Source organism: Mytilus trossulus, chromosome 13 (genome assembly GCF_036588685.1).
Source record: "Mytilus trossulus isolate FHL-02 chromosome 13, PNRI_Mtr1.1.1.hap1, whole genome shotgun sequence".
In the NCBI taxonomy this organism is placed as follows: domain Eukaryota; kingdom Metazoa; phylum Mollusca; class Bivalvia; order Mytilida; family Mytilidae; genus Mytilus; species Mytilus trossulus.
This window is the reverse complement of record NC_086385.1, coordinates 5,459,617-5,531,705: the sequence shown is the minus strand read 5'-3', so window position 1 is coordinate 5,531,705 and position 72,089 is coordinate 5,459,617. Positions and strand designations below refer to the sequence as shown.

General features: G+C 31.9%; 1 protein-coding gene across 1 annotated transcript; it reads right to left on the bottom strand.

The window, feature by feature from the left end:
- Window positions 1–16,853: 16,853 nt before the first annotated feature.
- Window positions 16,854–55,752, bottom strand: LOC134695349 (uncharacterized). The gene is made up of 15 exons (XM_063556573.1): window positions 55,615–55,752; window positions 49,308–49,406; window positions 48,434–48,538; window positions 38,792–38,887; window positions 36,436–36,511; window positions 34,705–34,953; window positions 32,170–32,460; window positions 30,482–30,844; window positions 29,712–29,821; window positions 27,757–28,965; window positions 26,505–26,544; window positions 22,668–22,948; window positions 21,739–21,766; window positions 18,184–18,606; window positions 16,854–17,170 (listed from the first exon to the last, which is right to left on the bottom strand). The coding sequence occupies exons 1-15, from the start codon at window positions 55,750–55,752 to the stop codon at window positions 16,854–16,856; spliced, it is 3,825 nt and encodes a 1,274-aa protein (XP_063412643.1).
- Between the last annotated feature and the right edge of the window lie 16,337 nt (window positions 55,753–72,089).

The window sequence follows — 72,089 nt, the reverse complement described above, 5'->3', positions numbered from 1 at the left end:
ACAAACAATATTAAAATTTCACATGGGCCATTTTAACATACCGGGTTAAAAAATCAAAAGTATGCAAGAATTATTTTCAGAAATAGACCGATATTTAAAACAGTCCTTTAAAAAAAATCTTTCGAGAATTACCTCATCTGTAGGATTTAGAGACACATTTTTTATGTATTTTGTTTAAAAAACTGCGGACTTTAACTTTATATTCAACATTTGTTTTTTTCTAAAGAATGTAGAAAGATGAAATTATATATGCTATGGAATTTCATATCAATTTATCAAGGCAGTATTAGTAAAGGTAAAACAATAAGGTGAAAATGTTTATAGAATTTTAGGTATTTTGTGTTTTTAAAAAAATGCGGTCTTTAACCTTATTTTTAAGATTGGCATTATTTGAGTCGAAAATCGTAAGAAAATAATCTGGAGTCTATAGAAAAAAACAAAGGACATTTGAAAAACGATCCATGACTATATCTTAAAATGAAGTAATTATTTAAACCTTACATTAATTCGTTTTTCATATACCGATTTTTTTTAAACTATTGAAGTGCAACAATGACCCCTATATAAAGTGTTAAGTGCATTTTTAGTAGTCATTTTAAACTTATCTGTAGACAAATGTTTATGAAAAACAAAAAGGAGAAATTTTTTTTAAAGGAAAATAAGGTCAGTTTTAAGTACAAAATACAAATTGTTTTGTTAATTTTCAGCTTGAATATCTTTTCATTAACATATATTTAAACTTTTTCAAGAAGCACTGTGTTTTATGGAGTGATATATTTTTTGTAAAAATCCAACCAATATAACACTATTCAAACATTTCGCTTGACTATGTTTTTTGTTAGTTTATCATATATTTATAGAAAATAATGGTATAATTGTACCCCATGATCAAACTTATTTGTACAAAAAATTATTAGGAATCAGGAAAATATATTATAATATTTCCCACAGAAAGTAACCAATGAAAGGCGTTGATTTTTCATATATTACGAAAAGTGTACGGAGTTTTTTTAAAAATGTTTTTTTAAAATAATTTTACTTTTATTATCAAATGCTGATGGAATGAAGCAGCCAAAACAGTATTGTGTGTATAGGCCGTGCGCTCTTAACAAAATAATCGATTTTGTTATATTATAATCAAAATAATTAAATGCAGCCAGAGATTTGTTTTCATATAACAATGGTTTGGACATTTATACTCGTATTTTCTCCCTTGATATCTCGCTCGGGATAAAATAATTGAATATGATTAGCAAACACATTATTTGTAAACAAATCTTCGGCTACGATGAACAATTTTTTAATGAAGGCAAAATATTCGAAATCACTTAGATGGTCTTGACACTGAAGTTTCAAATTTAGGTTTATATTCGCTTTAAATTCGGATGATATATCAATAACAAGGTGTTTTAAATATTAAATAACTTCTGGAAAATATGTTTCTTTATATTATTCTTCTGCCACAAAACTCAGCCACAAAACCAGGTTCGACCCACCATTTTTTCCCCTTAAACTGTCCTGTACCAAGTCAGGAAAATTGCAATTGTTATATTATAGATCGTTTCTGTGTGTAACCATTTAATGTTGTGTTTCTGTTTTGTCGTTGTTCTCTTCTTATATTTGATGTGTTTCCATCAGCTTTAGTTTGTTACCCGGATTTGTCTCTTTTCTCTCAATCGGTATATAACTGTTGCCTTTATTATCAAAGTAAGAGGTTGTTTCATTTCAATTAGTTATAGTAATGGACATTTATCGATTTAAGAATGTCAGATTTGACGACAGTTGAATTGGCAGAAAATGTTAATGAAAAATTGCAAATTTGTATGTAAAGAATTATATAAAGAAGCATATTTTCCAGAGGTTATTGGTGTGTTAGTTATACTGCTGACACACATACAGAACAAATAAATCATGTGGTCTTTTATTTATTGTGTTTGATAATAGCCTAAGTTAACACACCAATAGCTTTTTCAAAAAGTATTTAATCTGATAATGTATTACAATGAATAGCAACAAGATTTTTTAATAATGTCCCTGTAATTCACAATGGCTAGCTATAAACGGAACAAATATGACAAGAATAAAATCGAATGAATTTCTTCCTTGTGATTGTAAACAGTGATTGTTTTTCAATAAGTGACACTTATCTCTTCAAGATAAGTATGTTGTTGTTCCTGCAGAAAAAGCATCAAATAATATTGTCTTTGTATGTAAATCATATTACTACGAGTGTCTTATAAAATAATTAGGAATAAATGAACACTCAGGTAATCCCACATACAAAAACATATCATTTGACAAGGATGAGATTTTGGCGAATCATAAGTCCTGCATGGCTTCTATGAACATTGCATTGAACAACAAATCGGAGGACTTACCTTACTTGGATACCTAAACTTCACAAAATTCCGTACAAACAACGGTACATTGCCGGCTTATCTGCTTGTTCTACTAAAGAATTGTCCATTAGATTGACTAAAATTCTGTCCGCAGTTAAAGAGGGTCTTCAGATATACTGTGAAACTGTTTACTCACGTAGTGGTATTAACCATATGTGGATTCTGAAAAACTCTTAAGAACTTCTGGATAATTTCAAATCTTGGTCTTTTTCTGAAATTAGTTCTATTAAAACTTTTGATTTTTCTACCTTGTATACAACCATTCCCTATGTGAAATTGAAAAACCGTCTAAAAGAAATAATCCACAATGCTTTTCATCATAAAAATGGTAGCATACGCTATAAATTTATCACTTTGGGATACCATAAGGCATATTTTGTTAATAAGGAACAAAAGGGTAAAACCTACTACACAGAGGAACAAGTGATCAGTATGCTGGAGTTTCTTATTGACAACATATTTGTTGAATTTGGAGGTAGACTTTTTCAACAAATTGTCGGCATTCCTCTGGGAACGAACTGTGCGCCTCTCCTTGCCGACCTCTTCTTATTTTCATATGAATCGGAGTTCCTTCAAACACTTGTCAAAAACAAGAAGATCAAAGAAGCCAGGTTATTTAATTTCACTTTCAGATATATTGATGATGTTCTTTCCATTAACAATCCGAACTTTTCTGATTGGATTCCATTAATATGCCCACCAGAACTAGAAATTAAAGAGACCACAGACAAACGTGACGATTTTAATTTTGAAATTATCAATTTCCCTCACCTTAGTAGAAATATACCAACTTCACCTGCATATGGAATATACATTTCCCAACCTATTAGGTATTCAAGAGCTTGCAGCTCCTATTCAGACTTCGTAAAACGTCACCAGTGTCTGAGCAGAAAGTTGATGAACCAGGGGTGTGTTAAAGAAAGTCTCGTCCTTTTTCTAAAAAAGTTCATCGGAAGATACCCAGAACTTGCTGATAAATATTCCGTATCAACTTCACAAATAATACAAGATGGTCTTGAAGTATAGATTTTGCGTACTGACGTTTGTTATTATCTTAATTACGTATTATAGTATTCTTTTATATGTCTTTTTTAGATATTCATTTGAAGTGACTCTGTGGTGATGTAAAACCACATACTTTGACCGGCAAAATTATTTCAATTATTGATATTACTTTTACTTAAGGATCTTGACATACTATGAATGACAAAAACATTGTATTCTAAAATACTACTTTTTCTGTTTAGTCTGTTTTTATGATATACATTTGACGTGAAACTGTACTTATGTATCCCTTCATACTTTGAACCACACCATTATTTTATTTATTATTATTACTTTTACTGTTAAGTCTGGTTTTTGTTATATCTACTTTACGTGAGTCTGCATTTATGTATGCCATCATACGACAAAATTACTTTTATGTCTACCTGTACGAATTTCAAACGCGCAATTTTACACCAGTAATGAAAACCTTCTATCATTTATGGGTAGACTTTACATAGATAAATTCAGCCGTATTTGACGTGAAACTGTACTTATGTATCCCGTCATACTTTGAACCACACCATTATTTTATTTATTATTTTTACTGTTAAGTCTGTTTTTTGTTATATCTACTTTACGTAAGTCTGCATTTATGTATGCCATCATACGACAAAATTATTTTTATGTCTACCTGTACGAATTTCAATCGCGCAATTTTACACCAGTAATCAAAACCTTCTATCATTTATGGGTAGACTTTACATAGATAAATTCAGCCGTATAAGAAAGGCATCATGAGAATGTTAAATTTGATGTATGCTTTTTTGTGCTTCTTTGTTACATTTGTTGTTTATGTAGTGATATTAAGATGATAACACAATATTGACTGTTGTACCCCTATTTTTGACATTTTTACTCTTTGAGTATGTTTGTTTTGTTCATGCATCGTTGACAATGTAATGGAATTTGATGCGACTGTCATACAAGTGAGAGGTTTAGCTAGATATACAACCAGGTTCAATCCACCATTTTCTACATTAGAAAATGCCTGTACCAAGTCAGGAATATGGCAGTAGTTATCCATTCGTTTGATGTGTTTGGACTTTTGATTTTGCCTTTTGATTTTTGATTTTCCTTTTTGAATTTTCCTCGGAGTTCAGTATTTTTGTGTTTTTACTTTTTTCTATTTTACCGATTCGTTTTTCTATAATATTTCTTCCGTATCATTCATATTATAAAGTAACTTTCATTGAAGCTGTTTCGCATTCCTATTTGCAAACTTTTTATTCAAATTGTCTCAAATATCTCCCCTAGATATTTTGTTCCACTAATGTAAATCCTACTTGAACTGGCTATATAATGAGTTGATTATATTCGTAAAGGTGCCTTATATATTTAATGCAGGATATGTTTGCCCATCTGACATCTCCCTTTTTTTAACTTAAAATAATTTGTCATTTTCATTTGACATGTTTGTCTTTCAGATTGACTTTTAACGATAGTGTCGGTTTTTCAAAAGAATTTTTTTAAGGTTTTAATGCGGCTACCCAGTTCCTGTTGTCTGTAAACTTGTTGAAAATTTCAAAAGAATTAAAAAAATGGTTGTAATTGATTTGCTTAAAATTAGTTCATGTATGTTAATATCAGGAGTAAAAAAAGGAATAACAAGCAAGAGTGTCACGTATCTTCACTGTGTTATACCGTTAAGTATTATCAATAACAATATATGAACTAAAATTAATAATAAAAATTATGAGTGTGTGTAAAAAAACAGAGACAATAGATACCAGATGGACATTCCAACTCATAGATGAAAAAAGACTGACAACGACATGGTTACAAATGAAAAAAGACAAACAGAAAAATAATATGTACACAAGACACAACATAGAAAACTAAAGAATAAACAACAAGAGACAACAACCCGACAACAGAACAGAAACGTCTGATACTAAATTGCAATTAGCGTCTATACAAAATCAATTAACCCTATCGATAAATTTTATTTACAAATAGTGCATAGTTATCGTCAAGACAAAAATGAGTAGTTTAAGTTCATCACAATTGTATACAATGTATCTGGGATATGCTTTTTGTGGGGTATATAAACAGAATGTATATGAGTTGCTTAATAATTTGCAATTTTTTTCAAAGGATCGTTAAATTTTGCTTGCTATACTATTATGTGTGGATGTGTAGAGTACAGAGTCGAAGAATCAAAACTGAACGGATAATAATTAACTACACACGTTCAGAGAGTGTTTTTGATACTCAAATGCATTTATGTCCGTATTATTTTTGTACTACAATGAAAATTAATTCCATTAACCAATTAACCCCATAAAAAACTCGACGCAAATTGAATTATCTCTGATCTATTTTTTTCAGGCGCTTGTGTTATTTTAATGGATTTGCAACCATCACTTTTAAAATCATAATGAGATTAAATCAGACTTGGCTATACTTACAAGTATCAGTTGTCGCAGTTTGTTGTGTTTATAGTAGGTGTAATATATATATAAAAGATATTTAATAATTGATGTTTGCAAAAGGTAGTGTCAACTTATTCCTTCATTCCCATTTGAACCTTAAAAGTTGACCACATTTTACGTAAACTTTGTTTTATGGACCATAGTTGTTCTTATTAAACTTCCGATATTGTATGTGTTTGAATAATACCGTGCTATTGCAAGAATGTTGGTGAATATTGTCCCGAGCATAAGTTGAACAGTTATTTCACTAAAAAATATGCCACTGACGACGTCTACAATTACATCTTCGTATTTCACGTGTCCTCCAAACTAATATGATTGAAGCGCCACTGAATTGCCTTATATGGACATACGGCACGTAAAAAATGACACGTCTGGAACATAATTAGTTCCAACAGTCACTGTGTTGATGTGTTGACACTTTTTGCAGTGTCATAAATACAAGTTGCAATTTACTATTAAATTGATATTCTTTGATATTTTGTAACTGCAGGCAAACAAGAAAAATTGTTGTTCACCACCTCGAATAATATTCAAGAGATAGATTTGGATACGTTAGTTGTGAATGAACTAGCTTATCAAAGCACAGAATCCCATTCCCTAGCTTATGATGAGAAAGAGAGATAATGTATATAGTTCAAGATTGACTGAAAACACCATAGTCAGGTATCATAAATTAACAATAAGTTGTAGTATTCGTTGGTATTAAGCCAGACCCTGCCGGAAGTGCACGATCCCATGATGCCTCTCTCTCTCTCTTTCCGGAAACATAATCAAAAAGACTAACAGAAAATCCAAAGAGACAATCTGCCTTGCAGAGACACAGACAGACACATTCAAGCTTCTTGGGTAAGTTTCATATTTACTCGGGATCACAATAAGTAATGAATATATTTATTTGTTAAGACCCTCATTATATAGTACTTAGAATTCAGTATGTTTCGTTGGAAACCAATTTTCGTGGATTTCGTGTGTACAGGTACATCTCGAAATTAAATGTTCAGCAAATGACAAATTGTCTGTCAACTTGTAGGCCGACTTCGGCAAAACCACAAAATAACTATCCACGAACATACAAGTATTCCTTAACTAACGAAAACTAGTTCCCACGTAAATAAATGAAAGTATTTTCTTCAGACTTATATTAGTAATATAAAGAAAAATACATGTTGCCAACATAAAATCTATGTTACATGCTTCAAAAAACAAAATAAAGTTTCATAGAGAAAATTAAATTTAAACAAAAACCTGTGTTTCATAACTAGAAAAATAGATACAAATATAGAAAATGATTATTGTAAAAGAATAAAGATCTCCTTTATATCAAAGCATAATTCTGCTATACCAAGAGATGTTTTAGCATACAGAAAAAAACAGTCTGTAGATAGTTTTAACCAATCAAACAGATGACAAATACATAAACATGATAAAGTTGCATGTATAAAAGAGCAAAACAACAACAACAGTTACGGTAGCACGATGAAGGGTTGATACTAATTTTAATATTTTCGTCTTAAATAATCCATTTTACAGATTCCCTTATCCAAATGATCAAACAGTAATCTTTGAAACTGTTGTCTCTACGAACAGACCATATTACGTGGCATTTGATTCAGGTAACAGTCTTGACAACCACTGAATTGCAGGCTCCTGATTTAGGACAGGCACATACATAAATAATGTGGCGGGGTTAAACATGTTCGCGGGATTCCAACCCTCCCCTTACCTGGGACAGTGGTATAACAGTAAAACCCGTGATCCATTCAAAATTGTAAGCACACTTTTTATTATTGTACAAAAAATAAGCAATAAATACATGTTTTGACCATTGCTCAAATTTAGTGTTGACTAATCATACTTTTTTTTTCGTTTTACTGCATGTACATGATGTATTGAAAGCAAAAAAGGAGAACAACGCATTTAAATAAGCATTGTTGGGAATTTGTTGTGTCATGTGTACTATTGTTTTTCTGTTTGTCTTTTTCATTTTTAGCCATGGCGTTGTCAGTTTGTTTGAGATTTACGAGTTTGACTGTCCCTTTGGTATCTTCCGTCCCTCTTTTATCAAATTATATAACATTTATCTCGATGTCGACCGAGGTTGCCTAAATGGTTCCGTTTTTAGAGATCTTCAGTGTGCTTGTCAGGCTATATTAGAACAGAACATGTTTGATTTTAGCCAGGTTTATATAATTGCTATTGTTCCATGGTTGTGTTCTCCAAATCACAGATGAGGCGTGATCGTCAGATTGCGAAGAATTCCGCTCAAACCGGTGCTAGAGGCCATCTTAAAACTTGCAGTGAGGTCAGGATTTTCTTAGTTTCGTTTCAAAGCCCACACTGTGTTTTTGTTTTGCTTTGTAAATATTGATTTTGTGTCATAGATGGATAACCCATATCCTTTCTTTTCTATTATATATGTCGTGTACATTTTATCATTTTGTACAGGTTATTACTTGTACAAATATTCTATGGAAGTAATTACTTGTATGAAGCCACCATACAGGTTATTACTTGTACAAATATAATTGTACAGGTAATACCTGTACAATTTTTGTGGAGAAAAAGATAATAACTTGTACAACTCACTACCTTTTAGTTATATTTGTTTCTTCTTATTTAAAACTCTTATCTTTGAGTTTGCTAGTCTGGATTTTTGTTCTCAATTGTTTGTTAGTACATGTATTGATTTTGAAATGTTTCAGGTTTACAGACGAACGACGGACGCAAAGAAATAACATAAGCTAACATGACACCTTAATTTAGCTAAAAAGCTTGATGCAACCTAAATACGGACTTCTGGGGAAAGTGACAACGCCGTTAAAGCAAAAATAAGTTGTAACCCTTCTACAAATTATTTTCAAACATAAATCATTACAACCATGTTGTCTGTTCTATGGTCCGATTGTTGTCTCTTTGACACATTTCCCATTTCCATTCTCAATTTTATACATGGTCAGAATAATGTATGTGACCAACATAAGGCTTTTTTTTCAGAAGAAAATTAATGACAACACTGGAGTAACATCCCATGGTCTAAACCTTTCCATTTTTTGAATTCTCAAAAAAACACACTGTTCGCACATCTGAATGAAAGTCTGATAATTTCTCTGCTGATATTGGATTTTTTTAACACTGTATATGTTTTGTGGATGCCTCGCTCCATGCTCAACTCCAGAATGTGCAGGTCTAATCAAAGGGTAAAAATCATCTACTGTACAATGATGAACTATTTCGTCTCCTTTGTGAGTCATTTGGCCAAGAAGTATCTTAGAAGTGCAGTCTTTTTGGAAATTAATTTTCTTCTTTTACATTACTAAAAGTTTCTCTGTATGTTTCACGTGTAAATATAGAATTATTACAAGATTTATTATCATCACACAATTTAGGTACTTCATCATGAAATTTCTTTTTTTATATACTGTTTTCCATCTTTACACTTTAGTTTTGATTACTAAACTGAACAGTTTTGCTCATATAAAAAATAAAAATCACAAAAATACTGAACTCAGAGGAAAATCAATTTGGAAAGTCCATAATCACATGGCAAAATCAAAAAACAAAACGCATCAAAAACGAATGGACAAGAAAGTGTACTCACACATTGAATGTTTGTACCTTTTGGCTAAGTAATTAATTATTTGTTAAAAGAGAAACGATTTATTGTGAACTTCAAATAGACCGAGGTAAAATATTGATTTGTACAAGTTATTATCTTTTTCTCAGTAAAAATTGTACCAGTAATTACTTGTTCAATTGTATTTGTACAAGTAATAACCTGCATGATGGCTTCATACAAGTAATTACTTGTTTAAAATATTTGAACAGGTAATAACCTGTACAAAATAATAACATGTACACGACATATACACTAACCAAAAAGATATTGAATAGTAAAAAACTTAAAATTTACCAAAATGTTTGCTTTGAATATATTGTTTTTTATTGGAAAAGGAATAGTCCAAGTTTTGTAAATCTCCATGCTAAATTCAAAAAGTTATTGATGTCCGAACAACTCTAGTCGTATACTGCATTTAACATGTTTAATAATATTAACTGAAATAAGTACAGAAATCAGTTTAACATGTAAAATACGGAAAAGAGAGAAAAAAAAACAAATACCATCAAATTGTTCATGTTATATTGTCTTCATGAGATTAATGTGTTAAACAAATACACAACAGAATGAACCTTAATATTTACATACAGAATTCATTATTACACAACTGGCAGGAACACTTGTTATCCATAGATGATAAAAAAAATAATAATACATAGATTATATATATACAAAATTCATTATAACACAAACGGTAGGAACACTTGTAATTCATATACGATAACAAGAATACTTTAGGCTATATATATATACACACAAAATTCATTATAACACAAATGTTAGAAAAAAAAAATGATCAAAATAATTTCTATCTTATAAAAACAAAAGCATAATGTAGAATAAATATTTACAAAAAGTCACTATAACGCAACTTGTAGAAAATACTTCTTTACAATGGTAGCTATCTATAATTCCTACGAAAAGCATGTGTACTTGTATCACAATTAGAAAAGGACACCAAAATGAGTCTGCATAGTTTATATATGGTATATAAATATAATATAAATCAATGTTCCGGTAAAATTAAAAGAATAAAATAGCAGAACATGACTTCCGCTTTATCAAGCTTTGATAACCCTATATACAAAGGATCTTTTTCGAGGAGGGGGGCACTAATATCAAATATTGTTACTGGTAGCCGAATTCCCAAAATTCCCCAAAACTTAGAATAAAAGATTGCCTCTCGTAGTCATCATCTAATCGAATTAAAAATTGTCTTTTGTAGTCGGGTTCTTCATCAAGAAGTATTAAAACTGTCTCATCTATTATAATAACTGAATGCATCTGATGGTCACAATCCTCATCTTTATCTATTATAATTTTGAATTTATCAATTAGAACTTAAATATGCCTCTGGTGGTTGCGTTCTTCATCTGTGATTTGACAATCGCATCAAGAGAACAGGTCAATAACAACATTTCTGCCAAATTTTGTTGAAGTTGGCAAAGACGTTTTATGATATAATGTGAAATGCTTGCCCACAATGTTGCCATGCTTTAAATCCAACATGTTTAAATCATGATCATTCACAGAGGGTGTTTAAATGATCAATCTCCAGATCCTTTTGAAAGGTGATGACTAAAGTAAATAAACAGTTTTATAACAGAAGGAAAACAGGAACTATATGAAAACATTACTTGTTATTTTTGTGTGAGAAATATGAGATGCAGTCAAATTAAATTAACAGCTATTGTATGAAAATTAAATTCCTTCTTTCATTGAATTTCGCCTCCTTTTTGTACTACCTTCCGCCACACTATATGAACTATATTTCTTATGTTCACAGTTACATGCATTATACACTTTTGTTTCTTTTATTAATTTTATTGAATTTTAATATAAAAGTAAGAAAATATGGTAAGAATATCAATAAGACAGCTCTGCAACACAAACCAAATGACGTAAAAACTACAATGTATATGACAACTTACATCCTTCAACAATAAGTAACATAAACAAGTCTTCCATCATAAATCTAAATAATTCTTACTTAACTACAAAACCACCGGAAAGATGTATGTTCAAAATGGAAAAAAAAATGTTATACAGCAAAATTGACAACCAATGTCTTCTGACTTGCTACAGACATAATTATACAGAATGTGACAGTATTAAACATGTTAACGGTAAAATAATAAATAATAGACATTTCTACCACATCAAGAACATCTATCACTGTCATATACAAAGGCATACAACGTATGAACTGATATTGCATCCACACAGTATACAGACAACACACCCTGACTGGAATCAAATGATTTGTTGTTTCTTTAGGTATCATACATATGCAACATACAAACGTAGACGAAACACCCTGTTTTTAAGTATAAGTCAAATGAATTTGATATTTCTTTAAGTATTATAATTAAACATCCACAAAGGACAGGCAACAGGTCCTGCAATAAATATAAAATTTAAGTCAAACGAATTTGTTGTTCATTTAGGTATCATACATGTGCACGACACAGCGCAGATTACAAACCCTGAAATCAAGAAGGAATTAAGTCAATTGGATTTGTTGCTTTTTTAGGTATCTTACATATGCATTCACACAGCGCAGGTAACACACCCTGTAATTGATATACACATTAAGTCAAATGATTTGTTAGTTTCTTTAGGTACCTGACATATACATCCACACAGCGCAGGCAACAGACCCTGTAATGGATATACAAATTAAGTCAAATGATTTGTTTGTTTCCTTAGATATCGTACAAATACATCCACACATCGCACGCAACAAACACTGTAATCAATATAATAATTAAGTCAAATGAATTTGTTGTTTCTTTAGGTATCATAAATAAACAGCCACACAGGACAGGCATTAAGGTGGTACATAACACTACAGGGAGATAACTCTGTAAAATCAGCTGAACGTTTTAATTACGTTGTGTTGGTTAGGGAATATTAAGCTTCTCAATGATCAAAATTAGTGTTAGTCAAACTGCTATGTAACCAGTGTAATTTTTCTGATAAATTGGTGGGTTAAAATTTTTTGAATTTTTTATATTTCTGTCAAAGGGTCAAAGTAAATACTTTGTCAACATTTTTTGAAACTTAAACGAGCCAAATTATTTTAGTGAAGGTGTTGGGTACCACCTTAAGTCTTGCAATAAATATAAAATTAAAATCAAACGAATGTGTGGTTCATTTATGTATCATACATGTGCATATCATAGCGCAGGTAACAAACCCTGAAATGAAGATAAAAATTAAGTTAAATGAATGTGTTGTTTCTTTAGGTATCTTACATATACATCCACACATGTACAGCGCAGGTAACAAACCCTGAAATCATGATAAAAATTCAAGTTAAATAAACATCCACACAGGACAGGCATTAAGGTGGTACTTAACACTACAGGGAGATAACTCTGTAAAATCAGCTGAACGTTTTAATTACGTTGTGTTGGTTAGGAAATATTAAGCCTCTCAATGATCAAAATTAGTGTTAGTCAAACTGCTATGTAACCAGTGTAATTTTTCTGATAAATTGGTGGGTTCAAATTTTTTGAATTTTTTATATTTCTGTCAAAGGGTCAAAGTAAATACTTTGTCAACATTTTTTGAAACTTAAACGAGCCAAATTATTTTAGTGAAGGTGTTGGGTACCACCTTAAGTCTTGCAATAAATATAAAATTAAAATCAAACGAATGTGTGGTTCATTTATGTATCATACATGTGCATATCATAGCGCAGGTAACAAACCCTGAAATGAAGATAAAAATTAAGTTAAATGAATGTGTTGTTTCTTTAGGTATCTTACATATACATCCACACATGTACAGCGCAGGTAACAAACCCTGAAATCATGATAAAAATTCAAGTTAAATGAATGTATTGTTTCTTTAGGTATCTGACATATACATCAACACAGCGCAGGTAACATTTTATCTTACCTCCTATACATTTCTAGGAATGTTATTGGTTAAAAGCGTCCGCGTGAAGACCGTGTATATTTAATATTAGGTTAGTAGGGAGGCGGGCTTATTTCATACACGGTTGGTAGTGGAGTTACGTCCCTATATATTCCATATTAGGTAGTAGGGAGGCGGGGCTTATTTCATACACGGTTAGTAGTGGTGGTACGTCCCTTTATAAAAACAAAACGGAACTGAGAAAAATCTTAAAGGTTTCAACAGACGAAGAAATTGATGATTAAGATTGAAATAAATTCATTAAACACATTTAAACCTAACAAGTTGTTATCGTTGGTTTTTCTTGTAGGATCAACGGAAGTAGTTTCTTAATGCTAACAGTATTGAACTTGCTTGCTCATTTTTTGATAGATCAGAAGTCTAAATTTTACACGTTAAGATAGTCGGTAAGATAAATTCTTTACATAGTGTGCTTCGCTCTCACCCCATATGGAATTTACTGACCCCATATATACCGTATTAGGTCACTAGTACACTATGTAACTAATAAAACCCTGACACAATACAAAACATTGTCCATCTGTTTTCTTTAAGACATGAAGCATATGCATCCACACAACGCAAGTAACACACCCTAACATCAATATAGAGTTTTCAGTCCAGTGCATGTGTTATCTTTTAAATCTATCATACATACTGCTAATGTTTTCATTCAAATCAACAGAATACTACTTCATTATATATCATCATAGTTTTATACATCAATACTCTTAGATAATCTACAATATTTCACAAAATGTTAAAACTAATATTGAATAGGTTAGAAACTTAGATAAATATCAAGTTATCTATGAAAACAATAAATAATAACATATAAAAAAATTAAGATGAATACAATTCAAATCAGTCAGTAATAATTTGTTACTATAATAACTGTACAAAACAAATCGATTAACATTAAATATAGATAAATATTTATATATCAGTTACAATGCAAAAAGCACATTATTCAAGAAAAAATAAGATAGTGAGTTGTTAATATATAGATAAACATTAACCAATTATTGATTTGGTTATTTCTTTTAATCTTCTGCAAATTATTTTCTTCTCTGGAATGTTGTTTCATAGCATCATATGTTGATATTGAAAACGGGATCACACGTTTGATATTAGCGAGATTAATGGAATTCCAACTCAGGTATTATTCGTTGTCTCTGAAATAATTAGACATTATCTTATCACCGAAATTAAGAAAATATATTGAAACCCCATATTAAACAATTGTATGCTTCATAACTTAATTTTTTTCATAAAACTAAGGATTTTCTTATCCCAGGAATAGATTACATTAGCCGTATTTGGCACAACGTTTTGGGAATTTTGGTTCCTCAATGCTCTTCAACTTTGTACTTGTTTGGCGTTATAACTATTTAGATCTGAGCGTCACTGATGAAACGCGCATATGGCGCATTAAATTATAATCCAGGTACCTTTGATAACTTTCATAACGGATTTATTGTTGTCTTGAGATATATTTTTTTTTAGATATTATGAGTCTTTCACAAGTTAAATTTATTATTTATATTAAATACTGATAGTTGAGATCACATTATGTCTCATTTTTAAAATTAGTTAAATTTATTCCATTTCTTGTAAACATTTTTTCTATTCTAAATAAAATGCCAGCATGGTGTCATATGTAATTTTGCAGCATCACACTTTAAAACCTGACATTTGTTTAGTTTTCGCTTTAAAATGTTATATAAATTAAAACATGGATTAGAATACAATGTGAAAAATGTAAGTGTTTGTAAATTATTGAAGAAATCACACATTCAATTTTTATCAACTTTAAGGTAATATAAATTGTTTTGACTTTGAAAGATACCAGTGACCTCATAAAAAGTAGACGGAACTATCGTAATATGTTTCATGATGATGGATAGGCCAATCAAATAAACGCATTTCTCATATCACATATCACTTATTCGTATCACACTTGGTACAGTGTGATGCAAAAAATTATGTTTATGTTAACAATAGCCATAAGAGAATGTAATTTTTATATAAGGAATGGGAAGATATAAATGCATTTAGGTTGATCAACCTTTACTTTTCTGTGTCAAGTGTATGGTGGACTGGTGTTTGTCTTTTTGAAGTTTAGTTTTAGTGTTGCTATTATCTGTTTTTTTTCCCTTAACTACTCATTCACAACTCAAATTTATAGTAGAATTAACAATATATATCTTCATCAAAAAGTAATATTAAGCTCCAAATATTAAAACCAATAGTTATTTCTGTTATGCAAATTATTTGAAACTCAGATTATTTATAATATCTTCGTTTACATAGAAAGATCTTCAGATTTTTAGATACAGGATGAATATACGTATAACCTACTCTTCCAGTTTATTTGTAGCAACCCTGCATGATTGATATATCTCTGCTTGTAACCAATGTGCTTTCAATTTTCTCTGCCAGTTCAGTAGTGACAGAGTCTTCTCGTATAGATTTTAGAAATTCAATAAATCCCTTTTCACTCCCATGCAAGAGGATGTCCATTAGTTTTCTGTTCTTTTGTATTTGTGCTGGACAGGCATTTATCATTTGACTATCAGCTATTGTCAAAATATCACATGATATTAAATGATCTACTATGTTCTCATGATTTATACAGTGAACGGTATTTGAGTAATTCTTCTGTAGACGAACTTTATACACTGGAATGTTCCACTTTGACAATCCTACAATTTATTGTTTAGAAGTTTTTATTATCACTTTATATATATGTATAATTAAAATAAACAACGAAAGTTTCACGGGAAGTCATGATCATTGATCATAACCACAGAAGTAGTAAATTGTTTTGGAAAATTCGCAGCAAAACTTTTGAGGGAAATCTCAGCATAAGAATAAGACCAACATTAACCGAAAATGTAGAAACAAATACTGATTGTATTTTTAATCTTTAAAGTGAATGATGGTTAATACAAAACACAAGTCATCCATGTTAACATTGCAATTATATCGACGACATAAAAAAAAATACAAACATAGAACACAAACCCCTAAAATTAACAACGGTGTCACAAGGATTGTACGGTCCGCCTAAATCAGACTACCTTTTCCACATTTATTTTGTGGGTTTTTGCAATGTTTCATTCCTATGTAGTGCTTTAAAAACTGTTGCTTTTTCTTTTTGCGCAATTGATAATTCAACTTACCATCATCTTCTGGATTGCTTGTACCTTTGGTACTTTCCACCTTTCAATACAAACATTAGATCTATTTTAACTTCAAAAGGGGCGAAAGGTACCAGTGGGACAACTTCAAAAGGGGCGAAAGATACCAGTGGGACAGTCAAACTCATTGATCGAAAATAAACTTACAACGCCATGGCTTAAAATTAAAAACACAAACAGACATTGTAGTAAAAATTGTATCAAGAACATCAATGTTATACAAATGCTATTATTTGTACATTTTCATTACAAAAAGACAGTTCATACCTTCATTTGGAGGTGGTTCTAATGATTCATTTGAGCCCTCTTCGTGTGAATCGCGTTTCAATTCATCTGCTAAATCAGTGTATCCACTTTTCCGTAGTGCATCAACAAACACTGTATAAGTAAACTCTCCCCTTTTCTTCACTACTTCAAGCAAGGCTTTATTTTGATCGTCTTGTCCAGCATGCTGCTCAATACGACGTCTATCATCAGATGATATCACTAAATGTGTTATCATATAATCTAAAATCTGACTTATTTCGATATCTTGTATAATCCTCTCTGTATTTGGGAAATACAAATTAAATCTGATTAAACTATTATATTATCATTTTTAAGTAGACATTTGTTTTCTTGTGTATTCTCTAAATCTGTGTATGATTGCATTATATTTCGATAACCCCTAAAGCCAGTAGCAAATTAATCTCTGGTTAATTTTGATAATTGTTCACGTGGTGTAACATACGTAGCTTTATATGATTATACGTCTGCAAAATATCCACTTTTTGTATGTTTTTTTTTTATCTGTTTTGCATTAAGCAGAAAAATTATGCTGATGAATTAATGAAGACCGTTTGTTCAAAGTTGTATGTCCTTTGACAGATAGACATGCACATATCAATTTATCCAAAAATCTGTGCTCCTTTTGTTGTTTGACATACCAGTTTAGAGGGAATATGTGATTTTAAAGCAGATCAGACAACTCCTTTTACTTTATTAGTCTTCTTATCTATCAGATTTTGAAGTATGCTTTTGGTTTGATTTATAGCATGTTTAGGTTGCCCAATCATTATATTATGTGTATGATTAGTTTGTGGCTTGATTTTATTTCTTTGCTATTTCTTAGGACTTTGCGTTTGCTATCTTTTTATCTGTTTGTTTTGTAGCGACAATTAATTTTAATATGAATACGTTAATGAACTAAATTTGAGTACGAATAAAAGAAAGGACTCACTTCAGCACGTAATATCAAAATTAACAAAAGAACCATTGATTTGAGCTCATTATCAGGTATTTTGTCATATGGACGATATAAAAAAGAAGATGTGGTATGATTGCAAATGAGACAACTTACAATTGACACAACTTATCAATTGCCAATGAGTTTGCCTTATAACTGTAATTGTAGAAACCACACCAAAGTTCAAACTCTTTAAGTGACATTGGATTTTGACAGGTAGGTTATCAGAAATAAAGGGAGTAAAATTGATCGGAAATCTAATTCTTCACGTTATATATAGTCAATGCACAAATATGATGTCAGACAAAGGAAAACTATGTCAAAATTAACACACCTTTAACCTGTTCTCCTAATCCTATTTCTATTTGTTCCTCAAATTCTACTTCTACTAAGTCCTCTAATTCTACTTCTATTTGTTCCTCTAAACCTACTTCCACCTTTCTTTCTAATCCTACTTTAAATATTTCTTCTAATGCTTCTTCATATGTTATGTATGATAATACACTAGATAAATCAAGCCGATGGAGAGCATTGACTAAAACTTCATATGTAGCTCCGGGAAGTGTCCTCCATTTGTTCAGAACCTCCTCTGTTTGACCACGAAGATTTGTCACGTGATTCATTGCAATGTGTTGCATGTCAACAACTGATAGCCCAAGTTCTATTCCAAGCTGGAATGTTTGAATTCCAATATGGTCAGGTAGTAGTTTTGTAATGGTACTTGATGGTCTGATGAGTAACTTCTCCTTTGATTGGTCTATAATGTAATACATTTTAACAGCATTATAATTTTTTTCTTATCTTTAACATTGATTAAAATTTGTGTCATAAACTCAGCTGTCTTATCATTTATTAACAATAAGAATATCCACGCGACTATGACCCAAAAAAATCAACACAAAACTTCAAAATTTGATATAGGTAATTAAGAAATATTTGGTAGTATACATGTCATATGGCAACATAAAGTATTTTCAAGAAACTAATGATATAAATGTAAATATGACAATCATTAACCATATAAGAACATATTGAAGCCGAATTAGACAACATTACAACTGTCTAAACACAACAATTCGTGTTTTATAATGAGAAGACAATGTATAAACGAAATAATACAAAGAGTTGTTAACTTGTACCTCGGTTTGTCTCTGCTGAGGAGTTGTCTCATTGGCAATTTTACCACACTTTCATATGTGTATTTTTTCAATTTTGCGTTTTCAAAGCTTTATACTACATGTACTATTCACCTTCATAAGGAATGCTGGCACCCAGATAGATATCAAAGGTACTAGAATTATAATTTAATACGTCAGACGCACGTTTCGCCTACATAATAGTTATCAAAGGTACCAGGATTATAAGACTTATGAGACTCATCAGTGACGCTCAAATCAAAATAGTTATATAGCCAAAACAAGTAAAAAATATAACACATGACGTATACAAACATAAAAAATGTGCAACACATTATGATAACCCTTGTTGAAAGTAGTAATAATCTTGGAATAGTTATTGAAATAATTTGACACTAGTTTTTTGCCCAAAACATGATAGTTTTACAGTGTTCCAAAGCTAATTATTTAATTGAAACTACTAATCTACACCATTTACTATTAAAATGACTCAAAGATGCATTATTATTTATCAACAAATGTGAATATTAAGAGGAAATGAACACCTAAGTGCAACTAAAAACTAGAAAATATGAATGATCTGTCTGCAGATATGACTAATTTCATTATCTTACAGAAGTAACCACCCCAACATTCATAAGGATAACTAAAAGAAAAACTGGTAAAACAATAAATTATCGTAATGACGGTTTTAGTAGTTATGTAACATTGTTAAGAGGCGATAACACATGTAAGGAGTACAACAACATAGGATACAAGGTTAATAGTGTTTTCATTATATATTTATAGGTTGATGCCACCTCTGGTGAACAGTAAGATCCCAAGAGTATCATCAGTTCAGTAGTCGTGATGCCACCTCTGGTGAACAGTAGGATCCCAATAGTATCATCAGTTCAGTAGTCGATCCTTCGATACTGACAATATTCAAAGTGATCTTATCTTTATCTCTCTGTCAACTTATGAGGGAATAAGGTCCACAAAGTTATCTTATCTTTATCTCTCTGTCAACTTATGAGGGAATAAGGTCCAAAAAGTTATCTTATCTTTATCTCTCTGTCAACTTATGAGGGAATAAGGTCCACAAAGTGATCTTATATTTATCTCTCTGTCAACTTATGAGGGAATAAGGTCCACAAAGTTATCTTATCTTTATCTCTCTGTCAACTTATGAGGGAATAAGGTCCACAAAGTTAACTTATCTTTATCTCTCTGTCAACTAATGAGGGAATAAGGTCCACAAAGTTATCTTATCTTTATCTCTCTGTCAACTTATGAGGGAATAAGGTCCACAAAGTTATCTTATCTTTATCTCTCTGTCAACTAATGAGGGAATAAGGTCCACAAAGTTATCTTATCTTTATCTCTCTGTCAACTAATGAGGGAATAAGGTCCACAAAGTTATCTTATCTTTATCTCTCTGTCAACTAATGAGGGAATAAGGTCCACAAAGTTATCTTATCTTTATCTATCTGTCAACTAATGAGGGAATAGGGTCCACAAAGTTATCTTATCTTTATCTCTCTGTCAACTAATGAGGGAATAAGGTCCATAAACTGATCTTATCTTTATCTCTCTGTCAACTTATGAGGGAATAAGGTCCACAAAGTTATCTTATCTTTATCTCTCTGTCAACTAATGAGGGAATAAGGTCCACAAAGTTATCTTATCTTTATCTCTCTGTCAACTAATGAGGGAATAAGGTCCACAAAGTTATCTTATCTTTATCTCTCTGTCAACTAATGAGGGAATAAGGTCCACAAAGTTATCTTATCTTTATCTCTCTGTCAACTAATGAGGGAATAAGGTCCACAAAGTTATCTTATCTTTATCTCTCTGTCAACTAATGTGGGAATAAGGTCCACAAAGTGATCTTATCTTTATCTCTCTGTCAACTAATGAGGGAATAAGGTCCACAAAGTTATCTTATCTTTATCTCTCTGTCAACTAATGAGGGAATAAGGTCCACAAAGTTATCTTATCTTTATCTCTCTGTCAACTAATGAGGGACTAAGGTCCACAAAGTTATCTTATCTTTATCTCTCTGTCAACTAATGAGGGAATAAGGTCCACAAAGTGATCTTATCTTTATCTCTCTGTCAACTAATGAGGGAATAAGGTCCACAAAGTTATCTTATCTTTATCTCTCTGTCAACTTATGAGGGAATAAGGTCCACAAAGTGATCTTATCTTTATCTCTCTGTCAACTAATGAGGGAATAAGGTCCACAAAGTTATCTTATCTTTATCCCTCTGTCAACTAATGAGGGAATAAGGTCCATAAAGTTACGTTGGTGTTTATTGTCAATCGTTGTATGTCTATTATGGTCAATATCTCCAATGCGATAATACATATTTAACATTCACAGTTTCTGTTGTGAGCTTTCCTCAGTAAGGTAAATACAGATACGATCTTCACCTAGTTTATAAAACCTTATCTTGTAATGCATTGTAGAAGTTGTTCGATTCCTCTTCCTGAAGCGTGTTAGTCTGTAAAGGGTAAATCAGTTACGTGGTCAGAAGTACTGACATGATTAATAAGATATATGTTTTATATTCTCCCATGTTAAAATTAGAATTTACATATAAAGTCGGAGACTAAGGTTCCACCTCACTAAGACGAAGCTAAATGGTTTGGTAAAATGGTGCCACTGCACCCAAATACGGTTTTACGATTGACCTTTCTTATCAAGGTTAATCCACAAATGTGTTTTAAAAATGGAATTACATCTTAATTTTTTTTAAAGTTTCACTTACCAAACTCTTTTTGGAATTCTCTTGAAATCTGAAATATGACATGCATATCAATCATTAAACACACAATTTTTAAATAAACCAGTTGGGGTTTCCTGTATTATCCCATATATATAAGTTAGACACTTATTCTTTTAAGCCCATACGTTCGCATCCTCATGTCTTTCTGTTTTATGAAATAAAGAAGCACTCACTGGGTTTTGGTATAAAATCACCTTTTTGCTGTTGACAGAAATTATATGACCTATTTCTATTTGAAAACATTGTTACGATAATATGAATGATCTCGAGAGAGAGGAGACAAACAAACTCATCTAAGATATCAAACAAATGATTTGGAACGCCAGATCTGTGTTTTCTATCATTTATACTCATATATGTCTCTCAACACAAAACATTTGGAAAGCAAAATCAAATACAAAATCGAAAAGTAGTACTTGCTGAAAATAAAGATATATACAATTACCGGCATTCACATTTCAATATTTGTTGATTTTTATTTGCAGATTAGTTTTGCTCTTAAATGGGTTAGTTTTTCGATTAAGATAGTTTGTCAAAAACAAAGAGTACTGTTATTGACATAAGTCAAGATTGTCACTCTCAATTTGGACAAATCATTAAAAAAAGATGGACGAAAGATACAAGAGGGACAGTCGAACTCATCTGTAGACTGAAAATAAATTGACAACGTCATTGCTAAAAATTAAAAGACAAACACTAGTACAGAATGCATAATATAGAAAACTTAAGACTAAGCAACATGATTCTACCAAAGACTGGGGTTGATCTCAGGTGCTCCGGAGGGGGTAGGCAGATCATGCTCCATATGTGGCACCCATTAAAATCATCTGTTGATGCTTGTAAAAAATATGTCAATTGGTATAACAGATGTTATTTAAGATGTTATATACGATGCATACGATTTTTTTTACCTGGCATAATATGTGTAAGTCTATATCTTCCTCTTTCATACTTTGCTGAAGGTGCTGGAATGACGCATGTACCGTGCTCTTCTTCCAATCATGCAAAGCTTTGACTTTGATATCAAAAAGCTCTTTGTTGATTGACTCGTTAATTATTTCCCAAGACCTAGCAGGTTTCTTTCCCTTTAGGTGCATGTATATTTTTCGTATTTCTTCCATTGTCATTTCAGCCGCTAAGCGTCCCAAATGTCTATCATCTGGATTGCTGTCTAACCATGCCATATCTAGACCTGTAATATATTGAAACTTAATCAATTAAAAGTAAAAAGTCGTAATACTAAATGTCCAATTTGTTGTTCTACTTCAATTATACAAGTTAAAACATCATAGACTTTCGAGCTTAACTGTAAGTTATTACTCATAAATGATCCAAGTTAGTTTAAACATATGTTCTTGTTCAAAAAGGACAAATTAATTAGACATTTTTCAACTAAGTAACCTCTTCTCCAATATACATACATAGATATACACATGAAGAACATAACATATATCGGACTTTAACCTATTGTTATTAGCATGACGATTTACTTACCTACAAATGCAAAGTAAGGGAATATTTTTTTTTCAATTTTTCACAACTGTATGTAAAGTACTATGATTTTGTGGTATAGCACATAAAGAAGAATTATTGTCCCTGCTGTAAGTGCACACACATTTTACTCATAAAAAATCAGCATGAGTTATCTACCCTTTTTAATTTCCAACCAAATGATGATACGACACTGTTCCATTTATGTACATCGAACATTGGAGTGGACTTTGAACTTATCAATAGATATGCATTCATATTATATGTTAATGCTTTATATACAAACTATATATTAGGTCCGAGACCACAATTAATTCGTAGTGCATTTCTTTTAGAATATAAATGAAAATGTAAAAAATCCCACCTGCGCTTTCTCAATGAAACTTTTACAGTGTGTTGTACTACTTTTTGGACAAATTATATCAAAATTATAGAAAACTTCATCGTCTCTAACTCATAATATGGACAATTTTGTGTTTAGGGTGTCTTGAAATCTTTTGACAGCTTCCGAAGTGCTAATTTTTAACCTTTTTCAACTGGACCAAATCACTACTTTCCTGTAAAATTCTTGATCCAATTTTTTTTACAGTGTAATTTCACCCCTTACTTACAATTTGAGGCATTAAACATGGAGAAATGAATTTGGAAGAGGTATAAAAAATATTGGCAAGTAACCCACTGTTAACACTAGGGACTACATTCGTGAACAACGAAAATCAAGGGACGACAATTGTGATCTCGGACCTAATAGGATAGAAAGAGTTGACAAATCTTAAAAAAACTTGGTATGACCAAAGCTTAATAAATTATAAGACTGCTTGCAAAGTTTCATAGCAATAGGATATATATTATAGACAATATGTTAAATTCTATACTCATCTTTGCCTGTTAAATTTTGACGTTAAAATTGAAAAATTTCAACTATCAACAATTTGGGCTTTGAAAATTTAAAAATTGCAAAAAAATACTTTTTAAATTCCCTAATATATCATTTATTATGTACTAAAAGCAAAAGAGTACTCCTTTGATTTATCAGACTTAGCATAATTATTCCAAAGTCAAATGTATATCAGCCTGGCCTAAAAATTGAGTTTTTTCAATGAAGGGGGGCTTACATAAAGATGTATTATTTTCCAGCAATTTTAAATTTGTGAAGCTTTTTGGTTATAAATAATCCTTACATATGTATTGAATGTACTTGAAATGGAAAGAAAAGTTACAAATAACATATCATATTAGTTTAAAAGGTTCCTAAGCCAAGTAAGACTGGAAAAAAATAAGGGTCAATTAGGCCGTGCCACATATTTACATTAAAAAATGCATATTGAGGCTATAAGAAATAAAAAATTGTGTCTTTTTTATCATTTCTATACTCATGTGACATGATACAACAAATCTGAGCACAAAAAGGCTCTTGCAATTTACTTTTTACAGACAGTATGGTATGATACAAAGATTTTTGCCTTCTTAATGAAAAAACTTGAATGCAATTTAAGTCTCAACAGGCTTATATTCAAACCACTTGCTATTCTACAGAAGAAAAGAAAGATATTATGTGAAATGGAACATGTACAATAGACATTGTAAAGTGCTTTTGATACAAATTTAGTGAGGTCTTTATTGTGGACTTCAAATTTTATGTACCAAGAACCCCACTTTTGACTTCATCCAAACAGGGCGTTAGACAAGGGTCATTTATACAACACATTTTGTCCATATTGTCTGAGATAATCTTATTTTCTGTAGATTCGGAGTTCATAAACAAGTTAAAGAACTAGATAAAGGCATAGAAACACAAGTATTGACACATGAAAACCTGTCAGATAGAATGTCAGGATGCCATGAATGCATCAATATTGAAAAAGCCTTAAATGCCTATTTTGACCATAACATGCCTAAATTGGTCATTTTTGCAGAAATTCTATAAAATAAAATTTTAAATCCTTTAGTTTCATGCTAATTGACAAATTGACACCACCAAATCATTTAGGGAAGTTGCCAAAGTACAGATTCTATATTTACAGACTTCGCCTCTTAGGTCTGAGACCACAATTAATTCGTAGTGCATTTCTTTTAGAACATAAATGAAAATGTAAAAAATCCCACCTGCGCTTTCTCAATGAAACTTTTACAGTGTGTTTTACTACTTTTGGGACAAATTATATCAAAATTATAGAAAACTTCATCGTCTCTAACTCAAAATATAGACAATTTTGTGTTTAGGGTGTCTTGAAATCGTTTGACAGCTTCCGAAGTGCTAATTTTTAACCTTTTTCAACTGGACCAAATCACTACTTTCCTGTAAAATTCTTGACCCAAATTTTCTTACAGTGTAATTTCACCCCCTACTTACAATTTGAGGCATTGAACATGGAGAAATAAATTTGGAAGGGATATAAAAATTATTAGTAGGTAAACCACTGTTAACACTAGGGACTATATTCGTGAACAACGAAAATCAAGGGACGACAATTGCGGTCTCGGACCATATGATTTGCCTTTTATTCATATTGAATTCTAATACATGTATGCTTCTTTCGCTTTATGAATAAACCCATGCTCTAAATCAAATAATTTGTGCACATGCGTATATTGACTACTTCAGAATAATGAATTTGGCATGCATTTAATTTATTTCCTTAACTTCAAACACTTTCAAACTCTAAAAATAATGAACATATTGTTACTAATTCGTTTATTATGACTGTAATGTGTTGCATTCCGAAATTGACACATTTGACCTAAATAGGTCAACTGTTCATGCTGACTGTTCAAAAACTCCTCCATCTTAAAAATCACAGTGCCAGCTGTTTGCTTTTTTACAAACAAAAAAGGGAGGTTCATTGAAGAGCCTACATAATTGCTTTACCCTTATACACATCGGACATAAAAATTACCTTAATTGTCCTAATCAGAATCGAAATAATTGATGCAAGCTATACTTTGTTGTAGTTTTAACATGGTAGGCATTATATTTGTGTGATTTAAGCCCTCACTATCGGTCGGGGAAAAATAATACCCAACGATATAAAGCCTACCCATGTTAAAACTACAATAACGTAAAGCTTGCATCAATTATTTCTTATTTTTAAAAAAAAAAATTTGGGGTGGGGGGATTGTCATTTTGGGTTATCTACAACATTTTCTTTAATGTTTATAAACAAACATAAAAAAAATCTTTAAACTAATGTTTTTAAGTGTAATATTATAATACAAGTAAATAAAACTAATGACGGAAATCATCAGACATTACTTACCAGGACAATCTTCTGGACATCTGTCACCCTCCGTAGGTAACTGTAAAATAAGATAAACAAAAGCTGCATTTTAATGAACTTATGATGTCTTTAGGAGGCTCGGGGGTACAAAAAATACAGCAAAATATTAAACATTTTTTTTATAAAAAAAGTTTTTATTTTACACTATTAGTTGTTACTCAATTATATGGTACAAAAATCAACCCAAAAAAATCAATTCTTGTTCGCATCAAATGACTTTTCAAATGTTTATATCATTGAAAAAGCTCCAAATTATCCTCTTTTGGTGAAAACAATGATTGTTTTTTGCATTAAAATTGAAATATCTTATACGGTGAAGTATATTTTCTATTATTTCTTTCAAATAAGCTGTACTTGAACTAAACTGTTGTACATTAAAAGCGATAACTGAAATTTAGTTCTTTTTTTATTTCGATATTACCCTTTTCATCTATTTGTTCAACCGAATGAGGACCTTAACTAAAATGCCTGCTTCTTTCGAGGGCAGAATAGAATGTAAGCTTAAATGAACGATGAACCCAGATTTTTTATTTTATTTTTCTATAAAGTATAGGATGAAGTGTATTTATAGAAAAAATAGCGAAATCCTATATTTAAAAAAAAATAATATTTAGACCCGCGAGCCATGATGGAGCTGCACGTATTATTGTTTCAGTGGTTTTTGTATTTATACCAACTAGTTACGGTGAGTGTTCTTAGTTTAGCATTTTGACTTTTTTTCTTGTTAATATTTGATTTTGTCTGCATATAACCCAACATGGTGATTAAGCTCTTTCTTATCTTTCTTACAGATTTTTAAAAACAGTTTTGGTTCTTATTCAACCTCGACTTTCAAAAAATTAGCATTGAGCGCTCCTGATAAAGATCAAATCAGAAAAGCACTTTGGACGCATGAAATTAAGAAAGAGTTTGTTTGTGTTCTTTGTCAACTCATTTGTATAATCCAGTCAATGTTTATACTTCATGTACTTATAAACAATGGTAAATTCAGTAATGTTCAAATGATTGACTTGTAGTAAGTAAAGATCAGTTCATGGGTTAGAGTTAGGGTTAGGGTTAGGGTTATTGCAAGGAGAAGTCGGAAAATTTACTGAAACACTGAACACATCTAAATAATTGCTCTAACTTTTCATATGCTTATAAGTTCAAAATGACCGTTCAAACCTCCAAAAGGTGATTGACTCTTCATTCAATAGCAAAAAGTTGAAAACGTTCTATAAAAGATAGATACCTTGTCTGCAAACCATCTGGACACACTATTAGTCTTGTGTATACTATTGTGATCGGGACATGTCCATTCCTCCTTAGATCTCAACATGTGGTCAAAAAAGCATAGATCTGACCCACAAACTATACCAATTTGAATGGTAAAAGGTAAATCTCTAGTACAACCAGAATCTTCTGAAACTGAGAAATAGAAATTGGAAATGCGTGTAATGGCATGTGTGAGGCATTCCTGAGCTGTTGATGCAATTGTAGGTACAATGGAAATTTGGCTTTCTTTGTGAGAAAGAGAAACTATGATTCTGTTTCCCTGAATGTCAATTCTCATATCGTGTTCAGCATCAATTGTAACATCAGCACTGTCTGAAAAGATCATCAGACGACTGGATTTAGAGCTGACTCGAAGCTTCCACATTGATATGAAAGTCGCAATGAACCGGTAAAGGATAGCAGGTGGCACAACTTCCTCCTTAAACCTATAAGCAAGATGTATGCTTCTGTCAAAATCTATTTGTGGGTTGTCTTCTCTTTTGGTTCCAATCATGCATGGAACTAAGAACAATTCTGATTCATATTCATTGTCTTTCTGTCGACAAATTATGTCCAAATGTACTAACATTTCTACCATATATTCTTTATGCTCTGAGATCTCTTTGAAACAGTCTTGTTTCCATATTTCGTGTAAATCCTTTTTCAGCAATTTTCCACTTTCTTTAAGTTCTCCAAGTACCTCAGTGAGATGTTCTGGCCAAAATTGTTCATCAGTAACGATGGAACGTAGCACGTCTACCAAAAACACTGGATCTATGATAACGTTATCTCTCAAGCAAGCTTCATCGAAGTAGATCAGTTTTCCAAGGGCATGATTAACCTTCAGAAACTTTTGTAGCTGATCAGGGGTTAATGCATGTTTTTCATTCTGCTGGTTAAGGGCATTCAGTTCACCAATGGATAGTACTTTCTTTTTTTCCTCTGCTTTTTTGGCTAATTGAAGTTCAAGGGGTACAAACTTGGTTGGCATTAATTCTCCGCAACTAGGATGGTCTAATGCAACTTCCACCAACTGTTTCTTCAATGTGTCTAATTCTTCGTCCTCTTTGTTTCTTGCATCCACAAAAATAAGTGGTTCATATTGAAGATGTTGTTTTCCTCCATGATTTTCAAAGAGTTTTTCAATTGAGGTTACTAAGATTCGTCTCTGTTCCTCAATATCACCCTAAAATATACACAAATGAAAATGTATATACACTATTCAGTGAATCAAGCGATACCAATGATTTATTGTATGAACAGAATAGTCAAAACTTTTTTCCTCTCACTTAAACTATTCCATGATATTTGCGTAAAATGAAATTGTAATTGCAAGAGTTCCAAAATTGAATTCCATAGGGAAAACAGTTGACCATTTATACTGTCACATGGACTCTAACTATTTTATAGAGATAAGCCCAACAATGCCTTCAAACTACATTTACTAAGTCAAGCCAGAGCGGCCATGATTTTTGATGGATCAAATCTCAGATGCACTTTTAAAAAAAACAAACCTGTTTCTTCTTATGTCCCTAACTCTTTAAAAAAGAATGAAATGAGTTGAGTTTGTGAACATGACATATTGAAATTGTTCATTATTTATAATTTTATTTCGAAAACCAATCACTCATTTATAAGGCAGGAAAGTGTGGGAAAAAAACTTCAGACACTCTTTCTGGGAAAATCCCATAATCTAGGCTAAAATCTAAAAGACTTTATTATACAAAATATGTACCATCTTGTAAATAAGACAGCTGATTAGAGTACCACTAACAATTTCATTATGGCATGTTCATAAATTCAACTTATTTCATTCATGGACATAGGAAAAAAAGGGACAGATGAGTTGTTTACCCAAAAGTTAATTGTAACTCTGTCAGGCATGGCAAAGTATTATAGTTACACAGTTCTTGAATTTATGTCAGTACTTACTTTAACTTGATCTTTGTGTGTTGCAACAAATTTGATTTTTGGGTATCCTCCATTTTCAGCCGAAGTCTTACAATATGTAAGGACTGAGTTAACCCAATGGACAAGATAGACTGCAACAAACACGCATTCATGTTGATATGTTTGAAAGTATAAAATTGCCTGCCAATAATTACTGAACAATAGGCATTTATAAAGAACTTAAAATAATTGATTCTCACAACCATTATCTAATCATATCAATTGAAGATATCTGTTCAATTGTTAGCAGCATTGTTGAATTTCTATCATTTCTGTTGTTAGCTTATTTATCTTTCCTATGAGGTAAACATATTTTATATTCTCGCAGACATAGCTTTTAACAATACTTTGTTATTTGCATGAATAAACAACTGAATTACACAACAAAATAATGTAGGGTGTAAGCATAATCATTTGTATACCTATTACCATTCACTAATTGGTCTTCCGCTCTTTGTGTTTAAATTTTAAGAAAGGAACAATTAAATTCTTCATTCTTTATACTTTATAAAACAAACTTCGATTTAAAACAACAAAAGGCAGTTCATCTAGATGTTACGAACAATACCAGATGTTTTATTACTGACTCTGTTGCTGTATACATCTTCACTAAGGAGCTTATTGCTTTTTTTATGTTGAGGCCTTTTATGCTCAAGGAGAGCTCAGGTAATCTACAGTTTACCTATATCGAAAGACTATTAAATATATTCGTTGTATTGAAATAGATTGTTTTACCCATTAAGATAACATACCTGCAGTATTCCGTTGATTATTACAGCCTGGTAAGTCTATGTAATCAGGTGTGTCGTCATGGATACCTTTACTACCATTGAAGATTAATACAAAAGTGCCTCTGCTAGATATAAAGAGCTGGTGTGTCAAGTGATATATCTTTTGACCGCCAAAGTCCCATAAATCAATGGGGACAATTATCATTTCGTAATTGCCTTTATTACATTCAGATCGAATTAGTTTGATAATTTCATCCTCTGACATGTCATTGGCAGTCAATATATCTTCCGAGTCTCCCCCTCTCCCAGCACTATCATCTCTAGTAGCTCCATGCATCAGAGCACTTTCATCATTTGAAGATTTAAGATGAGCAACATTTTGACCTGAAAACAAAAACTATAAGTTGCTTTGTGTATGTAAGAGCTGAATGAAAGGTTAAAGATAATCGTGTATATTTTTTTCAATTTCCTAGATATTGAAAAAAACATAATTGCACATTTAAAAATTTGTCAAATAAGTTTTGTAAACAGACAAAAAATTATTCACGAAATGTTTTGTAATGCTATTCATTTAAGCATCCATGTCTTATTAATACAATTAAATCAATGATTACAAAATTATAGATTTTTTTATAGATCTTTAAAAATGATGCATGTGCGGGTTAGACCATTTTACACAAAAATGTAAGACTGGGAATATCATGAATATAATATATTCATCCGTAGGACTTTTCCATTCTTGGCAGTAAAAAACTTGTTTGAATTGGTGATGCATATTGCTGCGTGAGGTGTATTTAGATACAACCATGTCCAGAGAGGATATAAGTCGCCAAAAAAAAAAGGGTGACATCTATTTTCTGGCATAGGGTTATTAAAATAAATAGTCTGCAATGTGCTTGTTGATACGACTCAGAAAGAATGTTGTCTAAGAACTTCAACTTTAAAAGTTTAAAATTGACCGTTTTACTATAATAGTAAAATGTATAAAAAAAAAATACTTATCAATTATTTTTTGTTGAATTTGAAAAAATGGTTAATTAAGACCCCGACTTGTGCCGATTTGAAAGCTGGTCCTTAACTATAAAATCTAGAAACATGTTTAGATTCAGCAGATACAAAAATCCGTTGTTTAATTTTTGTATATCGAAAAAAGTCTCATTTTGGATACTCTTGACCTCATAATTTGAGGACCAGCTTGAAAAAAAGAGTGCAAAATCCGAAATATGAATACAGTGATTAATTCAGCATATTAAAGAAGAAGAAGAATTCAAGTATTTGAACTATAACCCGATTGATATTTCTCTATAAAAAAGCAATTTATTAAAAGTAGGAAAAAGTATCGGTTACCCGTTTGAGTAAAATATTTAGGGTTTAACCACTAAAATCATTTCAAACTTTTCATTTTCAGTACAGAAACCAATAGACTTTACTTCAATTTCAAAGACACACTTAATTGCCCAGCAGCATATACGTCCTAGTTTTTGGTCCTTTTAGACAATTTTGGCCATAACCATCAAAATCAATCCCAACTTCCTGTTTGGAGAATGGAACCTTGTGGTGAAATTTCGCAGCTATTCTCTGTTTAACGACGTTATTGGTTAACATAAACTGTGACATGGACAAAATTAAGCACAACACTGACAAGAAAGACCAGACGTCTACACAATATGGCATGATTTGTATTGACACATCATATTAACAACACATACCTTTGAATCCTTTCTGTTTTCGACTTGGGAGACTGAAGAAAGCTTTCAACTTTGACGTTATCGTGTGAACACCTGGAGTACTGATATTAGACTTAACAGCACTTCGATCAGGCATTTCATCTATACGTTTTGCAGCCCCTAGACTGGAAGATACAGAACCTTTGTTTTTGATTTCCTCCCTATGTTTAGCATCATCAGAATCTGCCACTTCCTCGATAGACTTTACAACACCTAGAATTGCCATTTCTTTACTTCGTAGTAAACTTTGCACTGTTGCATTCAAGATAGTCCCTGAAATATGTTATCTGATTTATCATACAAAAGTTCGTTTCAAGACATTTTTTAATCATTGCAAAACAAAAATTCACATTCACTAAAGGTATACTCTTAGATTAAGACATTGAATGGTTACATGTGATCACATTGCAAAGAGTTATCGATGACAACTGAATACTGATTACGTTTACCTCTGTCCATGAAATATATATCGGATTGATCAAACAAAAGTTCATTTCCAAAACGTTTGTTTTGATCATTACAAAATATTGATTCACGTCAACTTAGAAAATACTTAGATTACGAAATATGGTTAAGAAAGTGAAAGCTTGGTTACATATGATCACATTGCAAACAGTAATCGATAACTAATTTCTAATTACGATTACCAATCCCCTATATGACACAACACAATGTAAAACATTTCGAACAAGTAATTAAGGGGCCCTATTTAAGGGTAAACCAAGGGTTTAGAATTGATTGCTAATAGTTGTTTGCCTTACATCCACTGGGAAATATGTTATGCATTTTCAGGACGCGAACAAGTTAATACTAAATAAAATAGGAAGGTCCAGTACACGATGCCGTCCAGGATGAAGGTCAGCGATATTAAGAATGCCACTGTAAAACGAGGTTTAAATGGAAAGGGACAGAAACTTAGATGACATTATCTTTATTTGAGGCTTCGGATCTAACATCCCCATTCTAAATGCTTGTGAATTTAATGCATCGCACAACCAAACAGACGCCTCACTTTTAGGAGGTTGTCACTGCCGTTTGCAAAAAGACCAATGATGATAATATTTATTTTGCCTGGTCTCCCTTAAAAATTAGAATATAAAAGACAAAGCTTTCAAATGTATTGGAAGTAATTTGTGCATTTTAACTCAGGTGTAACTGTTACAGCTATTAAGCATTTATGTTGTTTCTATTACATTGATTTTCAAAATGATAAAAAATCATCTATAATTTATATAAAAATACGATAAGTTTGACTACAAATATCATTGAAGTTTTTTTTCTCAAAGATTGGAAACAAAAAGTTAAAACGTAGTAAATAAACACTCAAACAAGTTAAGTTTTAAAACAAAATATGTTCTAAGTTTTTTTAAATTTCTATTTGCAACATTTAGATAAATTGTTGACAGTTTGAAAATTTTAATGGAGGAAAATGAATGAATATTGAAATTATAAGGTTTAAGCGTTTATTTGTTCGGATGCATGCCTTTAGTTTTATATACAAATGGCAAAATGCTACAAGATATCATCTAAACACCCATCCCAGTACCAGCTAATTCTAACATATAACCAATATCGGCACAGAGATAGTACTTGGATAGTGATAGACTGGTTATATATTAAATTAACCAGCTGCTGTCTGATGACAAAGGAATTAAATAGTTTTGAAAAAAGGAAACTTGACGCTACAAAATATCAGTATGATCATTTGTCGTCACAAGGCGTATCGTCCAATTATATAATTTTCCTTATGAACGTGTTCATTAACAATTTCCAAGTAGGCACGCAAAATAATGCACAGATAGACTGTTAAAGGTTGTATGGAGGACAGACAAGATTTTTTCTAAAAATAAAACATAATGATTTCATTGTTTGGCAATGTTTGAAAAATTGATTTATCTGAGTTGTGCAGAATTTTTGACTTATTCATATATTTGCATTCAAGTTATAGAATTCTATATATGTACGTCTTTATATAGTGTCAGATAAGTTGTATGAAAACTTGTGCAAAACAGACAATTAAAATGTTAGAGATTATTATAGATTAAGGAATGTATCTCCCTCATGCAAAGCTCTGATTCCTTTCACGGATTTGGCTATACTTTGGATGTATTGTCAAAATGCGCATCTGGTGCAGGAAAATTGGTACCGTTAATGTTGTTATTATATATATCTATCAGTGATTTTCGAACGTTTCACAATGTTTAATTATGGTAACCCCAAATAGTCAAATTTAGTTAGTTTAAGAAAAATCAAACATAATAATGTTAGGATTGCCAAGGATTTACCAGCAAAGGTCAAAAGAGTAAGTAAAGACAATTTAATAGATGGAAACCAACGAATAAAACAAATAATTAAGTTTAGTTCAAAGTGTAGCTCGAGATGCATTTTCACCTAACATTATAAACCGAACTTTGACCTGGAATCTTGGTTCAATCCCTTACACAAAATTAAACCAATTACTCTGAGATGCATATCCTCAGTCAATTTCTATTGTTTAGAGTCTTAAAATTTACTTACCCTTTTCCAAGAAAACCCAACAACGTTCCTTTATATTCATTCCAGCTCTGCCGAGGTAAATCCATATACCATCTGTTGACTCTCGCTGCTCTGGAGCCTCATCTCCCACTAGAATTTTGGCTAAGCATGTCTTGCCAACACCAAATGGACCGGTAAGAAAAACACGGTTCCAGTAACATTTGTATGATCCGCTGCTTAACAGACCTTGAAATTCCATGTCAGAAAATATCTGTATTTCTTTGTTGGGCCCTAAATGTATAAAACCGAAAAAAATGTAAGATATGAAATTCAAAGATCGTTTTTTTATTGTTCTCTTGCTGACACAAATACAAGCAGTATAAACAAGAAGATACACAGGGTGTTATCCATCATATATGTTTAGATCGTTATACATTTTAGAAATATCACAAGCTAACACTGATTTATAAATTTAAAAGTATCATAAGGGCTGTACGTAGTACAATTCAACATTATAAAGTTCTACATCAAATGTCGAATCATGCCTATTTACAAACAAATTGTTGACACAGATAGGTGTCTTGCCTACCGGAATAGATTAAAACAAATGCTTATTATCCCAGTCTACAGACTATGATGTAGTTGACAGGGCCTAAAAATTTTAAAAAACTGAGACAAACATACAGTTACATAACTTTATAGAAAATATCGTCGTTTGTTATATATGTTTATACATTGTATGTAGTTCCTTTTAATACAACTTAGGCAGAAAAACTGAATATTGCTTATTGCTAATTAATTCAATCACTTGAACATGTCCTATTGAATATGGCCTCAAAACAAATTTCAAACTGATCTGTACTGATAGTAATGAAAATCTCTATATGTCGCCTACCCTTACTTTCTTTGCAGTTGAACAAATTATGAAACATTAATGGGTGACTTAAAAATCAAGCTGAGTGGTACTTCACAAATTACAGAAATTTTAAATGTAAAATTGTACACATCAACGTCATAAAATTGAAAATGAAATCATATCAGTACAGAAAATGACGAAATATGAAAAACATTCTTTTAAAATAAAAAAAACCTCATCAAATAGCCTAGCCTTGCAGTTTTACACAACAGATGCGCCTTTCGTCCACAAATAATAAAAGTATTACTGAAAATTGCTTGCACAATACAGAAGCATAGAACCTTATCACAAAATACTACATGTAGCCTACTCAGTAATGAGTACAGTAGATAAAATTAAAATCAAAGAGACTTTGTTGTAGGATCGCTAGCTGCTTAAAATCCAATGTCAAATAAAATACACATTCAGAACGAAATTTCCAAACAGACATTGACAGCCAAATAGAAACCCCTTACACAGTTAAAATACAACAAAATTCTAGTACAACACAAAGGAGTCTCAGGATAAACGTTTCTACGTTGTTATTTAAACTAGCATTACTGAGGAGGGTAGTTCAAAGGGAACTAAAGTGAGTGGTAATGTAAGAAGAAATACATCTAGATTTATTAAAGGCTATATTAGGTATATGAGTACTAATAAGTACTAAAAAGTATAAGAGTTATCGATCTTCCTAGTGAGTAATCGTGTACTCTTTGCCGTCCCTAATATATACCGCATGTAGGAGTTGATCATATAAAACAATGTAAAATTCTCATTTTCTTTTTACTATATAATCACATTTGTTTTTTTTCTCAAATCTTGTTATGCCATCTCACAGATGTATTTCACACATGAAATGAAATCATATACAAACTTACCTTTAATAACTTGTGTAAGACCTTTCTGATGGAAGACTTTTGTTGCCAATTCTTGTTCTTCCTTGGCCATGACAGTCTACAACATAGCAGACGATATATTATGGTTATAAATAGGGAAATACACATTGTCTCGAGGCTATAGGAGCCAGAATATGTAACTAAGGAGATCTAATGGAATATATAATCTGCTCAGAAAGATGTTTTTTTTCATTTTGTGTAAATAATTCGTAATTGGTTTTAGCCAGGTATTTGTCTCTGTTTAATATCGTAAAAAATCAAATTTCGGCTCGAATATGGCTCTCGTACTTAATTTGTAATAATATTTGAATGGAAAAAGCAAAGTAAACAAAAATAAACAACTTTTGGAGAGGAATATAAATTACACAATGCAAAGAACGAGAAAAACGTTTACTTTAGGCCATCATAATCACATTTCAGTCAATAATGTGAAATATTATTTTGTTGAAAACTGAATCTGTTGGAAGATCGTTTGAGTTGAGAGTGCCAGAAAAAGACAACGTTAGACTTGTTTGTATTAATATAGTTGTTGCTTTAAAATCTTATAGTTTTATTTCACACTACTGTCACTTAAAGTGACTAAAAGCGAGAAGTGTCCTAAAAGAATGAAGATGGCACTGGTAAACACACTCTGTTCTCTACGTAATGTTTAACATAACTGGTCTTCTGATTGGATAAGATAATTTTGTTTATCATCTCATGAACATAAGTTTGTCATATGACCGTTACGTCATCAACGTTTTTTTTTATAATTTACTCCTTTCATTGCGAACCACATTTTTTAATGCTGTTTCTTTAGAGACAGAAAAAAATATTTCAGTCAGTCCAGCAATGTTTGAAAACTTCCCCAGCCTACCACTGTCCTGAACTGTGCTTGTTCTAATCATATTTATTAATCAAAAAAATATTATAGAAGAAATAGATTATATATGTGTATCGTGACTAGTTTGCACCTGGCCACATGAGTATACGTCACAAAAAAATAAATTAAAAACAATTATTACAGACAGCGACTTATGACAAACAGTGAATACACTAGGGACAAGGACATACACATTAAAGCGTGGACAAAAATCTTTATAAGCGCTTACTTATCCCATACATCAAAAATATGTCTCATGGTATCGTTTGCTCTGTGAGGCAGCACATTTAAGGTCAAACAAAACAATGTCCAGTTAGTTTTGTCTGCCTTAGAATGCCCACCCTTAGACTTTTTCTTGGTAGATCTACATATTATTTATATGAAAAACATACATTATGAATATAACATCTTCTCAAATGTTTTATTAATCAATAACTGTATACACGATAGTCCGTAGTTGTATACTAGATATCCTTATGTTTCTATTGTCAGATATCAACCTTTTAACTTTTCAGCAGGCATGTTTTTACCATTTATGCAACGACATTAACTTTATCAGAAAAAATATTTTTGGTGTAATGCCAAACACTATCTGGTTTTTTTTAACAAAGTAATCTATTTCAATTTTCACAAATTACATTTCAAGAAATTTGGATTCTAACAATCTTTTACGGACCACTTACCCTAGAGAATTGTAATATTGTTACCAGTCTAATTCGACATTGATCTGTGTTTTGTTGTAATAAGCATCGTGTGTAAAATATCAAAAACAATGTTTTATAATCATATGCAAAAGTAAAATCACAAAAATACTGAACTTAGAGGAAAATCAATTCGGAAAGTCCAAAATCACATGGCAAAATCAAATAACAAAACGCATCAAAAATGAATAAAAAAAAACTGTCATATTCCTAACAGGCATTTTTAAATTTAGAAAATGGTGGATTAAACCTGATTTTATAGCGCTAACCTCTCACTTTGATGACAGTCTCATCAAATTCCGTTATATTTACAATGATGCGTTGACTAAACAGACACAATAAAAATATAGTCAAAATATGGGTACAGCAGTCATCATCAATGTTAAAAGGAACAATTTAACAGAAGCGCTTTTCAGGATTTGCTTTCATCAGGAATGCCGAGGATGTATACAGCTTGTGTAGGCTTCGTAACATTTGATAGAGGCAAACTCAAGTTAGATAACGGAAACTAATTTTTGGACGAACGTTCTAATAGACATACGGAGAAATTAATCTTACAGTTAATGTCCCAAAAGCCACAGCGAGACATAAACAAATACATTCCAGAATGTATGTAAATGTTATAAACAAAGTAAAAAAATCTAGTTTCGTTTATTTGTAAAATGTTGAAAATTGTCATATATTTTCAAACTTTTTCTATTGATAGATATCAGTGTCAACATATACTGTATTTCTTATTGATTATTTCATAAATATGATACGACAGAACATGTACCTTGAGAAATTTCATTACTTCTTTCTTTCCTTTTTTCTGCTTAGATGAATACTTGTAGTTGTCTTTATTTGCAGCCAGAATATATGGAGTGAGACCCTAAAAAAACAAATCTTAAACCTGTATCCATCAACTAAAACAATTCCGTTTTTACAACAACTTTCAAGCAAAATACAAAGAGCATTTGTAAATTGTTTGGTAATACATTTTTTTTTATATCTATAAGGATAATTTCCTGATTAGAGTTTATTCTAATCATTTTTTCTTCAGCAAACTTAATGTATGAGCTTCAAGTCTTATTTCAAGATTAATTTTTGTTAGTGGTCAGCGCATCGGACTAAAGACTCTTCCATTTGTTGATAGCTTGTAATGTCTGATAGTTGTTATGTTATTTAACAATGAATAAATTGTTGTCTCTGCAATTATCCTCGTCTTTCGGTTGGTTGCTGTTAGTGTCTAATGTCTCTCATTTGTTTGATAACTGAATAAGACTTGTTGGCTGTGTTTTATAATAAGTGTCTAACTGTTAGTTGGAAGTGGTTGAAGGCTATACTGTGTTAGGTCCGTGATTGTTATATGTTGGTAGTGGTTTGTTAAGTTTTTTGAAGTGTCCAACGACTGTCCTGTGTTTGATGTGTGACTTTTTTTCTGGTAATGACTTTCAAACTAGTATTGATGGCTGTTGTATGTGCCTCATTGTTTATGTGTTTCCGTGGTGATTGTAAGTTGTTGCTTCTTGTTTTATATCTCTGATAGTTGGTATATGTTGGTAGTGCTTTATATTTGTCATGTGTTTGATGTGTGATTATGAGAAATGATTGTGCATTTGATAAATGGTATTTTTGATGGCAGTCGTGTGTTTGGGAGCATGTTTGTTGTTATAAGTATCTTGCAATTTAGTCTTTAGAGGCTATTCATAGTTTTTGATAGAATCAAATGATTGTTTGCACATAAGTGTCTGAAAAGTTAGTCTCATATGATCGTTGGGTAGTAGCAGTACCTTATTACTGCAAAATGTTTGATATGTGACTACTGATTGTAAGCTGTGTCCATTTGCTGTTATCGAAGTGCATGTTTGCTGTCATTTGTTTAATTTGACATAGCAAGTTGTTCGTTTTAGGTAAAATAATTGTTTGTTTGTTGTTCCTGATGGGTGAAATGTGGCCAATAGATAGTTTAAACCTTTAAATAGACTTATTAAGAAGGGATATAGTTACAATATTGTTGCCCGGTCATTGAATATTGCATATTTTGATGTTAATATCAATTCACCAATAGGGTCTTTGCATCGGAACTGAACTCATTTATTTTAAAACAAGTTGTTGGCATGACACGGGTTATGTTCTTCTCATATATGTTATGATGGTATGATACTAAACCCCTCACGAGACAGATTGTGCCTGATATTCATATGATGAAGACATAATCTTTCAATCAGTTTAAATGAAGTCTGGAGCTGTCATGTCAGTTAACTGCTAGTCGTCTGATGTTATTTATGTATTATTGTAATTTTGTTTATTTTCTTTGGTTACATCTTCAGACATCAGACTCGGACTTCTCTTGAACTGAATTTTAATGTGCGTATTGTATGCGTTTACTGTTCAACATTAGCTAGAGGTATAGGGGGAGGGTTGAGATTTAATCAACTTGTTTAACCCCGCCGCAAATCTGCGCCTATGGCCTTTGTTAGTCTTGTATTTATTTCAATTTTAGTTTCTTGTGTACAATTTGGAGTTTAGTATGGTGTTCATTATCACTAAACTAGTATATATATTTGTTTAGGGACCAGCTGAAGGACGCCTCCGGGTGCGGGAATTTCTTGCTGCATTGAAGACCTGTTGGTGACCTTTTGCTGTTGTCTGCTATGTGGTCGGGTTGTCTCTTTGACACATTCCCCATTTCCATTCTCAATTTTAAAATATGGGTACTGCAGTAATCATCGTGTAACAATTTTAAAAGGAACAATTTAGCAGAACACAAAAACGTCTATCTACAAAAACATTCATTAATACGCGTGTCTGACGTGAGAAAATTTTATACGTCACATATATTTTTCGTTCAATTTACATACACACAATTTTAAAATTTCACATAGAAATGCTAGCATACAGGGTTAAAAAATCAAAAGTAAGTAAGAATAAATGTCAAAAACAGACCGAGATTTAAAATAGGCCAAAAGTTATATAGAATTTATAAGAATCAACAAATAGTTAATTCCACTACGTAATTGAATGAGTTTGACGTTTGTGGCTCAACGTATTTTGTAACTCATAATAGAAATATATCAATATGACATAAAAAAAAAAAAAAAATAATATCATACTGACGGGATCTTTTAAGGGCATACGATACAGTTACAGGGGAGGTAATGACCTTTCTAACGTAAAATGTTATTTTCGCGACGTCAAACTGTGACTTATCGGGAAAAGATGCATTTTTCGATTGATTTTTATCATTCAAACTGATTTAATTTGAAAACGAGTTCATGGACCCCTATTTTTCAAAACGGCAATTTGTTTCATTTTGCAGGGAGATTGTATGACCCAAATTTTATAAAACTGTAAATAGAGATTTTTTTTTAATTTTGATAAACATGCAGCCAAAAATGACGTTTTTTCCTCAATTCATGAACATTTGATAAATATGAGTTATTTCTGAATAAAAAATGCATTTTTTTAGGATACTTACAAAACACAGAAATTAACGATGATTTAACCATGGAAGTATTATACTTCCATGATTTAACCAAAAACAATTTGTGTTTTTAAATTATCTTTTATAACAAAAAAGTTATGTCTTTCTTTCGAAAAAGAAATAACGGCAACAAATCTGAATTATGAGCAAATATACAAAATTTCGACCTCAATTTACTCAAAAAGTAGCACATGAAGGTATATTTTTTATTACATATATGATTTAATCAGGTGAAAAATAGCCTATATGCAAATTTTCATGAACTTGTAAATACAGGATCAAAACTGTATCGTATGCCCTTAACGTACCGTTATAAGAACTAAAGAAATACAACAAGTCGTATATACAAAACACATTAGCAAAAATGAAAGCCAATACAAACACATTGACGGGATGTATAAGTAGGGAATGACTTATATCTGTTTGATTAATAATTGATTGCTGTTAGTTGTTTGACGAAGTGTCTTAATATATAATTGGTTGTAAAAAATACCTTATTTATGTCTTAGTATATGATTGGTTGTTAGAAATACATTATTTATGTCTTAGTATATGATTGGTTGTTAGAAATACATTATTTATGTGTTAGTATATGATTGGTTGTTAGAAATACATTATTTATGTCTTAGTATATGATTGGTTGTTAGAAATACATTATTTATGTCTTAGTATATGATTGGTTGTTAGAAATACATTATTTATGTCTTAGTATATGATTGGTTGTTAGAAATACATTATTTATGTCTTAGTATATGATTGGTTGTTAGAAATACATTATTTATGTCTTAGTATATTATTTGTTGTTAGAAATACATTATTTATGTGTTAGTATATGATTGGTGGTAAGAAATACCTTATTTATGTCTTAGTATATGATTGGTTGTTAGAAATACATTATTTTTTATGTCTTAGTATATGATTGGTTGTAAGAAATACCTTATTTATGTCTAAGTATATGATTGGTTGTAAGAAATACCTTATGTATGTCTTAGTATATGATTGGTTGTAAGAAATACCTTATTTATGTCTTGTGTCTAAGTATATGATTGGTTGTAAGAAATACCTTATTTATGTCTAAGTATATAATTGGTTGTAAAAAATACCTTATTTATGTCTTAGTATATGATTGGTTGTTAGAAATACATTATTTATGTGTTAGTATATGATTGGTTGTTAGAAATACATTATTTATGTCTTAGTATATGATTGGTTGTTAGAAATACATTATTTATGTCTTAGTATATGATTGGTTGTTAGAAATACATTATTTATGTCTTAGTATATGATTGGTTGTTAGAAATACATTATTTATGTGTTAGTATATGATTGGTTGTTAGAAATACATTATTTATGTCTTAGTATATGATTGGTTGTTAGAAATACATTATTTATGTCTTAGTATATGATTGGTTGTTAGAAATACATTATTTATGTCTTAGTATATGATTGGTTGTTAGAAATACATTATTTATGTCTTAGTATATGATTGGTTGTTAGAAATACATTATTTATGTGTTAGTATATGATTGGTTGTTAGAAATACATTATTTATGTGTTAGTATATGATTGGTTGTAAGAAATACCTTATTTATGTCTTAGTATATGATTGGTTGTTAGAAATACATTATTTTGTATGTCTTAGTATATGATTGGTTGTAAGAAATACCTTATTTATGTCTAAGTATATGATTGGTTGTAAGAAATACCTTATGTATGTCTTAGTATATGATTGGTTGTAAGAAATACCTTATTTATGTCTTGTGTCTAAGTATATGATTGGTTGTAAGAAATACCTTATTTATGTCTAAGTATATAATTGGTTGTAAAAAATACCTTATTTATGTCTTAGTATATGATTGGTTGTTAGAAATACATTATTTATGTCTTAGTATATGATTGGTTGTTAGAAATACATTATTTATGTGTTAGTATATGATTGGTTGTTAGAAATACATTATTTATGTCTTAGTATATGATTGGTTGTTAGAAATACATTATTTATGTCTTAGTATATGATTGGTTGTTAGAAATACATTATTTATGTCTTAGTATATGATTGGTTGTTAGAAATACCTTATTTATGTCTTAGTATATGATTGGTTGTTAGAAATACATTATTTATGTCTTAGTATATGATTGGTTGTTAGAAATACATTATTTATGTGTTAGTATATGATTGGTTGTAAGAAATACCTTATTTATGTCTTAGTATATGATTGGTTGTTAGAAATACATTATTTTTTATGTCTTAGTATATGATTGGTTGTAAGAAATACCTTATTTATGTCTAAGTATATGATTGGTTGTAAGAAATACCTTATGTATGTCTTAGTATATGATTGGTTGTAAGAAATACCTTATTTATGTCTTGTGTCTAAGTATATGATTGGTTGTAAGAAATACCTTATTTATGTCTAAGTATATAATTGGTTGTAAAAAATACCTTATTTATGTCTTAGTATATGATTGGTTGTTAGAAATACATTATTTATGTGTTAGTATATGATTGGTTGTTAGAAATACATTATTTATGTCTTAGTATATGATTGGTTGTTAGAAATACATTATTTATGTCTTAGTATATGATTGGTTGTTAGAAATACATTATTTATGTCTTAGTATATGATTGGTTGTTAGAAATACATTATTTATGTGTTAGTATATGATTGGTTGTTAGAAATACATTATTTATGTCTTGGTATATGATTGGTTGTTAGAAATACATTATTTATGTCTTAGTATATGATTGGTTGTTAGAAATACATTATTTATGTCTTAGTATATGATTGGTTGTTAGAAATACCTTATTTATGTCTTAGTATATGATTGGTTGTTAGAAATACATTATTTATGTGTTAGTATATGATTGGTTGTTAGAAATACATTATTTATGTGTTAGTATATGATTGGTTGTAAGAAATACCTTATTTATGTCTTAGTATATGATTGGTTGTTAGAAATACATTATTTTGTATGTCTTAGTATATGATTGGTTGTAAGAAATACCTTATTTATGTCTAAGTATATGATTGGTTGTAAGAAATACCTTATGTATGTCTTAGTATATGATTGGTTGTAAGAAATACCTTATTTATGGCTTGTGTCTAAGTATATAATTGGTTGTAAAAAATACCTTATTTATGTCTTAGTATATGATTGGTTGTTAGAAATACATTATTTATGTCTTAGTATATGATTGGTTGTTAGAAATACATTATTTATGTGTTAGTATATGATTGGTTGTTAGAAATACATTATTTATGTCTTAGTATATGATTGGTTGTTAGAAATACATTATTTATGTCTTAGTATATGATTGGTTGTTAGAAATACATTATTTATGTCTTAGTATATGATTGGTTGTTAGAAATACCTTATTTATGTCTTAGTATATGATTGGTTGTTAGAAATACATTATTTATGTCTTAGTATATGATTGGTTGTTAGAAATACATTATTTATGTGTTAGTATATGATTGGTTGTAAGAAATACCTTATTTATGTCTTAGTATATGATTGGTTGTTAGAAATACATTATTTTTTATGTCTTAGTATATGATTGGTTGTAAGAAATACCTTATTTATGTCTAAGTATATGATTGGTTGTAAGAAATACCTTATGTATGTCTTAGTATATGATTGGTTGTAAGAAATACCTTATTTATGTCTTGTGTCTAAGTATATGATTGGTTGTAAGAAACACATTATTTATGTCTAAGTATATAATTGGTTGTAAGAAATACCTTATTTATGTCTTAGTATATGATTGGTTGTAAGAAATACCTTATTTATGTCTGAGTATATGATTGGTTGTAAGAAAGACCTTATTTATGTCTTGTGTCTAAGTATATGATTGGTTGTAAGAAATACCTTATGTATGTCTAAGTATATGATTGGTTGTAAGAAATACATTATTTATGTCTTGTGTATGATAAGTGATGGCTGTGTAATTAGAGTTAGTCCCAAGTGGTTGTATGTTGTTGACTGTTCCTGATAGTTGAAATGTGTAAAAGAAGAGGGACGGAAGATACCAAAGGGATAGTCAAACTCATAAATCTAAAACAAACTGACAACGCCATGGCTAAAAATGAAAAAGACAAACAGAAAAACAATAGTACACATGACACAACATAGAAAACTAAAGAATAAACACCATGAACCCCTCCAAAACATAGGGGTGATCTCAGGTGCTCCGGAAGGGTAAGCAGATCCTGTTCCACATGTGGCACCCGTCGTGTTGCTTATGTGATTACAAATCCGGTAAATAGTCTAATTCGGTAGGTCACATTCATGAAAGGGAAGGGGATTGTAGTTACGACGTAAGGAACATATCCGATATCATTTGTGAAATGGTTATTCCATAACGGTCAACCAACTCGTGATGGCGTCCGTAAAATTTACGAAGGGATGATTTCAACTTCACCATTTGGAACTCTTGGTTTACTAGCTTCCTTGTAAGCAGCAACCCTCTATCAAGAAAATCATGATAGGAAATGCAAGCACGGGAATATCGTATCAATTGGGAGATATATTCCCCGTATGCAGGTGCTGCTGGAATGTTGCTACTTAGAAATGTAACTTAGTGACCGTAAGTTGTCGGTCGACAGTTGGAAATGCCTTTTGGTTCTACTTAAAAAGTCTGTAATGCTTCTTAGTAGTTCATATGGCTATAATGTGTAAGTATAAGGTGTTGGCTGTGTATTTACAGTAAGTATCTTCTGATTGTTGATATATAATATGATGACTGTCCTATTTAATTGGTATCTAAAGGTTGTTGTTTATATCTTAACCATTACTGTGGATTAATTATTATTCTTTGGATACCAATTTTGGTGGATTTCGTGGGTACAGGTAAACCACGAATTCAAATGTTCCACGAACGACAAATTCTAAATAGGTTTGTATGCAGACCTCAGCAAAATCATGAAATGAAATATCAACGAAGATACAATTTTTCGTTTATCCACGGAAATCGGAACACACGAAAATAAATGAATCCACAGTAATTTTGACTCGCGTGTCTGACGTCATGTAAATTTGTTACCTGATTGAAATTAGTTGATTTTATTTTTTCCAATTAACTACAAATAGTTGTTGGCGTTCTTGATTGCTTTCATATGTTTGATTAGTGAGTATAAGCTATTGACTGTTTTTTTTAAACTACTAATCTGAAATTGTGAGTGTGATCTAATAATTAGTAGTAGTAGCACATGGTTGTTTTAGGTCTTTGGGATTATAATATATTTGATTGGTGACAATTGCCTTATGATTAGTTTCAAATATATGTTAGCTGTTGGACTACCTCATAGCTATCATGTTATTGATTGGTGATTCTTTTGACATTATTTTCATATTAATTGCTGTAGGATTTTAACTTGCATAGACGTTATCATCTGTTTGATTGGTGACTCTTTTTTAAATCATTGTCAAACGCGTGTTGCCTGTTGTAGTGCTTGGTAGTTATCATGTGAATTATAGGAAACACTATCTTTATATTTAATTTTAAAAAATTGTTGATTGTTTTTTTGTTATCGAGCATATGCTTGATTTCTGACTGTAAATGTGTTATTTTTGATGATATAAGGTTGAATTTATGTAATAAGTGTAGCATTAGTTGATGGCTATCGTATGTTGTTTGACATATACGTAAGGGATACTTTGTGGTTGTGTCTATAAAGTAATTAAACGTGATTATAAGTACTGCCTGACTGTGAAATTTGTTTGAATTGTGACATGTTACAGCAGTACTAAGTTTTCATCATTTAAATTTTTTTACATTTGTCTTCACAGTGTGCTTAAAAATTCGTGTAGAGTTGCCTACTTACTGTCAAGTGTTTGGTTTGTGAATGTGTTTTCAATTGCTGATTGTTTATCATAAGTCTTAATAGTTAATTTTAATTGATTTCTGAATTATGCCATATGCCCGACTGGGGACCCTTTAGTTTTTTTGCTGTTTTTCACAATTTATGTTTATGTAAAAGCTGGTTGTTCAAGTCTGGGTGGTCGTCAAATATTTTATTTGGGATTGTGATTTTTTGGAGTGATGAAGGGGTTTGTTTCTTTCAAATTGGTGTCTGCATGGTTGCTGTTAATGCCTGATGACTGCCCTGAATTTCTTAATTTCAGGATTTTATATAAAGAAACGCTCTGGTCATAATTGAGTGTATTACAAGATTAAAATATAATGATAAACATAAATTATAACACAATCAGTCAAACAATTTACCATTTCGGTGAAATTTACAACATCATTAACATATCAATGGCTATGTAGTTATTTGTTATTATACATATCTTTTCTATATAACGAAATGAGTTTGATTGAAGACTTTGTATCTTAATTCGTGTTGGTAAGTCGTTTGTCTTCAATGTCTGGTTGTAGTTTGTTGTATCTGTCTACTGTCATAATGGTGAATTTATATCTTATTATTTCTATTAAATGTAGTGTGTATTTAATGTCTGGATTTGGCAACTGGTATGTGTTTGTTGGTGATTTTGTGTTTATTTAAAACATTTTCGATGTCTGTTAACATATGTGTAGTTTATCAGGTTAGGTGGTTGTTTCTTGAGTATTTGATATATTGTTGATTATATCAGTAGAGGCTGAATGTTGGTTTCTGTTTATTAATTTTAAACAATGGTAGTTACTCATGCATTTGAAAGCGTGGTATTTTATTTTTAGTGTTTATATATCAGTACAATATAGGAAGTTGGTTTTTGTAGCACCTGGTTTATGTTATTTGAAATAGTTGCTATGTATTTGTATATAAGTTTGTCCGTAGTTTGTTTTGTCAATATTTGGATTCAAGATGTTAACTTAAAATATAAATAAAAAACAATTTATCAAAATTGAATATAGACAAGAATTAAATTACATGAACAAATCCTATAAGTATTCAAAATAGCTTTTCATTGATAAATTAACACTTAGTATATAATGCTAAATGTTACCTCATCTGTTTTATCCAGTGTACTGATTCCTCCTTCCTCAACTAACCATTTGGTGACATGAAGATGTCCAATCTGAGCAGCCCAATGTAATGCTGTTGATCCTTTCTGTAATATCAAAAATTAGTCTATTAATTTAAAGTGATGATCTAGACAATATTGCGTAATTAATATCAACAAAATGTTAAAATGTTATTGACATCTGTAATATCAACATATGCATATCCTGTGCAACACTGGACACTATTGCGTAATTAATATCAACAAAATACACAAAATTTTACAATGTAACTGACATCTGTAAAATCAACACTTTTCCTTAACTTTGCCACAATGGACAATATTGTGTAATTAATTAAAAACAAGACACATATATATCAGAAAAGAATGAGTGGTAAACACGTCGAAATCCAAACTTCAATCAGAAATGTCATGATACAAAACGAATGATTTTCTATGACATAAAACAGTAAAAAAGAACTACTTATATCAATGGATTCAGAAAGATATGTTTGATTACTATCAGCTGCCCGTTATTATAAACGCACTTTGAAGCCTTTCTCAGTGCGAGTAATATGATATTCAATTGTATACAACTTTACAAATTGCGTTGTGTATTAAATAAAGGCATCAATAGTATACCGCTTTTCGAAAGTCATAAATCGATTTAGAGAAAACAAAAAATCAGAGATACAAACTACCACTAAGGAAAACACATCAAATATAAGAGTAAATCAACGAAAATATAGAAACACTAACGTGCAAAACCAAACGACAATGTAAAACACAGATACACAAACTATAAGATAAACCTGTCTCATTAAATTATTAAATATAAACAGGGATACAACCAAACAGGAGATATATATTTTGTTACCTTGGATTTGGCGAGTATATTACATCCAATGCTGGCAAGGTAACATACAATATCCAGGTGTCCTCCGACGGCAGCTATTATTAATGATGTGTATCCATGCTGTAATATAATTATATAACATTCATCAACACTTGTGTCATGAACTGGACATCGTTGAATAAATATAGGTAAAATATATACATTGCATATCAAATGAATAAGATGTAAAACTTGAATAAAAATCAGCGGTCGCATCAGTAAGTATATTCTTTATATAATTGTATATTAACAAATAAACAAAATGCTTTGTTGTGAAATGTCATAGCTAGTGCTAGTGATCAGATAAAGGAGAATATCCATGTCGTTGTAGAAGGGTCTAAATACAGCACAAACAACAATTTCTAAAAGACCAAAAAAAGTGAAAAAGTATATGTAAACAAAACGCATTTGACTAACAGGTCGAACAACTGATGTTCTTTAACTCTGCTGACTGCCATTGGCGATGCCAAATAAAATTGATTACAAGATGTAACAAAATGGATCTTAATATCATTTTAATACTAAACAGAAAACAATAAACTCGCTGCTAAGATGTTTTGCCACAAACATAAGGTGTCAATATTTTTTGTACACCAGATCCGGATTTCGACAATAAATGTCTCTTCAGTGATGTTAGAGATCGAAACGGTATTTGGAAGTTCATATAATTTACCCTGAATTTGAGAAAGACTCTTGAATTTCAAGAGTCAATATAGGATGAACAGATCATATAAACCGGAGGGAAAATATGATACAAGCCCAAACGAAAAAATATAAACAAGTCTAAATTGAAAACTACGTTCAAACCTATGATTGCGTTGGATAAAAACGGCAATTTTTATACGTGTGCATGTAAAAAAAGTTCGTTGTAGAAGGGTCAAAATACAGCACAAACAACATATCTAAAAGACCAAAAAAGTGAAAAAGTGTATGTAAACAAAACGCATTTGACTAACAGGTCGAACAACTGATGTTCTTTAACCCTGCTGACTGCCATTGGCGATTCCCAAATAAAATTAATCACAAGATGTAACAAAATGGATCTTAATATTATTTTAATAGTAAACAGAAAACAATAAACTCGCTGCTAAGATGTTTTGCCACAAACATAAGGTGTCAATATTTTTTGTACACCAGATCCGGATTTCGACAATAAATGTCTCTTCAGTGATGTTAGGGATCGAAACGGTATTTGGAAGTCCATATAATTTACCCTCAATTTAAGAAAGACTCTTGAATTTCAAGAGTCAATAAAGGATGAACGGATCATATAAACCGGTAGGAAAATATGATACAAGCCCAAACATATATATATATATATATAGTAAACATATGTCGGTTTACTTGTGCTAGTACAAGAGCAGTTCACTTATAAATTGTACAGGATTTATCACAGAAAACTTTTATTTTAGCTTTCATCGTTGTACATGTAGAAAGTAACTCCCAACAATCATGATTTCAGACAACACGTCTACGTATGTTGCGGGATCAAAAGAAATTGGGCCTTCAACAAAGTCATCACCGAGAAGCTTAACTCTTATGGAACAACTTGATTTACCCGAAAAGAGCACCTTGGTTCTGAGAATTGTGGGACAGATTAATAGGATATACGTTTCATCGGATCCAACGGACGACGAACCCTCCAAACCGTCACTTTTATTATATGGAACACGAATCAGAACGCTATTGTATAACGGACTTCAAGATTGTAGTTTGCAACCAGGAACCAAAGTAACAACGCATAAATCCGTGACTAGACAATCGAAGTTTAAAAACTTCTTAAAAGTTGGAAACAGGAATACTTAACCTCACTAAGGAAACATTACCAATAAACTGGTCGAAAGACACAGAAGAGTAATGTCGGAGATGTAGTTCAGATTCATGACGTGTATCAAGAGTGAATTGGACTTAGACTTATGTCATAAAGTGGACAAAGTTATGTTATACGTACAACTTAAGGTTGTCATTATCAGTGGTCAATTTAAGAAATAACACCGTTATGGATGGATGAATTTAAGGCGTCATCAGAGTAACTATGTGAATAAGGGATATCAGCATTATTGGTTGATGAACTGAAGGTATCATCATCAGTGGTGATTATATTTGGGGTAACACAATTATATCTGGATGAATTGAAGGAGCCGCAAGTCGTGGAAAATTTAGGGATATCACTTTTATTGGTAGATGATTTGAAGGAGTCATTAGCTGTCACCATAATTGGTTGAAGAATTATGTCATCATAAGTTGTTTGAGATTAAGGGATATCACCATTATTGATGGATGGAATATAAGAGTTATTATCATTGATGTGTAAAATAAGGATATCATCATTATTGTTGGATCAATTGAGGGAGTCATCATCAACCTGAGATAATAATCAATATCAGCATTATTTGTAAGTGAATACAAGGAGTCATCATCAGTGGTGTGTGAAGTATGAAAATTACCATTGTTGATAAATGTATCGAAAGGAGTCATTATCATTGGTGTGTGATTTGAAGATATCACCATTACTGTTCGCTAAATCAAATATGTCATCATCAGTAGTGTTTGAAGCATTGATATCCCAATACTGTATGAGAATTAGGGATACAACCATTACAATTGAATGAATTCAAGGAATTATTATCTGTTGTGTGTGAATTAGAGTTGCCACCATAATTGGTGGATAATTGAATGAGTCATCATAGAGTAAGTCATAATTTTGAATTTCACCATTCATGATGGCTGAATCAAAAGAGTCATCATCAGTTGCGTGTGCATTTAAGATATCAGCTGTTATGGTTGATAAATAAAGGTGTCATCATATGTTGTTACAGAATTAAGGATATAAACATTGCTCTTGTCTGAATGGAGAGTCCACATCAACTACCTGTTGAAAACGTATATCAGCATTATTTGTGGATGGATGAAAGGAGTCATCATCAGTGGTGTGTGAAATAGGGATATCATAATTTTTGGTGGATGAATTGAGAGAGTTATCATCAACCTGAGAGATATAGGAATATCCTAGATGAATGAAAGTAGTCATTTGGTGCAAGAATTAGAAATATTGTCATTATTGTTTGATGATATAAAGGAGTCAGTAACAGTGGAATGTAAATTATGGATATCACCATTATTGTTAAATGAATCAAAAGAGTCACCAGTAGTTGTATGTGAGAAAGGGATATCACCATGGAGTGATCATCAGTCATTGTACTTTTGATAACTATTTACACCACTGGGTCGATGCCACTGCTGGTGGACGTTTCGTCCCCGAGGGTATCACCAGTCCAGTAGTCAGCACTTCGGTGTTGACATGAATATCAATTATATGGTCATTTTTATAAATTTTCTGTTTTCAAAACTTTGAATTTTTCGAAAAAACTAAGGATTTTCTTACCCCAGGAGTAGATTACCTTAGCCATATTTAGCACAACCTTTTTGGAATTTTGGATCCTCAATGCTCTTCAACTTTGTATTTATTTGGCTTTTTAATTATTTTGATCTGAGCGTCACTGATGAGTCTTATGTAGACGAAACGCGCGTCTGGCGTATAAAATTATAATTCTGGTACTTTTGATAACTATTTACACCACTGGGTCGATGCCACTGCTGGTGGACGTTTCGTCCCCGAGGGTATCACCAGTCCAGTAGTCAGCACTTCGGTGTTGACATGAATATCAATTATATGGTCATTTTTATAAATTTTCTGTTTTCAAAACTTTGAATTTTTCGAAAAAAACTAAGGATTTTCTTACCCCAGGAGTAGATTACCTTAGCCATATTTGGCACAACTTTTTTGGAATTTTGGATCCTCAATGCTCTTCAACTTTGTATTTATTTGGCTTTTTAATTATTTTGATCTGAGCGTCACTGATGAGTCTTATGTAGACGAAACGCTCGTCTGGCGTATAAAATTATAATCCTGGTACTTTTGATAACTATTGTCAGTTGTGTGTGCATTCGATATATCACCATTATTAGTTGATGAATTGATATAATCAGTTTAGGGGGATGAATGAAAGGAGTAATCATCAGTGGTCAAATGATTAGGAACATTATCATTATTGGTGAATAAATTGAAGGAGTCATCAGTAGTTGTATTTCATTAGTGATATCACCATGATTGGGAATGGAATTGAATGAGTCATAATGATTTGAATGTGAAAAAGGGATATCACCAAATGTTGGTGAACGAATTGAGAGAGTCATAGTCAGTGGTGGATGAACTAAAAATATCACCATTCTGGTTAATGAATTGAAGGCGTCATCATTAGTGGTGTTAGGGTCTTATCGTAAGTGGTGTGTAAAGCAGGTTTTTTTTTTACCATATTTGGCTAACGAATTAATGGTTTTATTTTCAGTTGGATGTCAATAAGGCGTATCATAATGGTTCGTGGATCAAAGGGTGTCAACGTTACTGATGTGTGATATTATTTTTCTTAAATAAGAAATATTAAACATATTTTATTAATAATCACCTGGTGCATCAACCCTAAGTTGCCCAGGGAAGCAACTAAGGGATCACTTATGTTTACGGGCTCATTAGTCGGGGGAAAAGGCAAATGATGTTTGATATTAATATGAATTTCATCATTAAATTAAATGTAGGGTATATTATCATCAATATTGTATGAATGTAAGTTATCAACATTAGGTGATGCTAGAATTAAAGATGTCAACATCAGTGATGTGCAAACTTGTGTTGTAGTTATCAGTGGTTAATTGAATTGATGGTGTCGCAATCAGTGGTATTTGATTTGGGAGTGTCATCATGAGTGCTGTTATATATTATGGGTGTTCACATCAGTGTTGCTTTCATTTTGGTTCCTGTCGTCAGTGATATGAAAATTCAGCATGTTACCTTTAGTGTTGATTGGATTTAGCGTGTATCTATCAGTCGTGTGATATATCAGGGTTTCACCCTTCAGAAGTGTTTGTAAGAGGGATACAAAAATCAGTGGTGTGAAAATTTAAGGCGTCATCATCAGGTGAGTTTTATTTTAATTTGTCATCAATAATGAAGTTAGCAATTTAGTTGACTTTATCACCATGATCACTAGTGTATAGATTAAGGTTTTCACCACATTTGTTTATAAAGGCTGTTTGTATCAGTGGTATTTAAATTTTTGATTAAATCATCGATGATGTCTGATGTTTAGGTGTCATCATCATTGGTTTTCAATTCATGATGTTACCATGAATGGGGTGTATGTTTACCTTGTCACAATCAATGATGTGTGTATCAGTGATTGGCAAATTTACCGTGTCCTCATCAATGGAGTGACAATCAGTGGTTTGCAAACCAACCATGTCATCGTCATTGGTGTGACCATCAGTGGTTTGTAAAGTTATCGTGTCATTATAAATGGTGTGTCCATCAGTGGTTTGCAAATTTACCATTTCATCATTAATAGTGTGACCATCAGTGGTTTGCAGATTTACCATTTCATATTCAATGGTTTGGCCATCAGTGGTTTGTGAATTTACCGTGTCAGCGTCAATAGTGTGCACGTGAACATCAGTGTTTGTCCTTTAACGATATCATCATGAATATTGTGACACTCAGTGGTTTGCAGATTTACCATTTCAACATTAATACTATGACCATCAGTGGTTAAAAATTTACCATGCCATCATCAATGATGTGTTCATCAGTGGTTTGAAAAATTACCGTGTCATCATCAATGATTTGACCATATGTGGTTTGCAGCGCTACCGTGTCATCACTAATTATGTGACCATCAATTGTTTGCAAATTAACCGTGTCATCATCAGTGATTTGACCATTAGTGGTTTTTAAAGTTACCGTGTCATCACCAATGGTGTGACTATCAGTGATTTGTCAATTTACAGTGTCCTCATCAATGGTGTGACTATCAGTGATTTGTCAATTAACCGTGTCCTCATCAATGTAGTGACCATTAGTGGTTTGCACATTTACCGTGTCATCATCAATTATGTAACCATCAGTGGTTTGTAAATTTACCGTGTCATCATTAATGAAATGTCGATCAGTAATTTGCTAATTTACCGTGTCATCATTAATGATGTGACCATCAGTGGTCTGCAAATTTACCGTATCATGATCAATGGTGTGTCCATCAGTTGTTTGTAAAGTTACCGTGTCATTATCAATGATGTGACCATCAGTGGTTTGCAAATTTACTGTGTCATCATCAATGGTGTGTCTATCAGCGGTTTGCAAATTTACCATGTCATCATCAATGATGTGTCGATCATCGGTTTGTGAACTTACCATGTCATCATTAATGATGTGACCATCAGTGGTTTACAGATTTACCATGTCATCATTAATGATGTGACCATCAGTGGTTTGCAGATTTACCATGTCATCTTTAATGGTGTGACCATCAGTGGTTTGCAGATTTACCATGTCATCATTAATGATGTGACCATCAGTGGTTTGTAAATTTACCATGTCATCATTAATTGTATTTGATTTTAGGGCATCATGACTATGATTTAATAAAATTTGTAAGGGTTCCGCGGAACCCAGTGTCTCGCCTACTTTTGCTGTTTATCACACAGGCAACAAAAATAATGATGAAAAAAATATTGCTCTCAGTACTGTCTTTTGATTGTCAGAAGCTTCTGTGCAAGTTTGGTAAAAATCCAGGATAGTTTAAGAATCTTTAAAATATTTAAAAAACTCTTAAACTGCAGATGTAATGTTTACTGGAAGAAAAACTAAGTCCATTTATAAGTAAAATACAGAAAATTTTGAATTTAATTTTTAAAAAATTTACGTCAGGATACTATCTCATAAACATAAACAAGCTTCTGTCCAAATTTGGTACAAATCAAAGATAGTTTAAGAAAGTTATTTAAATTTTAAAAACTTTTAACCGCATAGCTAATGTAATGTTTCCTGGCAGAAAAAAGTCCATTTATAAGTAAAATACGAATTTTACTTCTGGATCTGATCATAAACAAGCTTATGTCCAAGTTTGGCACAATTTCAAATAGTTTAAGAAAGTTATTAAAATTTTAAAAACTTTGAACCACAGAGTGAAAGTAATGTTTCCTGGTAGAAAAAAAAACTAAGTCTATTTATAAGTAAAATACGGAAAAAATGGAATTTTATTTTTACAAAATTTACTTCTGGATACTATCTGTTGAACATATATAAGATTCTTTCCAAGTTTGGTGGAATCCAGTGTAGTTCAAGAAAGTTATAAAAATTTAAAAAACTTTAACCACAGAGTGAATATTTGTGGACGCCACCGACGACGCCGACGACGACGGAATGTAGGATCGGTATGTCTCGCTTTTTCGACTAAAGTCGAAGGCTCGACAAAAATTGAGAATGCAAATGGGGAATCTGTCAAGGGGACAACAACCCGACCATAGAGCAAACAACAGCAGAAGGTCACCAACAGGTCTTTAATGCAGCGAGAAATTCCCGCACCCGGAGGCGTCTTTCAGCTGGCCCTTAAACAAATATATATACTAGTTCAATGATAATGAACGCCATACTAAACTCCAAATTGTACACAAGAAACTAAAATTTAAAATTGTACAAGATTAACAAAGGCCAGAGGCTTCTGACTTTGGACAGGCGCAAAATTGCTACAATGTTTAAAGTTGTCTCCATCAGAAGTGCATAAATTGAGGAATTCATCATACTCACTTTGCTAGTTTAAGGTGTCACCCGTTAATTTGACTGTTTGTGAATTATTTCATCTTGATTATCTGAAGTGTCTGAAGATATGGTCTTACCATCAGTGATGTTTTTATTTAAGATGTCACCTTAATTTGAGTGTGATTCTGAACGGTTGCATTAACAGAAGTGTGTGAATTGTATGTTTTTTTGTCGCCATCAGTGATGTGTGACTTCAGGCTGCTTCCATCAGAGGTGGGTGAATTTAAAATGTGTCACCGTCAACATGGTCAATAGTGTGTAAATTAAAGGGATTCCATCATAAGTGGTTAACGAAATCAGGGAGTCACCGTCAGTGGTGAGTGAATTAAAGGAATTTCATTAACAGTGGTTAACAAATTCTGGGAGTCACCGTTAGAGGTTTGTGAGTTTAGGGTTTCAGAATCAATGGTGTGTGAATTCAGGCTTTCAACATCACAAGTTGTTTGATTGCGGTTGTGATCATTATTAGTGTTATAATTTGTGTTGTCAAATTGTACACTTTAGCCTAACCAGTTACTCGGATAATCGTTAGTTTGTTTTTGCAAGCCTTATCAATAGAACCCTTCACATATATATAAGATGTGGTATGAGGATCAATTTGACAACCTTTCATCCAAGTCATAAATTTACACTTTTAGAATTGAAGTTTGTCCTTTGGCATTATAAGGCTTGTCTGTGAGGATTCCTGGCGAAGTTTCACTTTTAATAATCAACAACACCGTATCAACTATAGCGTTTGTACCAACTTCAGATTGAAAAATCAAAAAATAAAAAATCTTGATCTCGTAGAATTGAACATGTCTGAAACTGATTATTCTTTCTTTTTCACTTGTTGTCTCCGAAAATTAGTGTTTCAATTTGTTTCTAATTAATTTTATGTTTGTAAAAGCAATCAACATACTGGAAAAAATTGATCTGTCAAATTGACGACAATTTGTCAAATAAAACATAACTATTTGATGATTTCAATACTTTATATCAAATCTATCAAAATTGAAAAAAAAATCCGGTAAACCGGTTAGCGTTTTTGGCATTCCGTATTCGGTTGTTCGACCGGTTAACCGTTGACAACACTAGTTATAATCAAGAGTGTCTCCATCAGTGTTGTGTGAGTTAAGGGTTTCACCATCAGTGGTGTTTGAATATATGATTAAATCATCACTTGTGCACATTTAGGATTTCATCAGGTAGGATGTATGAATTCATTAATCATATTCTATAATTTAAACAAAATTATTTTCCATAACCGTTTTAACACTACATAATTTTTTTAACTTATAAAACATTTTTAACAACTTTTGTTTTAAATTATAAAACATTTGTAATAATTTCATTTTTAATTCATAAAACAATTGTAACGAGAATGCAGTAGGTCAAGATGAGTGAAATGATATCCCTAGTCATATAATTATATCTATGATTTATTATGATTATTTTTTTTAGATATTAGATCTGAGTTATTAATAACATCAACTCCAGGTAAAATCAGAGGGTTACAAAAAAATTGGTAGAAAACAAAAAAAGAAACCTTTATCATGTTGATCATCTGATTAGCTAGACGATTCAATTGTAAACACTATTTGTATAACTCTAACAGTATTTGTTTCCCATTAAATGACGACGGACGACGTCGGACGACGGACGCCAAGTAAAGAGAATGCAGTAGGTCAAGATAAGTGAAACGAAATCCTCATACATATCAATCTACTATGAATTTATTATGATTAATTTTCTTTTTATACTAGATCTGAGTTATTAATAATATCAACTTCAGGAAAATTAGAGGTTTATAATAATATTTTTTGGTATTTTTTTTCCCTTTATCACGTTTATTTTATGATTCAGTTAGACGATTCAAATGTTAACACTATTTATTTTAAATTTCATAGTATGTGTTGTCCTTTTAACCTGTCTGATTAACAGCATAATTTTGTACTGTTTCAATATTACAGAAATATGATCAGACTGAGGAGATAATATCTATAATCACCTCAACAGTTGCTTCCTTTTCACAGCCGACTTTTACAAGATTTTTTTTTCTCTCAATTCGTGACCGATTGATAAATATGAGTTATTTCTGAATAAAAATGTATCAATTTTTCGAATGTTTATAAAATACAGAAATTACAATTTTTTTTTTAGCAAAAAACAATTTGTATTTATCTTTTAAAACAAAAAAAAACTTATGGTTTTCTTTCGAAACGCAAAATACGGCCACAAATCCAAATTTTGAGCAAATATACAAAATTTTGACCTCTTTTAACTCAAAAAGTAGCACATGAAGGTATGTTTTTTTTATAGCATTGATTATATGCTGTCAACATTAGTGGTGCTTAATTATATGCTGTCAACATTAGTGGTGCTTAATTATATGCTGTCAACATTAGTGGTGCTTGATTATATGCTGTCAACATTAGTGGTGCTTAAAAATGTGCTGTCAACATTAGTGGTGCTTGAAAATGTTCTGTCAACATTAGTGGTGCTTGAAAATGTGCTGTCAACATTAGTGGTGCTTGATTATATACTGTCAACATTAGTGGTGCTTGATTATATGCTGTCAACATTAGTGGTGCTTGATTATATGCTGTCAACATTAGTGGTGCTTAATTATATGCTTTCAACATTAGTGGTGCTTGATTATATGCTGTCAACATTAGTGGTGTGTTATATTTGATTAAATTATCAGGGGTAACGTGTTTATGGTGTCATATTCAGTGGTGATTGATTTTAGACCTTCAGAATCACTGGTGTTATTTATAAAGGGTGTTAATAACATAAATTGTGCCAACATCCTGGTTGTTGTCGTTAATGGTATGTGAATATAGGATGTTACCTTTACTGTTGATTGAATTTAGCGTGTTATTATCAGTCGTGTAATATTTCAAGGTTTCACCCTCAAGAGGTGTCTGTCTTATAGAAACCAACATCAGTGGTGTGTAAATTAAAGGCGTCATCATGAGGTGAGTTTTATTTTAATTTGTCATCATCAGTTGTTTTAGAATTCATGATGTCTTCATCATTAGTGTATAGTTTGAGGATGTCACCACTGGTATTTACATTCGTAAATATAGGCTGTTCTTATCAGTGGTATTTAAATTTTGGATTAATCATCGATGATGTCTGATGTTTGGGTATCACCATCTTTGGTTTTCAATTCATTATGTCACCATAAATGGTGTGTGTATTTACATGTCATAAATTTATCATGTGGTCATTAATTATGTGTCAATCTGTGGTTTACAAATTTACCATGTCATCATCGATATTATGACTATAAATGGTTTGCGGATTTACCATATCATCATCAATTATGTGTCTATTAGTGGTTTGCAGATTTACCATGTCATTATTAATGAGGTGTCTATCAGTGGTTTGCAAATTTACCATGTCATCATCATTAATGATGTCTATTAGTGGTTTGCAAATTTACCATGTCATCATTAATGATGTGTCTATCAGTGGTTTGCAAATTTACCATGTTATCATTAATTGCGTGTTTATCAGTGGTTTGCAAATTTACCATGTCATCATTAACGATGTGTCTATCAGTGGTTTGCAAATTACCCATGTCATCATTAATGATGTGTCTATCAGTGGTTTGCAAATTTACCATGTATTCATTAATGATGTGTCTATCAGTGTTTTGCAAATTTACCATGTATTCATTAATGATGTGTCTATCAGTGATTTGCAATTACCCATGTCATCATTAATGATGTGTATATCAGTGGTTTGCAAAAAATTACCATGTCATCATTAATGATGTGTCTATCAGTGGCTTGCAAATTTACCATGTCATCATTTATAATGTGTCTATCAGTGGTTTGCAAATTTACCATGTCATCAGTAATGGTTTGTCTATCAGTGGTTTGCAAATTTACCATGTCATCATTAATGATGTGTCTATCAGTGGTTTGCAAATTTACCATGCCATCAATAATGATGTGTCTACCAGTGGTTTGCAAATGTACCATGCCATCATTAATGATGTGTCTATCAGTGGTTTGCAAATTTACCATGTCATCATTAATGATGTGTCTATCAGTGGTTTGAAACTTTACCATCTCATCATTTATGATGTGATAATCAGTGGTTTGCAAATTTACCATGTCATCACTAATTGTGTGACCATCAGTGGTTTGTAAATTTACCATGTCATCATCTATATGTGATAATCAGTGGTTTGTACATTTACTTAGTCATCATTATCGATGTGACCATCAGTGGTTTGTAAATTGTCCATGTCATCATTAATGGTGTGTAAATCAGTGGTTTGCAAGTTCACTATGTCATCATTAATGATGCGACCATCAGTGGTTTGTAAATTTACTATGTCATCATTTAAGGTGTGTCAATCAGTGATTTGCTAATTTACCTTGTCATCATCTATATGTGATAATCAGTGATTTGCAAATTTACCATCTCATCATATATGATTTGATAATCAGTGGTTTACGAATTTACAAAGTCATCATCATTGGTGTGACCATCAGTGGTGTGGTCCATTAATATTTCATCATGACTGATATAAGCATTTAGGGCGTCATTTTCAAAAAGTGTTCAACATCAGTGGTGTATGAAATAAGAGCATCATCTTAATCAATTCCCGATATTAAGGTGTCAAAATCAGTGGTATGGTAATTCCAGATGAGGTGTGCATTTATGGTCATTACTATGAACAGTTATTTTATACATCCTAGTCACTGTCAGTTGTGTGTGAATTTATTGGTCTTGATTATCTAAGTTGTTTGAATATCATGTGTCACTATCAAGGTTTTGGACACTGTGGTGTCACAATCAGTAGTGTATTATATCAAGTTGTTATTATTGATGTTTTCATGTATGGTGTGTAAATTAAACGGATGTCATCATCAGGGGAGTTTGAATTTAAAAGGGGTCACCATCAGTGGTGTTTGACTTTATGATGAAACCATCACAGGAGTACAAATTAAGGGCATCATCATTACTGATTTATGATTTCAAGTGTCACCATAAGTAGGTTCGAATGAAGGTTGTCATGATGTTGGATGTGTGAACTAAATGCTTTCATTATTTATATGTTTTAGATAAATAACAAATAAATGCAATTCACTAATCAAAACGATTATATATATATATATATATATATATATATAAAAATATTGTTTTTAATGTATAAAAAAATTGTAAGAAGAATGCAGAAGGACAAGACAAGTAAAATGAAATCCCACTGTATATAATAATATCAAGAATTTATTATGATTGAAATCAGGGGTTTACAAATTATTTGTTTGTTGGAAAACAAAATTAAACCATTAGCATGTTTATTATCTGATTCAATTTGACGTTTGAAATGTCAACACTATCTATTTTCATTCTAACAGTTATGCGTTGTCCAAAAAAACCTGCCTCTTTAACACTTTAGATATAGTTTCGATCAGACTATGGAGATTTATATCAATATTAACATTGTTTCTCGATTCTTTTTCACACCCAACTGTGACCAGAGAATTGACTACCTCTCGGTTTCCTTTGCCAGCCTCTGTCAATAATGGTGTGTCTCCATACTATTATATCTACATAAAACAGACTTCAAAACCTTTGTCATAAACTAAATAATGTTATGTGATGAATATAGATGAAATATATACCACACGAATCAGTAGTCGAAACTTAATAAAATAACCAATCACATTTGTATTTATATTCTAAATAAACAGCAGATAAGCAATACATTTTGTCGTCAGATGTCTGAACTATGATCAGAACTGTAATAGTAAAAAAATAAATGTCTTAGAAAAGATAACGGATGACCTCCAGGTGTCCTTCCTGTGCTGCCAACAGAAGTGGTGTCATTCCTTTTTGTAATATTAACATATTACAGACATACAAACTTGTACCATAGACAATGCGGTGTAATAAATATAAATAAATATATAGCACACGAATAAGTGGTCAAATCTGATAATATGACCAAAGCCACTTGTACTTATATTCTACATGAACAACACACAAAGGCCGTGCATTATATGATCAGAACGATTTTGAAATGTATAACATTTGTATTAATTGATCCCTAAGGATGAGTAAGGAAGTAGGTCCGGTAAGGACCCGTTATGGCCTCAAATTTCAGTTTCATCTGACAAAAGATGTTGACCACTTTTTAAACACTTAAGTTTCTATTTCATTTGATTTATTTAGTTTATGTGAAAGATTTTAACTGATTTAGTCGTTAAAAACGATCCGATTCAAGCTCAAATATGAAAAATCTACCATATATTCCGAAAAATGTAACTTTTCAGATGTTTTTGTCAAAAATGAAAGTGGCTGCATCCGTGTTCATCCTCGGCCTTTATATATGTTATGTTTTGTCGTAAAATACAACTTACATTTCAATATCAAGGATGAACACGAATGTTGACACTTTTGTTTTACACGAAAACCGTCTAAAATTTAACTAAAATGCTAGAATTGTGAAGATTTCAGTAATTTAGCATGACTTAATGGTGCTAGTTCCCGATATCTGTGCATTGTATTGTCAAAAAGAGCCCATATTTATGTAGCAAAGGCATTCTACTGTCCAATAAATATCTAAAAATTTACATTTTAACAATTTTTTAACAAAAACTGCTATATTTTGGGGCCAAAAAGCGGTCCTACTGGACCTACTCCTTTAGTAAGCTGTGCCATCGATGGTTTTTAATTTGTGAACTTTCCCATCGATGTTTCTTTAAATTTATGATTTTTTCCTTCAACATTTTTTTTATATTTATAGAGCGTTGTCATCAGTGATATACTATTTCATTGAGTTTCATCAGCAGTTATGCGTTTAGTTTTAAAGCTTTGTCATCATGCTATCTCAATATATAGGACTTCACCATCAGTGATGTATTGTTTATAGAGTTTCACTATCAATAACGTGTGAATTTATTGTGGCATCATTAGTTAGTGGTGTGTTGATTAATAGAACTAAACCATTGGTTTGATACCATTTTAATAGCTACAACCTCCAGGAGGTAATTAATAGAACTTCGCCATCAGTTGTAAGTTTATTTATAGAGCTTCCCTATAAGTGGTGTATTACTTCATAGGGTTTCACCATCAGTGGTGTGTTAGTTTATATAGGTTTAGTATCAATGATGTGTGAACTAATATACCCTTATTATCACTGATGAATTCGTTAAAATTTTGTAAGAATGTCATTTATGTCCAGAAATAAGTAAACAAAAATGATTTAATAGCAATATATGATCAACACTGTTTTGAAAATATCAATGTGTGTCCCACTTAAGCTACCTTAATTAAAGTTTGTTACTCATTGTTGAGGAGTCAAAGATGGGAACTTTAATGTTTCTGTTATAAACAATATAACTTATGGGCAATGTCCATTACAAAGTATTGATGGTTTTTAATTATCAATGATACAGTAATAATAACAACTTGCAGTGACTATTTTATGTACGTTTCGTCTCCGAGGGTACCACCAGCCCAGTAGTCAACATTTTGGTGTTAACATGAATATCAATAATGTGGTAATTTTTATCAATTTCCTGTTTACAAAATTTAAAATTTTTCGAAAAACTAAGGATTTTCTTATCCCAGGCATAGATTACCTTATCCGTTTTTGACACAAATTAACTTTTTGGAATTTTGGATCCTCAATGCTCTTCAACTTTGCACTTGTTTGGCTTTATAAATATTTTGATATGAGCGTCACTGATGAGTCCTATGTAGACGAAACGCGCGTCTGGCGTACTGAATTATAATCCTGGTACCTTTGATAACAATTATTGATATACTAGAGATTCATTATATATTTATTCAAAACAATGTTGGTTTTTTTAAATAACGTTTTAGGATACTATTGTTATAGCAAGTCAACACAATAGAAATGCAAAACAAAACTGGGAACGAACGTTCTACTAAAATACACATCTTTCTTGTGATTATTCTTTGCTGATTTCCTAAATTCGTGGTTTGCTGTTTAATATATTTGACTATATTTTTTACATTTAAATATAAAATGGTATTCATCTGCAAAAGGGGTAATATTACAACTTGTACATAGTCTATTATTTCTATCAACATTATAATATCCGCCTGTTTCTATGCTTGATATATGAGCTGTTTATAAATTTATGTTTTGTATATTTAATTTACAAGTTTATCTAAATAAAATTGCAATGCGTGTGTATTATACATTTATCTATACAAATTACAAAGCGGAAACGTCATGCGCCGTTAATAATTAGGTGTATACCTGCATGTGATAAGTGATGGTAATACATATACACAAGTTAACTATGTTAACAAACAGAAAAGCCAATTGATCAATCTTCAAAAAGTTAGAAATATTTCGATTTATTTCATTTGAAAGCGTTACAAAAAATAAAGAACAAATTCATTACTTAAAGTGACGTCCTGAGGGATCAAAAACGCGTTCTAACAGGTTTTTTTTCAATATAAATGTTTGTGTTCACAGTTCTAAATTCTTTAATCCCCACCTATTTTTCTTAAAACTCCAGATAGATCAATAATAGATACAGCATAAGTATGTAAATTATATTTAAAAAAAAAGATCTCCATGTTACTTCATTCTTGTCCAGTAATAAAATTCAGAATGGAAATGGGGAATATGACAAAGAGACAACAACCCGACCATTAAGCCTATACCATCAACCATATTCCATCAAAACTGCACAAGCCCTTTTAAATTCTTTTCTGACAATGTAAAAAAAATCTATAAGTATTGATTTAGACATGTTTCAGTATTTTGGATTTTTTTCAAACTGTTCCCTTTGTTCTGAAGCAGTTACAGTTCAACCTTAATAAACTCATAATGATGTTATCCATGTGTATGTACACAAGGACGTGAACTCTGATATGTTTTGTGAAAATTGCACCGTTGGATCTGTACGGAGTTCTGTTGGTCTCACACAGATTATAAAGTGTCTTTTAAAGTCCTGCGCTGAAGATGTGTAAAGTCTAGCGCTGGATATGTAAAGTCTAGCGCTAGAGATGTAAAGTCTAGCGCTGAAGATGTAAAGTCCAGCGCTGAAGAGGTAAGGTCTAGCGCTGGAGATGTAAAGTTAAACGCTGAAGATGTAAGGTCTAGCGCTGGGGATGTAAAGTCTAGCACTGGAGATGTGCAAAATCTAGCGCTGGAGATGTGAGGTCAAGAGCTGGAGATGTAAAGTCTAGCGCTGAAGATGTAAAGTCTAGCACTGGAGATGTGCAAAATCTAGCGCTGGAGATAAGCAAAGTCTAGCGCTAGAGATGTAAAGTCAAGCGCTGGAGATGTAAAATCAAGCGCTGGAGATGTAAAGTCTAGAGCTGAAGATGTAAAGTCAAGCGCTGGAGATGTAAAGTCAAGCGCTGGAGATGTAAAATCAAGAGCTGGAGATGTTTAGGTCAGTTTCTCAGTAACAGGGTATGGTAGGTCAATAATATTTGGAGTGTGAAATTCATTGTTAGGTGTACCTGTCAGTCTGACATATGTCAACTGACCTTGACCTCACAATCAACTTTTTGTGATTACATCTTCAGCGCTGGACTTTACATCTCCAGCGCTTGACTTTACATCTCTAGCGCTTGACTTTAAATCTCCAGCGCTTGACTTTACATTTTCAGCGCTAGACTTCCATTCTCAATTTTATTTACATCTCCAGCGCATGACTTTACATTCCAGCGCTTAACTTTACATGTCCAACGCTTGACTTTACATCTTAAGCGCTAAACTTTACATCTTCAGCGCTTGACTTTACATCTCCAGCGCTTGATTTTACATCTTCAGCGCTAGACTTTACATCTCCAGCGCTGGACCAAGACAATGAGGTCAAGGTCAGCCAATATGTGACCGACTGACAAGATTATGCGTCAAGTTACATTGGCACCAAAGTTTAACATAGAACCCTATGGGAAACATAAAATCTGCTCTTTTTCAGATACCTTTTGACATATTGAATCCAATTTTTGTCAGGACTGATCGAATAATTGTCCTTCATACATTCTATGATTTTAGTGCCGATCGGAAATCCAAGATTGGCACCACAGTCGAACATAGATTAACATAGAACCCTATGGGAAAAGCATGCAAACAACGTCTTCGGAGAGATTGTGTGACATTTGGATTCCAGTTTATGCATGAATGATCAGATAATGGTCCTTTATAATTTTTCTGATTTTAGTGCCGATCGGAAGTCCAAAATGGCTGCCACAGTCGAACATAGTTTAACATTGAACCCTTTGGGAAAAAATGCAAAACTATTTCTACTGATAAACCGTTTTCATTTAAACCAAGTGAACGATTACATGCTTTCTAGAGCCTCTGGTTTAGAAACCATATTACAAAATGAATCCAATATATGCATGAATGATCAAATGAAGGTTCTTGATAAATTTTATGATTTTGGTGTCGACTGTAAATTCAAGAGGCTTCCATGGTCAAATACTCTTTGAGCATCCGTATGGTACAATGAATCGACTTTATGCAGGAATGATCAAATGATGGTCCTGAAATTGATTTTATGATTTTTATGGCAACTGCAAATCCAACATGGATTCCATGGCCAAATATAGTTTAACATTGAACCCTATAAGAAAAACATACTAACTACTTCTTTAACCAGGTTCGCTAGAGCCTCTGGTTTAAATGCAGAAATCTCATGAAATTTTTGACCTGGGACCACAAAATTTGGTGCCAATGTAACTTGAGGCATAAGCTTGTCAATCGGTCACATATCGGCTGACCTTGACCTCATTGTCATGGTCCAGTGACCATGGTCAAGTTATCATGATTAGGTCAGTTTCTCAGTAACAAGGTATGGTAGGCCAATAATATTTGGACTGTGAAATTCATTGTTAGGTGAACATGTCAGTCTGACATATGTCAACTGACCTTGACCTCACAATCAAGTTTTTGTAATTACATCTTCAGCGCTGGACTTTACATCTCCAACGCTTGATTTTACATCTCCGGCGCTTGACTTTACATCTCCAGCGCTTGACTTTATATCTTCAGCGCTAGACTTTACATCTCCAGCGCTTGACGCTGGAAATTACATCTCCAGCGCTATGCTTTACATCTTCAGCGCTGGACTTTACATCTCCAGCTCTGGACTTTACATCTCTAGCGCTATACTTTACATATCCAGCGCAAGACGTTGAATCTCTAGCACCAGACGTTACATCTCCAGCGCTTGATTTTACATCTTCAGCACTAGACTTTACATCTCCAGCGCTTGATTTCACATCTCCACACTTGACTTTACATCTCCAGCGCTAGACTTTGCATATATCCAGCGCTAGATTTGACACATCTCCAGCGCTAGACCTTACTTCCCAAGCGCTAGACTTTACATCTTCAGCGCTTGACTTTACATCTCCAGCGCTAGACGCTGGAATTTACATCTCCAGCGCTAGGCTTTACATCTTCAGCGCTGGACTTTACATCTCCAGCGCTAGACTTTACATCTCTAGCGCTAGACTTTACATATCCAGCGCTAGACTTTACACATCTTCAACGCAGGACTTTAAAAGACACTTTATAATCTGTGTGAGACAAACAGGGCTCCGTAGATCTAAACCTATTATATTTATTTTATTTACTAGATATTTTTTCTTCTCATTTTGTATATAAATTAAGCCGTTTTTTGAAGTTTTTGGTTTGAATTCATTATCACTAGTAATTGTCGATCGCTTCATACAAAATGCATTTTCGTACTTCATTGTTATTCATATATATAGTTTGAGTTCTGATTGCTACGTCTAGAATATTGGGAGTTGTTGGTTTTATTTACGTAAAAAATACAGCAAACATATTAAAACAAAACAAACAACATCCAGAGAGCAAAGTATTTTGTTTTCGCCTTGCAGCTCAAACTATAATTATAAGTCTGAAGAACAGTTAAACTATAACGATTCCACGTAAAAAAATCTTTAGTTCATGCCATAGTAGAGTGAAAATGGCTCACTTTCATTTGACCTTTGAAGAGATAGGATTAGTTGACGCAGATTTTGAAACTTAGGATAAACAATATATAGCAAAGTAAAATATTCGTAAAAGATGAATTCAAACAGAAATCACAGCTTATTAGTGTGGATGGAAGGGTAACGAATGTAACAACCTCTCTGGGAAGTTATATAAAATACAAAATAATGTATTATATACAGAGTACGTCTTTTTTACACCAAGCTAACCCAGAACGACGAATTGAATAATTTAGGAGAGGGGCTTTCAATACTAACAGATTCCCTGTTTAGTACATATGGGAGATCTTTCAGCAATTTGATGATTTGCTATTTGTTAAAAAAAAAAATAGTTTAAGAAAACAAAGACACTTTTCCTTGCATAATTTAATCTTAGTTAAATAATTTGAAATTATTATAAATTATTGTTGTTTATTTTTTTACATGATTCACATAACCAAATTTTGTATGTTTTCATTACATATACTTGCACTGTTTGGATTAACATAACAATTAGAAGATATAGATTAGAAAGTCACATAAAGGGAATTAAAGGACAAAACGTCATTATATGGATTGTTTTTTTTTTGGAAAATGTTTATTTTTTGGCAAATACTTAAAAAGAAAAAATATAAACTTTTACATATTCAATATATTTAATGTAAACACTATGAGTTACACATATAGCAGCATTCATTTTTGAAAGATTTTGTTTGCGGTTTTGTCATATGTGCGTGTAGTTTTAACAATGTCGTCAATAGTGTTTAGAAATAAGCTATCATACAGTGGTTTAGAACCTTAAACTACACATACGGAGCTACATGTATAATACCATGACAGGTGTACTCATGATGTTATCGTGATTAGTTATCAAAAGTACCAGGATTATAATTTTATACGCCAGACGCGCGTTTCGTCTACATAAGACTCATCAGTGACGCTCAGATCAAAATAGTTAAAAAGCCAAACAAATACAAAGTTGAAGAGCATTGAGGACCCAAAATTCCAAAAAGTTGTGCCAAATACGGCTAAGGTAATCTACTCCTGGGGTAAGAAAATCCTTAGTTTTTCGAATAATTCAAAGTTTTGTAAACAGAAAATTTATAAAAATGACCATATAATTGATATTCATGTCAACACCGAAGTGCTGACTACTGGGCTGGTATACCCTCGGGGACGAAACGTCCACCAGCAGTGGCATCGACCCAGTGGTGTAAATAGTTATCAAAAGTACCAGGATTATAATTTTATACGCCAGACGCGCGTTTCGTCTACATAAGACTCATCAGTGACGCTCAGATCAAAATAGTTAAAAAGCCAAACAAATACAAAGTTGAAGAGCATTGAGGACCCAAAATTCCAAAAAGTTGTGCCAAATACGGCTAAGATAATCTACTCCTGGGGTAAGAAAATCCTTAGTTTTTCGAATAATTCAAAGTTTTGTAAACAGAAAATTTATAAAAATGACCATATAATTGATATTCATGTCAACACCGAAGTGCTGACTACTGGGCTGGTGATACCCTCGGGGACGAAACCTCCGCCAGCAGTGGCATCGACCCAGTGGTGTAAATAGTTATCAAAAGAACCAGGAGTATAATTTTATACGCCAGACGCGCGTTTCGTCTACATAAGACTCATCGGTGACGCTCAGATCAAAATAGTTAAAAAGCCAAACAAATACAAAGTTGAAGAGCATTGAGGACCCAAAATTCCAAAAAGTTGTGCCAAATACGGCTAAGGTAATCTACTCCTGGGGTAAGAAAATCCTTAGTTTTTCGAATAATTCAAAGTTTTGTAAACAGAAAATTTATAAAAATGACCATATAATTGATATTCATGTCAACACCGAAGTGCTGACTACTGGGCTGGTGATACCCTCGGGGACGAAACGTCCACCAGCAGTGGCATCGACCCAGTGGTGTAAATAGTTATCAAAAGTACCAGGATTATAATTTTATACGCCAGACGGAAATAGCCATTGTAATTGCCACGTTTGATTTATATTTCAAGGATCGTTGATTTTATTACCTTTTGATTATTGGCACGTGCCATCGAACTCAATCTTTATAAACAGAAAATATTAACGCGTATATTAATTACTAGAAGAGGAAGAAGAAGACAAAGAAGAAATATAAATCAATTGCTTTAAAAAAAGCAATTGTAGGGGGTCTTTCCCCCTTTAAAATTTATTGAATTTTGGGGGGGGGCTGTTTGTTTGTTTGTTTGTTTGTTTCTGTACGGGGTCTATATTATTTACCGGAGAAGTTTCATGTTTAGTTTGGAAAGTTTTTCTTTTATTTTAGGTACAGCGCGCGCGCCACATCACGTGACACGGGTTTATAATAACGAAAAGATAGTCTTTTTATTCCTTTTTAGGTGGAGACTTTGAACAGACAACATGTATAGAGACGGAATGCACACAATGTAATTTCTTTTGTCATTGTAGGAAATTGACATTTTGATGACAGTTCACAAGCAGTGCATGTTTTGGATTTTATTGATCCGGTGTAACTTTAAAACACATTTATTGATTATTTTCTGATAATGTACATTTTTCAGCACCTGTCTGTAACATAGATTAGTATTTCAATCTCGGAGCGGACATTTTATTGTAGGTTTTTACTGAGATTTACAGACCTAGCAAGCGATTTTTACGGCATTGCCATTTCTTTTCTCTAGGAAAAGCTTAGAGAGATATCTGCACCAAGTTTTTTTTATAAACTTTCAGTACATGTATGCCCTGCTGACTGCAAATTTTGAGGTCGATTGTACTTGTAGTTTCAGAGAACATGTGGATTTTTTTTCAGAAGTGACGCAAGAACAATATTGAATTTCGATTTTTCATGAAACATGATTTATTGATCATGATCATGATTGATTGATTGATTGATTGATTGATTGATTGGTTGATTGATTAGTTGGTTGGTTGGTTGGTTGGTTGGTTGGTTGGTTAAACACGTTGCTTAAACATGTTGCTTAAACACGTTAGATAGGCTCAAAATTGGTCCCGTATTTAACGCATGAAACGGAAACATGCATTGATTGATTGATTGGTTGGTTGGCTGGTTAAACACGTTGGTTAAACATGTTGGTTAAACACATTGGTTAAACACATTGGTTAAACACGTTGGCTGGTTAAACACGTTGGATAGGCTCAATTTAAA

Excerpts from the sequence above, each read along its gene's own strand:
- LOC134695349 (XM_063556573.1), bottom strand. The coding sequence starts at position 55,752 with ATGGTAAATTTACAAACCACTGATGGTCACATCATTAATGATGACATG. Across the intron at positions 38,888-48,433 it reads CACTGGATAAAACAGATGAG|GGTCTCACTCCATATATTCT; the intron begins GTAACATTTAGC and ends TTGTTTTTTTAG. Across the intron at positions 34,954-36,435 it reads TCTTACACAAGTTATTAAAG|GGCCCAACAAAGAAATACAG; the intron begins GTAAGTTTGTAT and ends TTATACATTTAG.